At 35.5% G+C, this 60,948-nt stretch overlaps 4 protein-coding genes and 1 pseudogene across 4 annotated transcripts; all 5 read left to right on the top strand.

Annotated features, from left to right (window-relative positions):
* The first annotated feature begins 4,511 nt into the window (after nucleotides 1–4,511).
* Nucleotides 4,512–11,088, top strand: LOC132621367 (MACPF domain-containing protein CAD1). Its single transcript, XM_060335604.1, has 6 exons — nucleotides 4,512–5,108; nucleotides 7,409–7,647; nucleotides 8,225–8,420; nucleotides 8,560–8,743; nucleotides 9,611–9,765; nucleotides 10,257–11,088. The coding sequence occupies exons 1-6, from the start codon at nucleotides 4,809–4,811 to the stop codon at nucleotides 10,890–10,892; spliced, it is 1,710 nt and encodes a 569-aa protein (XP_060191587.1). The 5' UTR covers nucleotides 4,512–4,808; the 3' UTR covers nucleotides 10,893–11,088.
* A 3,435-nt stretch (nucleotides 11,089–14,523) lies between these two features.
* On the top strand, nucleotides 14,524–16,790 carry LOC132623963 (oil body-associated protein 2A-like; annotated as a pseudogene).
* Nucleotides 16,791–17,976: 1,186 nt separating this feature from the next.
* On the top strand, nucleotides 17,977–19,715 carry LOC132623606 (oil body-associated protein 2C-like). The gene is made up of 4 exons (XM_060338380.1): nucleotides 17,977–18,339; nucleotides 18,431–18,513; nucleotides 19,086–19,200; nucleotides 19,296–19,715. The coding sequence occupies exons 1-4, from the start codon at nucleotides 18,063–18,065 to the stop codon at nucleotides 19,550–19,552; spliced, it is 732 nt and encodes a 243-aa protein (XP_060194363.1). The 5' UTR covers nucleotides 17,977–18,062; the 3' UTR covers nucleotides 19,553–19,715.
* A 1,244-nt stretch (nucleotides 19,716–20,959) lies between these two features.
* Nucleotides 20,960–31,534, top strand: LOC132622435 (cyclic phosphodiesterase-like). The gene is made up of 3 exons (XM_060337038.1): nucleotides 20,960–21,489; nucleotides 30,397–30,451; nucleotides 31,181–31,534. The coding sequence occupies exons 1-3, from the start codon at nucleotides 21,160–21,162 to the stop codon at nucleotides 31,381–31,383; spliced, it is 588 nt and encodes a 195-aa protein (XP_060193021.1). The 5' UTR covers nucleotides 20,960–21,159; the 3' UTR covers nucleotides 31,384–31,534.
* Nucleotides 31,535–41,041: 9,507 nt separating this feature from the next.
* On the top strand, nucleotides 41,042–50,247 carry LOC132625018 (integrin-linked protein kinase 1). Its single transcript, XM_060339783.1, has 12 exons — nucleotides 41,042–42,014; nucleotides 43,130–43,204; nucleotides 43,352–43,447; nucleotides 44,582–44,667; nucleotides 44,795–44,915; nucleotides 45,101–45,180; nucleotides 46,249–46,311; nucleotides 46,470–46,588; nucleotides 46,873–46,958; nucleotides 47,906–48,027; nucleotides 49,279–49,390; nucleotides 49,918–50,247. Exons 1-12 carry the CDS (start codon nucleotides 41,691–41,693, stop codon nucleotides 50,017–50,019), a joined length of 1,386 nt encoding a protein of 461 aa, XP_060195766.1. The 5' UTR covers nucleotides 41,042–41,690; the 3' UTR covers nucleotides 50,020–50,247.
* The last annotated feature ends 10,701 nt before the right edge of the window (nucleotides 50,248–60,948 follow it).

Below are 60,948 nucleotides of genomic sequence, written 5' to 3'. Positions count from 1 at the left end.
AACAGGTTCTATAAAATGTTCTGTTATATATAGTCATGACGATTAATATCCTTTTCTCCCATTAGGTTGCTCTTTCATTATCTCTAACAAAAGAATTTGAATTTACCAAAAGCATCTGATCTCCTATTTGTCAGCTAATTAGACACAAAGGATAAGGAGAGAATGATTATTCACGACCAAAAAAAAAAAAAGGAGAGAATGATTATTTTTCTTTAATTTAGAGAACTTTTAGTTTTAGTGAACTCGGAATATATATATGCCCTAAAATACAATTTATCAAATGATGAAATGAACGGACTTAAATGTGGCAACAAGCTTACTTGGTTATAAGAAAGATCGTTAATGTTCATATCCAACACATATGCTGAAAGCGAAGTATATTTGGAAAATTATAATACATATATTCAGAATTCCACGTTGAACTTTGATCGTCTTATTTTATGAACGGGCAGTATGTCATAAAAAATGGCTATTTAACATATATTAACATGTAACGTCAATGAAAAATAGCATGAAGTAAAGAATATTACTAGGTTAATCCCTTACCATTTGAAAAAAGAATATTACTAAGTTAAATATATGGAGATGGAGAAAAATTTCAGTTGGGGAAAGGTCAAGATTTTTTTTTTATAATTGTGGTGTGCGGCTAGCTTGTGCACCTCGACTAATTCTATGAAGTATTTGCTCCCTCTCACCAATATAGATATTGAGTAATTTTGCACCAAGGAGAATTTACCTAGTGTTTTTGCTACCGGATGAGATTTGCACTTAAGAATTCTCAACCCACGTTATTGATCACTGTGCCACACCCTTAATTAGGTGCAAGAGCTCAAGTAAATTTAGCCATACAGGAATAATAACCAAATGTTAGACCAGATTACAAGAAAATTGTAATAGAACTCTCTTCATTCAAATTGCCTGCCTTATGTATTTTTTTGGGAATCAAATCCTTCCGTCTTTTAAGCATTATTGCTTTAGAAAAGTTAGCCCAACTAAGTATGATTTTTTTTCTAAAGCAAGGATTCCACCTTTAAAAAGATTGTGTCCAAAATGTTATAAATTTTCTGTCAGCTACAGCAAGATTTCACTTGTGTTTCACATTCTGAGATTCAATAAGGTTTATCCTTTGCCTTCTTATTTAATGTACATGTTGTAATTATCCTATATTGGTGTTAATATTGAAATGATTGTTTGGTCTTATAAATCTTTCTAAATAATTATAATTATGGGTTGATATAATAAAGACCTCTAGTTTATTAGACGTCATATTTGGGGTAATCACTTCAATGCATTAGTGTGAACTTGATATTGGTATAGGCTTTTTAGTGAACCCTGAGTCGGCGATGGAATGCACCATTTGATCATGATTTTCTATAATCTGTTATAGGGTCTAGAATCCAACCCTCAGTCCTAAAAGAGTTTAAGTAATATATACATTTAGTATAAAATGTAATTAACTTTTATACCATCGGCTCATCTCTTATAGCAGGTAATATATTTTATTTTTAAGATTTTAGATCCCACACTTTACTTGCATAAATTACAAAGAAATTAGGTTAGACCCTTTCATAATGAATGGTGAAAGAAGCTGGATCTGGAAGTTTCTTCTCTTTATGATTCCTTCATCTTTGGGTTTAGCAAATCCAAAATCCAAATGCAAACTTTGTAGTTGACTCCTAATATTTAACTTTTCAATTTTTATGTAATCTTCCATATTGGACCATGGCGCATAGTCATGATTTAGAATACAAAAAGCCCCTCCTTGTAGTTGGTTAACCAACCAAGTCCAATTTCTGTGATGCATGAATAAGCCCCTTCAAAAAAGTAGTTTGAATAAGCCATCACTATTACAAATATCATGACAATTATCTTATATATAGCCAACTTGACTTTTTAAAATCGACACGGCCTTTGACAAAAACTCAAACGTATAATTAACATTAGGAATTACCAACACAACGTTTTCAATTCACATCCTTTCATCCTAAGAAAGGACAATCACATGAAGCAACTAGTGTGCACATTAACCTTATAGGCAAAGTAAAAGAAAAGAAGGTAGGAATTCTGTTATACCTTCTTTCTTTTCTTACTACCTTAACAACTCTAGACTCGTTTCTTTTTTTCATGTTAATATATTTATCATTTTAACTATGTTGCCATTATAAAAGAATTATATTGCCATGATAATTGTTCATGTTTAGCTAAATGTTTGTTCTTGCGTTCTGGACTAGCATAGTTCAAAAGTAATCATTTTCTCTTGTAAAAAAGGTTTGATGCGTCCAAAAGTTTCGGCCATTAATTAATAAGGGCATGTGATTAAAAAAGCCGTGTAACGTTAAAACAATTTCAACATAATATTCGATTTTGATTTACTTTGACTTTCAATGAAGAGGGAAGTGTGGTTCATCTTTGCTTTTGGCATAGAAGTGAGAGTAAATTAATACTCCCTCTATCCATTTTTTACTTGTGCATGACTTAGCACACTCCTTAAAAAATAATATAAAATGATAATTATACTATCACATACATTAGGGAAGTGTGGTTCATCTTTGCTTTTGGCATAGAAGTGAGAGAAAATTAATACTCCCTCTATCCATTTTTTACTTGTCCATGTTTGACTTAGCAAACCCCTTAAAAAATAATATAAAATAATAATTATACTATTTCGCCTATAATTATTATAAGTCATCTAATGTGAGGAAATGAATTGAAAATAATTAAAGTGTTAATAACATAAGAGTAAAATGGGTATAAAATGATAAATTATCTTTTAGAGCCTGCTCAGATTTGCTTATTTTAGGTGCTTTCAAATCAAAACCGCTTTTAAGCTGTTTTATAGTATTTGAGTGAGATAAATAAGTGTTTTAAACGAGAAAAAGGACATAAATGGTCCCTTAACTATGAGAGTGAGTTCAAAATAATAGTTCCTTAACTATGCACTTAACAGTTTTGGTCCTTTAAGTTTGCCACAAGTTAATAAAAATGGTCCATTAACTATGAGGGTTGGTTAAAAATTGTCCCTTAAGTATACACTTAACAGTTTTGATCCTCTAAGTTTGCCAAAAGTTAACACTTTTGGTCTCCGGTAAAATATTCATCGAACTCTGTTTGTTAGATTTGACGATAACTATGCAAAAAAAAGAACATAATCATTACTAAAGAAACCAAATACCTTGGGACAAAACTGACGAACGTTAGTCCGTTTTAGGGAAAAACCAAGGAGAAAAACAACGGACTTGATAATGTCAGAAAATAGTGTTTCGGAAAACAAAGACCGAAGGACTTTGTCGATTAAAATCGAGGGAGCCCGTTGGCTAAGTAAAATACACAAGACTTTAGAAATAAATTAGAAATAGCAGCAACTACAAAAGTTGTCACAACTAAACCAAGTGGAAAAACATGGACTGAAACCGATGGATAAAATCGAGGGACACTAATTATTTTTTAATTTTTATTGTTTTTTACGAAAATCAGCGGACGTCCATCGGTTATGTTCAAGGAAAAATGCGCAGAAACTTTTTTTTTTTTAAAAAAGAACTACTACAATGAAAGTATTTATTTTTATAACAGGGTTTCAGTAAAAACGAGTCTAGTGTATTTTATTTAGCCGATGGACTCCCTCGGATTTAATCAACAGAGTTCGTCGATCTTTGTGTTCCGAGACACTATTTTCTGACATGAACAAGTCTGTAGATTTTTTCTCGATTTTTCCCTATAACCGACTGACGTCCGTTGGTTTTGTCCCGAGGTATTTGGCCGTTTCTTTAACAATGTGTACCTCTAATATAAGTTCTTGCTAATTTTTTTCTCTTTTTTTTTCATAGTTATGTTCTTGTCAAATCTAACAAACAGAGTTCGATGAATATTTTATCGGATACTAAAAGTGTTAACTTTTGGCGAACTTAAAGGACCAAAACTTTTAAGTGCATACTTAAGAGACTATTTTTAACCAACCCTCATAGTTAAGAGACCTTTTTTATTAACTTGTGTCAAACTTAAAGGACCAAAGACGTTAAGTGCATAGTTAAGAGACTATTTTGAACCTACTCTCATAGTTAAGGGACCATTTATGTCATTTTCTCTATTTTAAACACTTGTTTTAAAGTTAAAATGACAAAAATAAGCCAAAAGTCATAAATTAAATTCCTAACTAATGACTTATAAGTTAAAACACATAAGCCATCCAAATAGGCTCTTAATTTTTAAAACTGGACAGGTAAAAGCGAATATTTATTTTTGGTATAGCAGACAAATAAAAGGGAGTAGTAAATCGACTCTTTTTATGGCTTCAAACAAAAAGTGGGAGAACCTTGAACCTTCCTTTAGATTGAAAAGAAAAATAAAAACAAAAGAACATTTACCCTTCTTTTTCACTTACAAAAAAAAAAAGAAGAGAGAAGTCAATGGTTTTGTTTCTTTTAATATAATAGTGGTAAATAGAACAAAAGAATAAGGCAATATTTTACTCTCCTTTTACCCTAAAAGAAAAAAAGAAAAAAAGCAAAGCTTTGAAGAAAGGAAATGGAAGACTGGTCAAGTGGGGAATCTCCAAGCAACACAAGCCAACGCGTTTTCTTTGCCATTATTACAGTCAAAAAGTGAACAAACACCAACTAATTCACCTAGTCCAAAGTCCAAACTCTGACTCACCAGACAGCAACATTCAAACACAGCCAAAATAAGAGAAAAAAACCAACTTCAACCCAAAAAAAAAAAAACAGAAAGTTTCAATCTTTATTAGTTCTTGATAATTTTTTGTACTTGGGAATGAAGAAAAAGTCTTTATCAGTTAGCTGTGTTTCTTGCTAATGAACAATCTTTGTATGGAGGATTCAAACCCCAAGAAGAGTTTAGAATCAGATGCTTTGATTACTACTCTTAACAACTCAATTCAAGCTTTGGGTAGGGGATTTGATGTTACTTCTGATATTAGACTTTTGTATTGTAAAGGGGCTCCAGGGTCTCGTTTAGTTCATCTTGATGAACAAAATTATGTGGATCTTTTGCACCCAAATGGGGGTATTTTGATTCCAAATGTTTCTGTGGATATTGAATGTTTACCAGGAAGGAGAACCATTGAAGCCACACCTGTTTTTACCTTCCATGAGGTCAGTCTTCTGTTGATTGGTATTGTTTATACCTCATGTTTTACCTGAATATCATTTTTTTTTTGGTTGTATCAATTTGGTATTGGATTAAGTCTGTTGGTCCTGATCCTTTAGGTTTACTGAATGATGTGTTAAATTGGCTTTTTTTTTTTTTTTTCGTTTGGTTTACTAATTTCTTAAATTTGTTTAGTAGGTAATTGTTTCTGCATTTGTTGAATAAGTAGCTATTGTGGTAAAGGTTGTTTTTTTTATTATTTTGTTTTGGTGTAATTTGGTAATGAAGGTCAAGGCAAGATAAAGAATTTGAGTTTAGGCTTGATGGTGATTTGGATTACTAGATCATAGTGATTGTGCAGTGCTGTGATTTTAGCGTGTGCATTAAATTACTGGACAAATTTATGATGCTTCTTCTAATCTTTATTCAACTGGAATGTTCCTCTGTTATTTCAATCGTTGCACTTAATCTAGTTACACATGTACACAATGTAGTAAGATCTATAGCAACCGGTTCAACTCTTGAACTCGTCAGAGAATCACTGAACCGGGTGTCCTAGCTAAATATTTTAGAAATATCAATGGTAAAAAGATGTACTAATGATGAGAAGTGAATAAGGGTTGTCACCAGCTAGCTTAGATGCATTTGGGTTGATTGAATGTTATGGTGTAAAAAGTTAGGAGGCAATGTTGGCTGACAACTCTTATGCTACTTATATTGCTTGTTTTAAAAACGGCTGTAGCAACTAATCAGAAACTTGGTAAAAACAAGTAGGAACAAGTACTAACCCTAGAGGTGTTGATGTAATAGCAATCAGACAGACAGACCATTTCCTAACTAATATGTACATGAAAGAAAAAGATAGCTACATAGAAAATTTGGTTTCTCACAATGGAAAGTTTCGGCTGTGCAAAAATAATGCACGGTCTTGTGACATGTTGAGCGATCAAATAATGGTCGCAAGCTGGCTGATGATGTGCTGACTGCTGAGTAGATAGTTTTATGAAAAGCCAAATGTTTAATGGCAATGATGGCAGACAACAAGTGTCCTAATTATGTCAACCAGCCTAACAGAACTACGGCCAACTAATTAAATATTTTGAGAAAAGTCATAACTTAAATCGCGAGCATCATTTAATAAAACAAGCCAGTTTTATTGTAACCTTACTCAAAAAATAAGTCACACCACTTGAATAGATGGAAAATTTCCTAAGCTTATGAGAGTGAAATGAAAACAGAGAGCACAGCTACAATTTTTTGCATCCTACCTTAATGGGTGTGGCCCTGTTTGTGTAAGCTGACTAGCTACATGAATACATGTCCCAAGAAGTGAGAGATAAAAGAGCTCTACAACCCTTCTGGTCAAGTTATTCACAGGGATGGAGAAACGATAACCAAATTCCTATTAGAGAAGTGTCTAGAGTAGCTATCCCAGAAATCCAGCTGTAATTTTTTTGAAATGATGGTCTTGCAATCGTGGTATTCTACCATTCGTTTGACGACCCCTTTTTGGTATCTATTTTTCTAGCTTGGTTAAGTGGGATTGTCGGTATTACTCAAAATGCTGGATTTTAAGATTGGTCCTAAGCACGACTTCAATGTGTCTCTACTTGTTTATACTGATAAATGAATATTGATGATAAAATGGTTTCTACAGTAATTTCCAATGGGCAGTCAAGGAATGGTACGTAAAACTTTAATGATCTTGAGAGAAATTAAGAAGCAATCTATACGGAACTTCAGACACGTTTATTTGTGTCAAGGGTCATGGATATGTAACTGCACACGATATCATCTTGCCACCTTATGTGGATATTCTTGATAATGCACAACATATAGCTTAGCGAATAGTTCTTGGTTTTCCAGTGGCCATCTTTGCTACTTCAGTGTGAAAACATGTCATTCTCTGGATCAGTATGTAATATTCATAAACTGTAGACACACCTTTCATCGAAGTTTCTGTCTTGGTTCTTCTTGCATGATCATTTTCTGAGGTTATGTTTCCCTGTTGCCAAATTAATATACTGCGAGAAGGGAAGGTGTAATCAAAGTGCACGTGGAAAGGGACTTCACCGACTATGAAAACTGCAAGAGCTTAAAAACACAATAGTGATGACCCTCCCCTCCAAAAATTGGCGGGTGTCTTTTGCCTTCTTTTTGTGTACTAATCCAGCTTCTGTTTCCTAATTAAGCATTTCCATCTCATTATCTAGAGAGAGAGGGGGGGTATTTGCAGGAGATGTTTTACAGTTTACTCCTGTCTCTTTAAATATGTATTTGAATTCCCTCATGCTTGAATTTCCAGATGGCAAAATACTTCAATACAATTTCTGGTATATCTGGAGATGTTCCACTCGGAAGCTTTAACTCTATGTTTAACTTCACTGGTTCATGGCAACATGATGAGGCAGCTACTAAATCCCTTGCCATGATTGGACATGTCATCTCACTCTTTACAGTGAGATTAGGAAAGTTAGATTTACTTCTGCGAGATGAAATCAAGCGTGCTGTTCCATACTCTTGGGATCCTGCATCATTGGCAAGGTGAAGTATCTAATATCAGCCTACATTTCAACATTTTGGTTTTTAATGGAACTTTATCATTTTCTTTTGATGTTAAGGTATTATCGCATTCGGATTTCTTTCTAATGCTCAGGGAAGAATATAAGCTCTCAGGGAAGAATATAAGAAGTTGCCATTTGTCTATAGTGCGAGTTGAATTTTTTACTCTTTTTTTTTTTTTTTTTAATTTCATGAACTTGAGGAGAGTGTGACCTATAACAATTTATAGGTGCCCATGCTCCAGTTTCATTGATATTGTTGTGCTCCAAATTGTACCTTTAGGGTCTTACTGTTGTCAACCTTAATAGCTGTGTGCAGCTAGAAGCTTTTTTTCTTCACAAACTCAAGCTTCTTATGGCCTGAACTTATGTATGAGATGGAGTAGATATATAATATACCCAAAATGTGCTGAACGCTGATTTTCTGTTTTTTAAAGCACACCTGCTTATCAATATCTGTATGAGAAACAGCCTCATTGATCTAAGAATAAATTAAGGCATTAATTCAACTTTCTTAGGCCAATTCTTTGCTGTTTCTGATATTGATGTTCTTCTTTCAGCTTTATTGAAAACTACGGCACCCATATTGTCACCTCCGCAACGATCGGTGGTAGGGATGTAGTTTATATTAAACAACACCAATCATCTCCTTTGTTAGTTCCAGACATTGAAAACTATGTGAACGACATTGGAGATCAGAGATTCTCTGATTCGAAGAATCTCTCAAGTGCCGGACCTTTAAGATACAAGGACAAGGTTAGCATATCTTATGTCTCAAATGGTAGGCTTTTGGATACAGTAGTGTTTAGCTGACTTCTTAAAATCTGTTTCTACGACATACTCCCTTATTCTGTAAATTGAAAATTTCAAAATTATTGGAATCATCGTACTGCAGGACGTTACAGTTATTTTCCGCAGAAGAGGAGGTGATGACCTGGAACAGAGTCACGATAAGTGGGCAAGCACTGTAGAAACATCACCAGATGTGATCAACATGACATTTAATCCCATCGTTTCATTTCTTGAAGAGGTGCCTGGAATAAAGCATCTGAGCCGTGCGATTGAGTTATACTTGGAATGTGAGTATTGCATCCTATTTATTATTCAATCCTTCGTTTGCATTGCAGATTTTGGTTTAGTGTCTATTGGTTTACTTCTGTAAATCAAGTGTGCAAGAACTCCAAGAACATAGTTAATAGTAGTAATCCAGAATGATTGTACTGTAGTTTTAGGGCCCGTTTGGCTTAGCTTAAAAAAAGCAGCACAGCTTATAAGCCAAAAAAAAGTGTTGGGCTACCTCAACTTATTTTTTTGGGCTTATTTTAAGCACAAAATGGCTTATAAGCTGGCCAGCCAAACACTCAAAAAACTGAAAATCAGCAACTTATAAGCTAAGCCAAACGGTCTCCTAGTTGATTACTCTTTCATCTTCAGATGCATCCAGATAGTACTCCCTCCGACCCAAAGAGCATGACGGGGTCTGAAACACAAGGGTCAAAACATCTATTTCACCTGTGTGAAATAGATGTAACATGTTTAGAAACTACACAAAGTACTCACAATTTTTATAGTTAAAAGTATTTGAAAATCGTTTGAAAAGAGCTGTTTGAATTTTGTACCCTTTTGTACCATCTTGGTACCTTATCAAAAGAAAAAAAAAAAAAAGAACTATTTTGAATCGCAAATGCTAATTGTGCTCTATAAAATGGACCAAGGGAGTTGCAGAAAAGCCATGTTCCAAATGTGTTATGTTCTTTAGAGCACAGATTTCACAGCTCTCTGAGCTAACAGAACTTCAGCGTCCGGTTTGAGACTGAATAACTGACAAGTGAAAATTTTCATGCCTGTGTGGGCTTAGAGAATCCCCTGTTTGTGTTCTAAATATGAGTCGAACTTCTCAAAACATGTTTTTCGTTGTCTGATCGATTTCATTATAATTTTTTCAGACAAGCCACCGATAGAAGATTTACAGTATTTCTTAGATTTCCAAATAGCTCGTGTGTGGGCTCCAGAGCAAAATAACCTTCAAAGAAAGGAGCCTGTATGTCCATCCCTACAATTCAGTTTGATGGGTCCTAAGCTCTATATTAGCCCAGATCAGGTATTCTTCATACTTTTGTCCAGATTTCTGAACATATCACTAGCTACAGCCAAAACATTTGACATTGAATTGGCGAAGGATCTTGTTTTTCAAGTTAGCATGCACGTGTCTTGTGCTAAAGTTTTCCCTTTCATATGGAGGACCATAACGAAGAAGTACGGCCTGGACTAGTTCTACAAAACTTCTGATTATTCCAGTGCAAGTCCATTATGTCACTTGTTATCATCCAATGTCCTGCTAATTTTCTGTTTAATCAAGCAATACTATATTTTACAATCTTAAGCAATACTTCATGATGAATACATATGTTGTAAGCTTATGGAATACTGGCAAAGTACAATTTCAAAAGGGTTTGCTTGATTTTGAAAAAATGAATATCAAAAGGGTTTAATGGTGGACCAGCTCAGAAAATGTTGATAAATGTTGATCAATATCAACTTGCTGCAAATTCATGTCATCCTTTTGCTAAAATCACAGCGCCACTTCTCCAGGTGACAGTGGGCCGTAAACCAGTGACAGGGCTCAGGCTCAGCCTAGAAAGTAGCAAGCAGAACCGTCTTTCAGTCAATTTGCAGCACCTGGTTTCCCTTCCTAAGATCCTTCAACCCCATTGGGACGCGCACATGGCTATAGGTGCACCAAAATGGAAAGGTCCCGAGGAACAAGATAGCAGATGGTTTGAACCAATCAAGTGGAAAAATTTCTCCCATGTAAGCACAGCGCCAATTGAACATACTGAGACTACCATCGGGGATCTCTCTGGTGTTCACATTGTGACCGGGGCTCAGCTTGGTGTTTGGGATTTCGGTAACAAGAGCGTCTTGCATCTGAAACTCCTCTTTTCCAAGGTACCTGGCTGTACAATAAGAAGATCGGTATGGGATCATAGTCCATCAAACCTATCAACAGTACAAAGGATTGATGGTTCTTCAACGTCACTTCTGAACGAAAACAAGAAAGGCGATAGTTCGAGCCAAATGGGGAAATTGGCAAAAATTGTAGACATGACAGAAATGTCAAAAGGGCCACAGGATGCACCAGGGCACTGGTTGGTAACAGGAGCTAAACTTGGGGTTTATCTAGGAAAAATTGTGCTAAGAGTGAAGTACTCCCTGTTGAATTATTAATGCGTTGTGTTAATGTATGTGAGATCAAAGCATTCTTTGGATAGTTTAGCTATCATGTTATTCTTCTGTAAATTCCGTTAGCATTGGTCATTCATTTTTGTTAGGCAATTTACTTGCCACCATGTCAGTGTACTTCTTTTGGGTGTATACTTTGTAAAATTTTCACTTTCACGATCCTACAAACTTGTTCAAATTCTTTTTCTTTCATTTTCCTAAATTCATTAACTTTGATTTTAATAATTTTTATTTGTTAAATAAGCTGTGGTTGCACTGTAAAATTGACGCGTTCTTTCGATAATTCAAGTGTGTTCTAGTCTTTCCTTCCAAAATTCACTTATGAATCACGTTTTTCAGTATACTAGTTCTGGACATGTGCGTTGCACGTGTGTTTCATGCACATATCGTATAAGTCATTTAAAACTGCATTATAATGAGTAGGGCTGGGCATAATATTGTTCAAACCGAAAAAACCGACCGAACCGAACCGAAGTTAATTTGGGTTTCGGTTTATTCGGTCCGGTTTGGTTTAAATTTATAAGATTTCAATAATTCGATTCATTTTTTGGTTTAAGGCAAAATTTAATTCGGCGAAAAACCGAATTTCAACAAGCCCTTTTTTTCTTGAAACATATATTATATATTCCTTGTACAATTCCTTGTAGATTAATTTTAATAAATTTCCTCAACAATGTATCTTAGAACAACCATTAGCATATTTTCTTGTGACAAGGGGTGTTATCTTAGTAATATTAACATTGCAATTTTGAATAAAAAAACTCTTCTTGGTTAGTGGTAGGAATATGTGATACAACAAAGTTTGACAAGTAGGAACTAATTATAATCTCCATTCCCTCTATTATATCTCTTGGATCGTAGAGAAGATGTTGGCTGATAAACAAGCAATACTAGTAATAGAGGACTTAAGTGAAATGTGGGGAAAAGTTCTGCCACTGGATTAATTTGGCTGATGAAGTGATTATTATGCAGTCAACACTTCTACTGTCTCACACCGAGCTCTATTAGGATTTTCTGGAATGATGAAATATCGACTTGATGCTTAACTATGTCATCCGTATCTAAACCGAAGAAACCGACCGAATAAATCGAATCGAAATTGCAAAAACCGAATTGAACAGAAGTTATTTCAGTTCGGTTTCAGTTCCCATTTTTTACAAATCAAAAATCAAAAAACCGAACCGAACCGAACCGACTGAACGCCCAGCCTTAATAATGAGTACTCTAATATTTTAAGCAGAAAAATATAAATTGAAAATGATGAATAATCAACCTATCTAAATGACTTCTTTTTTGAATGACAAATGATTAGATATTCTCTGAACCTGTAAATTTGAACAACCAAATTTAGTTTGGTGGTTAAAATGTATAATAAGTCACATTTTTATGTTATTAGGTGTTAATATGTAATTAATGTATTCATATGTTACCTAATACTTCATTATAGACGATGTTCTTGGTGTATGTTTCATTCGACTTTTTGGTTGGTCTGTCATGACAAGAACTCTTGTTGGAGACATTGATATCCCTCTTGAAATCGCAGCACATACAATTGTCCGCGGGAGAAAGTAATTTATTTCATCCCAAAGGATTTTGGTGCTTGGTACTACAAGCTCTCACAGAATGCTACCGGGATAACAGAAGTATTCTAAATGCAAGAAGTAATGGTAATTTTTCATATATAAACTTCCAATCATGAAAAATGGTTATCAAGAAGATCCATCCGTAACAATTGAACAAAGACTGAACCATTCTCACTTGAATAGGATGTCTAAAACTCACAATAACAATAACAAAAAAACTGAAATGCTACTCGAGAACTTTACAAAACTCAGAAGGCAAGAAAATAACAAATTATTTGACAACATGGCAAATTCTTGATCTCACATAGACAAAATTAGTTCACAAAATGATAGTTATTCCTGATCTTACATTTCCGCCCGGTGAGGACATCCAAAGTACCCATATTGGCCATTGTATCTACAAATTTCTTATCTCTCAAAAGGGTAAAGCGATTTCACCCGAAATACTCTTTATTCTCGAGATAGAACCTGAAGTATTTGGTTAATTAATAGTGGAGGGATCTCAACCATCTCACCTCTCTGTGAGCAAAAGAATGACTAAAGCTATAACATGATGGACCAAAGCTTGAAGGTCACCATTCAACAATACCTATCGTGGTGATGAGAAATAGAAACACCTTGTACAATATTACTGCAAAAGAATATGGAAAGTGTAATTTATTTTAGTAAAATGAAAGTAATCAAAGCATTATGTATTCTAAAAAGTGTAATAGAAATTGTGCCATGGCAAAAGTTTCCAAAATCAAAAGAACTTTTTTTCCGTACGTGGTGCAAATGTTGTTTCTTTGCCGAAATTTTTTTCCCCTTTATTATGAAATCATCTACATAAGCATAATATTCTAGCAAAAAAGGGAAGAAGGCAGAAAGAATTTTTTTACATACCTGGTAAGTTTGCAGCATAATATCCTAGCAAAAAAGAGAACATGCTTCTAATATGAAAGATAAAAAGGGAAGAAGCCAGAAATACTTTTTTTACATACCTGGTAAGTTTGCAGCTATGTTCTATTGTTTAATTAATTTCATCTAATGGTGAAGGTTAGGCATATCCTTGATGTCCATTTATATAAGATGATTAATTAAGATGAACAATTTAACAAATCAGGTAAGATAATCCACCATTAGTTTGTCAACTAAAGAAAACGAAAAGATCTTGAAACGGAGGAAGTAAAAGCCTTCAGCTGCTATAATTCTTCTTTCCTAGTAACTGTTTATTAGTATCATTTAGTATTTAATAGGATTTCATTAAATCCCTTCACACTATTAATGTTTTAATTATGAATAATTCATCTGTAAGCTGCTATAATTCTATTTCCGTAGTAACGGTTTACAATTCAGTATAAGCAATTATTTAGAATTTAAAAAGATTTCATTTAAATCCAATTAATAGTGATTAATGTTTTAATCTTCATAAATACTATCCCCAAAGAGGCTGCTGGACTTCTCTAGTGGCTGTGAATAACGTTTTTGGAGGAATTAAGTGTAAATAATTAAAGTGTTGTTGGATGATCCAATTCAGCCTTTATGTGATTAAATATTTCATCAGATTTTGATTTAGTAAAGAGGTAAAATGGTAAAATGACTTTGATAGTAGGAACTTCCCACTTTTCATATAATATATAATATATAATAATATGATGATAATCATATGATCATTACCTATAAAATTAATATTATAAGTTTTTTTTTTTTTTTTTTTTTTTTTTTTTTTTTTGCAGTGGTCATGTATTTTGACCTAACGTATTTTATTTTTTAGGTTACTAATCCAGTAAATTATGAACAGTTACCAATTATTTTGTGTTAAAGTAATTTAACAAGCTTGAATTATTTTTTCACTCAATCAATATGTAGAAATTTAATTACCTGACCTCTAAACTAGTACTACTACTACTACTATTACATTTTCAACTTTTACCACCTTAACATAATCTAAAACATGCTTAGCTAATCAAGACTCCCCTAATGCTACGTGGGATCTCAACAAAGCATCCACGTACTTTCTTCCACCTTTATATTCTCACCATCTGTTTCTCTTCACTCTCAAAACATAGCCACCAAAATCAGAGACAAGTTGAGTACTCATACGGAATACCTCTTCAATTTGTGCATAAACCATATGGCTTCTAGCAATGAAACACCAGGGCCAATGCCACCAGGTGATGGCTCAGTGCCTCCTGGAAAATCAATGACAATTGGGCAGCATGTTATAGACAAAGGGGCTCAACTCATGCAGTCTTTGAAACCCATCAAGCAGATTAGCCAGCATGTTTGCACTTTCGCTGTGTATAGTCATGATATCACTCGCCAGATTGAGACGCACCACTATGTGAGTCGAGTTAATCAGGATTTCCTCCAGTGTGCTGTTTATGATTCTCATGATTCTAATGGACGCCTTATTGGTAAATTCAATTTTAATTTGACCCTTCTTTTTTACATTCAGCAAATTAACCTTAGGTTGAGTAAGATATATGAAAGTACTTGGATCTTGTCTTGAAAGTTGAAATGATAAGGAAATATGGACCTTTGGCCTAAAATCCTAAAGCTAATTCACGTGAGGGATTGTTCAAGATCATATAATCCATCACCCATCACTCACCGGTTAGGTCCAAGATTCATTTTTTGTTATGGTACTAGAATCACTACCAGAGAAGTATAGAAATTGCAACCCCTCTTTTGGCAACAAAAATAATATAGTTGGCAAAAGTCAATATTTGGCAACAACTTAGTTTTATTATTTAGTATTATTGTTGGCATATATGATAAATCTTCTTTTAAAAATGAACTATTTTTTTGTTGGCAAAAATTTAATTTTGTGCCCTATAGTATTGACTATTGTTGCAAAAAATACTTTTGACAACTAAAAAAAAAGTTATTGTAAGTTGTTGCAATAACAGCCTTTGGAAAAAGTTTATGCAACAACAAAAAGAATGTTGTTGCCAAAGTACTTTTGCAACAATAACCTATTTATGGCAACAAAAAAAATTATTGTCAAATGTCTTCTTTTTTGTAGTGAATCTTTACATTCTAGATGTCCAGTTAATCCTGAGCATGGGGAGTTGTTGAGTTCCTTGGTGGTGATGGATTATATGGTCTCACATATCATGAGTTAACTTTTGGGTAGACCAAATGTTTATTTTCTTATCATGAAATGAATATCGGTGGTAGTGAATTTGAGATTAAAGTGGTTACTTTAGTTTGTGGATGCTTCTTAATTTACTAGAGAGTAGTACATAAATCATATGTAACATATAGTTAACATCTATTGGGGTTGATATGTAATTTGTGATAGTGCAGGGGTCGAATATATAATAATATCAGATCGAATCTTTGCAACTCTTCCAGCAGAGGAACAGAAGCTCTGGCACACTCATGAGTACGAGGTAATTGCTATCCATTTCTCTTTGCCTCCAACTCTTCTCTTGAATTTTTGACATTGGAGTATTCAGAAACTATGAGACGAAATATTTTTGGAGTAAAATGTCTCTTTGCAAACTATGAATGTACAGATTATAGCAGGACTTTGGGTGAACCCAAGAGTTCCAGAAATGGTCCAAAAGCCCGAACTTGATAATCTTGCTCGAACTTAAGGCAAGTTTTGGTGCACCTGGCAGGTTGATCGAGGCAAGTCATAGACCTTTTTTATCCAATTCTATTGAGAAAAAATACTTTTTTTTTTAAATGGTGTGTTTAACACAAAAAGATATCACTTCTCCTTCTGAAGTGCTGAGACTTGTCCCCCGGGCTAAACTTGTTTACTAGCTACTAGTACTTTTTTTTTTTTTTTTTTGTAATACTTGAAGAACCAATGGTATGAAGTAAGTACATGTAAATTCCATGATAAACATTGATCACTAACGTGGTAATAAACAATTAATCTCGAGTGGTTGCATGACATAGAAAATGTCATTTTGTGGTTGTTCAGGTGACAGGCTTCCCCTAGGAGCACCTGCATTGATGATGTCTCCACAAGGTGTAAATTTGGGCATGGTGGCACCAGATCTAGTTAAGAAAAGGGACGAAAAATATGGTATTTCTTCAAAGGATTTGGAAAAGACAAGGGTGGATATTGCAGGGCCAGAGGCGACGACAATGAATCCTTATGCAAACTACTGGATGCAAACTGGCAAGGGTTTTGCCATTGATGTGGAGCTCACTGACATGAAAAAGAGTGCACCTTTTCCATGAGAGATATAATTAGCTAGTAGAGTCCATATACATGCGGCAATTATTAGTATTATTAGCTTTCATGTGTTTAATAATGTAATTTAACTTCTCCTTCAATCATAGCATAACTTTTCTTTCCCTTTAATTGTCCATTTCCTTTTCCATCTTCTGAGCTGACTCAACACAATTTCTTTTGGTTGATTACTAATAATGTGATTACTCAATGTTTAGCGCAAATAATGCTTCAAAGATTAATTATGAGGCAGTTTTCAGAATTTCGTGTAACGTTTCATATTTACCATGTAATTGTTCATTTGTTTGAAAGACGGCTCGCAGAATATGTTTCTTAGAGGAAGCACCTTCTGTTGAATTTAACTTTATATTTATAGTGAATCGAGAGGAATCACATAGGGTACCTTTTCAATTTGAACAAAAATACGACTCCTCTGGGGACATTGACAAACGATTACCAGAAACTTCTGAATAAGAGATGCTAATTAACAACGCCAATTAACTTGTACTGCATTAGTATATTGAGTTTATGATCTCGTATCAATGTAATGTGATTGATCAAATATTTAATAGCAGTCTTTTTATAATTGTCCGTAAATTTCGTTATATAGATAAATTAATCACTTTAAATTGTTGCATCGCATTAGGATTAATAAGTCGTAAAATATCAGATTTGCTCCGATTAAGCCTGCGTAGTATAATTAGAGGTGATATCCTTTATGTTGTTAGCTTAAATATTTTCATAAAACAGATTAAAAAAGACTGGAATCTATTGAGATGGTACAATAATATATTGAGTGTATGATCTCGACAAAATATATTTAGTACCTTAGGCCATAGAATTTCGATGTCATGATAACTACTAAGGGGGATACTCATGTGTATTTGATGATCAAATATTACTCCTATATTACTTCATCCGTTAAAATATAATTACTCACCGAAATGGGAAAGAATAAATTTAAAATCTTGTAATTTAGACGAGTGTTGGAAAATTTTTTGATTAAAAAGTTTATTTAAATTAAATAATTTTCAATTTTTTTTTTCAAACAGATTAAAATAAGTGTGGAATAATGTATTAGTGATCTTTATCGTTTTCTCTCGCAATCTATTCTGTTTGTATCTTTGAACTTTATCCATGTTCTATCTCATAAAGCCATTTGTTTGAATTCTAAACGTGTCAGCAAATGCTGCACAGCACCTTAGCCATCAAACTACTACGTGGCATCCAATTGCCACCTCACGCCCTCTTGCATGCCCACCTGGCAACTCACAAATCCTCCTCAAAATCCCCTGAAAAATAGAACGAACATCCAAGATCTCTCCAGAGCCATCTTTTTTTCTTTCGTGAAACTGTTTTGAACTATTTTCGTATAGTGCTTTTTGATTTAATCTATCTATGGCTGCAACAACGACAGGGACACATGGTCATGGTGGGGAGCAGATACCACCGGGAAAGCCCATGTCAACGGGGCAACACATGCTGGATAAAGGTGCTGAAATGCTGCAGTCTTTGACTCCCATTAAACAGATGAACCAGCATGTTTGTACTTTTGCACTCTACAATCATGACATGAATCGCCAAATTGAAACTCACCATTATGTTACACGTGTGAATCAAGAGTTTCTCCAATGTGCTGTTTACGACTCTGATAATTCCAACGGCCGCCTAATCGGTATTCTTTAACACTACCTCTTTGGTCCCTTGATGGTTTTTGAATTTCCATTAAGTAATGATTTTTTTTTAATTTTTTTGTTATTGTAAAGGGGTGGAGTATATAGTATCTGATCGTATCTTTGAAACCTTACCTAAAGAAGAGCAGAAACTTTGGCACTCTCATGCTTACGAGGTTTGTTCCTTTTTACTACTCTGTTTTTTTTTTTAGTGAGTTTTTATTATGATTGCCACCCCATAGGTAGTTGTTTTATTCATCATTTGGGACTAATAGGTAGCTGTTTTATTCATCATTCAGATTTTTGTTCGAATTTTGGTTATTTTTATGCAAAAATAAGTAATAATTTGTGAAAAGATGATACTTTTACGTCATCTGAACCATAACTTCAGAAGCATAGGATAGAAGCACGGTTTCATCCGAATGGAAGCGGAGTATAGATTATTAAACCATTCGAACTAATACCTTTGATGCAGAGCATAGAGTTTTATGTGAAGACTTTGGCAAAAATCTCACAAAATATTACTATATCTGAACCATATTTTAGAAGTAGGAGTAGTTTAGTACACCACCTTAAAGGTTGATTGACCGTCTAGTTAAAATCCTTGATCCACTCTAGTTCCCTAGATGTTCCCTACCTTTTTTTTTTGTTGATCCCTCTTGGTTTTTACCCTTTTGAGTTTTTTTTTTTTTTAAATTGAGAAGCTAATTTGTTATTTTGACTTTGTGGGGAACTTTTGAAATGCCAGATAAAATCAGGACTGTGGGTGAATCCTAGAGTTCCAGAGATGGTGGTGAAAAAAGATCTTGAGAACCTTGCCAAGACCTATGGCAAATTCTGGTGCACATGGCAAACAGATAAAGGTAATTAGATTCTTGTATACCCTTTTTAAGTGTCCAATAAATCAAAGTATATTCCTTCCTGATTCCGAATATGTTGAATTTGCAATATAAAAAAGGTGATAAGCTACCAGTTGGACCACCATCACTGATGATGTCCCCACAGGCTGTGAATTTGGGGATGGTAAAGCCAGAGCTAATCCAGAAAAGAGATGACAGGTACAATATGTCGACCGATGCTATAAAGAGGACGAGGCTGGAGATAGGGGAGCCGGAGTGGCTTAATCCAGAGGCAGATTATTGGAAACAGCATGGCAAGTGCTTCGCCATCGATGTAGAGGATGTCGAGATGAAGAAGATAGCTCCTTTCCCATGAGAGTTTAGCAGCAGACCAGTGATCACAGTGACATTGTACATAGTCTTATGTTTCTTTTTTAGCTGCGCCGAAATAACTACGTATGAGATGTTTGTATCTGAAGTGTGTGACGATGAGCCATTTGGTTGTTGGTCAGACTAATTCAGAGATTGGTTGTTGTGAAGGATTGTTATTAATTCATGTACTTGCTTCATCTGGTACCTTGAATAGAATAATGCATAATTGACTCATAAGTAACTTGTACATGTTTTATGCGGCGAGATTAGAAATTAAAGAGTGGTTCGTGTAAATATTTGAGTGTAAGCTTAGGGAATAAGTGTTTTAATAGTGCAGTAGAGACATGAGGTGCCAAGGTCTAAACTTAGAGAGTTATGCGGGCTAATAGAAAAAGACTATAGGGAGCTATCTGAGTTCTCAAATTTATTTGCCACCAAAACTAGCTCTCATTTCTTGCAATGGAAAATCAAATTCATTCAAAAGTTATTAGAGGATCAGATTGTGATCAAGACCTTTTCGCTAGCCTTCGAGCATTTCTGTCACAAGTATTAACGATTTGCTTATACTATTATGCTGCCAAAATTAGCTTCAAAAACATTTCTTAGCAAAAGCGTAGGCTCGCCACGAAAAATCGACTTTGAGAGCGAGAGATGACGTCCGTCATCAGATTTGATGATCACAAAGTCTGTCCTGTCTTTGGCCTGAAAATGGAACAGACGAGGCTAGGAGTCGACAGTCTGTAAGTTAGTCGTGATGAGATTTCTTTACCCATGAAAAATTTAATTTAAGAATTGATTCAGGTTCAACCGATAACTGGGCTTATGGCAAGCACGTATTAAATTTGATCTCATATTAATTGAGAAATATTTTCATCTAGCAAATTACTTGGTTTTACCTAAACTGATCTCCATTATATTAAATTTGAGTAAAGTGACAAGTTTTATAAGGGAGACACGAGTGCTTTATCCCAATCCTTCTACCGAAAATCACTTATATATAGAGTTAAAAATATTTTGTGTATACATAATATATATTGACTTTTTAATTTTTTATATAGATTGACTTTTTTATTTTTATTTTATTTTAAATCCTTAAGTAATTAATTCTGTTTTCATCTCTGCATACACGCGAAAATATTTGAAGAAAACAAATAATACATCTTCGTCCCAAAAAGATTGTCTTAATTTGGCATGGAATTTAAGAAATAACGTCCCAAAAAATTGTCTTAATTTGACACGAATTTTAAAAAATAAAAGAAGACTTTTGAAATGTGTGATTTAAAATAAATTTTAAATATTTATATGGCTGTAAATATCTCAAAAAATTAACTTTTAAATTAAATTATTTTTAAATATATAAATATGTTTTTTTTTTTTTTTTGACAAACTAATAAGAAAAGAGAATTTTTGGGAGAGGGAGTATTGAGAAGAAAAAAAAGGATATTCGGTACAAGAAAAATCCGGTATTCAAAAATCCATTTGTGAAATTGATCAACCAAAAATAAGCTAAGATAAACAAAACCATAAAAATCAATTCTTGAGACCCATAATCTATTTCTCATCAAATCCCTCGGTTTTCATCATCAATTCCTATTGTTCCATTACATTCTCATGGAAGCTGGTACAACTATTATGCAGCAAGTACAAGTCAGTGAAGCAGTGTTGGAAAAACATGTATACTCTGTTTGGGCTCTGCCACGTGAAGATGTAAGAGTGAGGGTCAAGAAATTGATGGAGGGTCTCCGATCAGAGTTTGGTGGGCCCCAGTTTGAACCTCACGTGACAGTCGTCGGAGCAATAAGGTTGACTGAGGCTGAGGCACGTGACAGGTTTAAGAAAGCTTGTGAGACAGTGAAGACTTATAGTGCTACAGTTGAGAAAGTTGATACTGGCACTTTTTATTATCAGTGTGTTTATCTTTTGCTTCATCCAAATGCTGAGGTAAAGTTTTTGAAATTTCTTCATTGGTAAATTTTAGGTTTTTATTGGTCATTTTGTACTGTTCTTGGTGATTTTAACTATCTAGTTTTTATCTTCAAAAAGTGATTTTAAGAAATGTTGTTGGTATTTTTACTAATATGTGTTGTTTCTTGTACTTTGGTTATCTTATTATTTACGTGGTAGCTACTGCTCTTTTCCTTCAGTCTGCTTTATCATGACTTTTTTCTTCCGCTTTCGTTAATTTCATTTTCATTCTGCTTTGAACATCTTATCGTTATGTCACCTTTCTCGTCATGTTTTTTCTTGAGCCGAGGGTCTTTCGAAAACTGCCTCCTTACCTTAGACCTTCCAAGATAGAGGTAAGGTTTGCGTACACTTTATCCTCCCCAGACCCCACATTGTGGGATTTAACTGGGTATGTTGTTGGTATTTTTAGTTGGCTTGATGGCAATGTTATGTTCTTTCAGCTTATGAGGTGGTAATCGATGTCGAAATCATGAATTTCATTAAGGGTATTCTAACATTTAATGCATGTATAAAAAAGTAATTTTTGACCTATATATTTAGTGTAATTTTGTTTATACATAATATAATTTTCCAACGAAGAGGTTCAACTTCTTGTGGAATTACACTGGGTATGTTGTTGAAGGGAGTTCAACTCTCCATCCTTCATTATATGTGGCTATGCCACTTGTGGTAATTTGTTCAATGGCTTGTTTATTATATTCAGTATTTCATGAGTAAATATTTGGTTTAGAATGTGGTTCATTCAGCAATTCTTGATTTTTTGGCTAATGGAGCTTAAACAAATAATACAGCTAAAGGGTAATTTTGCAATCACCCATGTGGATTGTTCAGTTAGATACATGAAGATTAGCCTAGTGTGCTGTAAATATAGGCACAAGTACTGAAATATCTAACAGTAATGTTTATAACTGCATAGACATTTGGAATGTTAATAGCGCTGCCTACAGTCTCTAGAATGACGGAATTCAGTGCTTATGAATTGAAAAATCATTGCTTTATATGAGTAAGCTTTGAGCTGTTCCTTTGAGAAGAAAGATCAGTAACTGACATTGAACGTAAGACCTGGGGGTAGTCCTATTTGTTGGGAATAAAATAGACCCGCAAAAATAATATTCACGGTATTAGTGATAAACGCGGAACACTAAATTATGGTTAAATCAGCAAAAATAAAAATGCAGCAATAATGACACCAAGATTTTACGTGAAAACCCTTCTAAATAAGGGAAAAAACCACAGCCAAGAAGAGCAGCTGATATCACCACAGTAAGGAATTTTACACTGTGTAGTCACGAGTATAGATACTCCTAAAACCACTACACTCTCAAAAGAAATAAGACTCTTTTGATTTTTCCACCTCACTACAATAGCCCTCACACTCCATTTTTCTTCATAGACTATTCTCTTATACAGTCTATGGGTATACCTTACTCCGCTCTCACTCAGATGTATTGTCTGAGTTTTTTTTTTTTTTGGTGTGTTTTTGGTGTACCTAGCAAATGAGAAACTCTGCTCTATTTATAGCAGAGAATTACCTATGATGAGGTGGCACTTACATCAAGAAAATGTGAACAAAGAAATTGGCTTGTTGGTCAATTCCACAATTGCTGCCATCTGCAGACTTCAAAACAGAAAACATGCAACTTTCATCTTCTTTTCACATATTGCATTTATGGGCCAGACTCCACAAATCTCCCCCTCCAGACCCATTCACCTGAAGGAGGGTACACCAGGTTTCTAGTTTGAGTGCATGCCGACAAGTTCTTTGCACAATTCGAACTTTTCCCTTGGTACTACCTTGGTCAGTATATCTGCAGGATTCTCATTTGTAGAAATCTTCTTGACTTGGATAGATCCGTCCTCTATCTTTTCCCGAATCCAGTGATATCTCACATCGATGTGCTTCGTCCTTGCATGGTACATAGAGTTCTTGCTCAAGTCTATTGCACTTTGACTGTCACAATAGACGATATACTCCTCTTGATGCAATCCAAGCTCTTGAAGGAACCGCTTCAGCCATATCATCTCCTTGCCAGCTTCAGTAGCGATAATATACTCTGCTTCTATTGTAGACAATGCGACGCACTTCTGCAATTTCGACTGTCATGATATAGCTTCCCCTGAAAAAGTAAACAAATATCCAGTAGTGGATTTTCTGTTATCAAGGTCACCTGCCATATCAGAATCTGTATAGCCTTTCAAGATTGGATTTGATCCTCCAAAACACAAGCATTTATCTGAGCTTCCTTTTAGATACCTGAGTATCCACTTCACAGCTTCCCAATGCTCTTTTCTTGGATTTTCAAGAAATCTGCTAACAACACCGACTGCATGAGCAATATCTGGTCGAGTGCATACCATTGCATACATCAAACTTCCGACAACAGAGGAATAAGGAATCTTGGCCATTCTCTCTTTTTCCTCCATTGTTGTAGGACACATCTTCTTGCTCAATTTCAGATGACCTGGGAAAGGTGTGCTAACCCACTTGGCACTCTTCATATTGAAGCGCTCCAGTACACGTTCTATGTACTATTCATGTGACAAGAAAAGCTTCCTTTCGTCTCTGGAACGAGTAATTCTCATGCCCAAAATGTGCTTAGCATGACCCAAGTCTTTCATTGCAAAAGACTTACTCAACTGTTTCTTCAACTCGTCAATCTTGGAAGCATTCCTGCCTACAATCAACATATCATTCACATATAGCAGGAGGATGATAAAGTCATCATCAGAAAATCTTTGTACAAACATACAGTGATCTGAAGAAGTCTTCTTGTAGCCTTGCTCCCCCATAACAGACTCAAACTTCTTGTACCACTGTCTGGGAGCTTGCTTCAATCCATATAGACTCTTCTTAAGTTTGCATACAAGATTTTCTTTTCCTTTTTCCTTGAAGCCCTCAAGTTGTTCCATATAAATCTCCTCTTCTAAGTCACCGTGAAGAAAAGCAGTCTTCACATCCATCTGCTCAATCTCTAAATCAAGACTAGCAGTCAAACCAAGAACTGTCCGAATGGAGGACATTTTCACGACAGGAGAAAATATTTCGTCAAAGTCAATACCTTTCCTTTGACCAAATCCCTTAACAACCAATCTGGCTTTGTATCTGGGCTCCAAGATGTGTTCCTCGGCTTTAACTTTGACCACTTGTTCTTCAAAGCTCTCATGCCCTTAGGCAATTTCACCAACTCATAAGTATGGTTCTCATGCAGAGATTTCATCTCATCTTGCATGGCTTCAATCCATTGATCCTTGTGCTCATCTTCCATGGCCTCCTTATAACATTCAGGTTCTCCCCTATCAGTGAGTAATACATACTCATTAGGTGAATAACGGGAAGAAGGAACATGTTGTCTAGTAGATCTTCTGAGTGGAATATCTGACTCATCCACGACTTCATGAGTAGGAGCATCTACCTCATCAATAGCAGCGTCGTTATCATCATCAACATGCTAATCTGGAACATGATTCTGGGCATCACCATCGTCATCGAGCCCACCAACGTCATCAACATTTGTATGAGGGACTTGATCAAGATTAGTTAAACCTTCATAACTTGAAGATTTTATCTTCTCCGCTTTGTTAATATCTTCAATGGTTTGATCTTCCATGAAGATAACATCACGGCTTCTCACGACCTTCTTCTCAATTGGATCATATAGCCTGTAACCAAACTCATCAAGGCCATAACCAATGAAGATGCACTACCTTGTCTTGGCAGTTAATTTTGACCTCTCATCTTTAGGCACATGTACAAAAGCTTTGCAACCAAACACTTTCAAGAGGTCATAGGAAACATCCTTGCCATACCAAACTCTGTTTGGAACATCACTTTGCAAAGCAACCGCAAGGGATAGATTAATAACATATGCGGCGGTCAACAAAGCCTCTCCCCAAAAGGACTTTGACAACTTTGCTTCAGAAAGCAAACATTTGACTCTTTCCATCAAGGTCCTACTCATCCTCTCTGCTAAACCATTAAGTTGAGGAGTCTTAGGAGGAGTCTTTTAGTGTCTAATACCCTGTTGCTTGCAGTATTCGTCAAACGGTCCATAGTATTCACCACCGTTATCAGTACGAATACACTTCAGCTTCTTTCCTGTTTCTCTTTCAACTGAAGCCTGAAACTTCTTAAAGACACCCAACACTTGGTCTTTAGTCTTTAGGACGTAGACCCAAAGTTTTCTTGAGCAATCATCAATAAAAGTAGCAAAATAAAGTGCACCACCCAAGGTCTTTGTTTTTATTGGACCACATAAATCTGAATGTACCAACTCAAGCAACTCTATCTTTCTTGAAGGAGGATGAGACATGAAAGAAACTCTATTTTGTTTTCCAGCCAAGCAGTGCTCACACTTTTCTAATTTAGCACTTTCGAAATTTGACAATAATTTCTTTTTGGCCAGAACATTTAGTCCTTTTTCGCTAATGTGGCTAAGCCTCTTATGCCATAATGTTGAAGAGCTATTGCTCTCAACTGCATTCATTATATTAACACAGGTAGAGGCCGTAGTCCAGTATAGACCACGACGCTTTTCGCCACGAGCCACAATCATGGAACCTTTAGTAAGTTTCCACTTTCCAGCACCATTTGTACTGACATATCCCTCATCATCCAAGACACCAACAGAGATCAAGTGCAAACAAACATCTAGTGCATGCTTTACATTGTTTAAAACTAGTTTAGTTCCAATACTAGTTTCCAGACAAATCGTTCCAACACTAGCCACCCTAGATACAGTCTCATTACCCATACTCTAAGTTGCTCGGACTCTCCAAAAATACACCCGCACCCGTGTCGGATCCTCCAAAAATACACTACTTTTGGAGGATCCGACACGCACCTGTCGATATTTTTGAAGAGTCCGAGTAACATAGCCCATACTCAAAGTTTCAAAGTCACCCGGAGTATAGGATGAGAAAAATTCCTTCCTTGATGTCACATGAGATGCGGCACCACTGTCCACAACCCAGCTTGACTCATCACAAGCAATATTTATCAAATCCGCATCAAGGACAGTAACAAGATCTTCTGTAGTGACGGTGGCCACACGATTGCCATTTATTTCTTTTCCTCCTTATCTCTATTCTCCTTTTTCAAAATCCGGCAGAACTTCTTTGTGCGCCCTTTTTTCCCGCAATGATAGCACTCAATATCTTTAAGTCTGCTTCTGGATTTGCTTCTATTATGTTCTCTATTTTGAGAACCACGATTCTTGCCTCTCCCCCTAGTGTCAGTCACCAAAACATCTAATGAGGAGGAACCTTGAGATTTTCTTCTCATCTCTTTACTTAAAAGACTGCTCTTGGCAAGATCCATAGAGATCACACCATCCGGAGCAGAATTTGATAATGAAGTTCTAATAATTTCCCAAGAATCTGGTAGGGAACCAAGTAGGAACAAGCCTTGAATTTCTTCATCAAAATTAATTCCCATAGCAGATAACTGGTTCATGATCCCCTGAAAAATATTCAGATGATCTGTTATTGCGGAACCATCGTGGTATTTTAAACCCAACATCTGCTTTATCAAAAACATCTTGTTGTTTCCTGTTTTTCGAGCATACAAACTTTCAAGATGCTCCCATAGGGTCCGAGCATGCGTCTCCCCAGAAATATGGTTCAACACATTATCGTCAAATCACTGTCTAATAAAGCCGCAAACCTGCCTATGTAACAAATTCCACTCTTCATCTGATTTATTATCAGGCTTTTTAGTGGCAAAGACAGGTTGATGAAAATTTTTGACATAGAGCAAATCTTCCATTTTGCCCTTCCAAATGACATAATTTACGCCACTCAAAGTAATCATTCTACTAGTGTTGGCATCCATCGTTTATCACAAATACAAATACGATTTATTCGGAGACCAAAGTAATTCTTTTCTGATGTGGAAGTTCAGATTGTGCTGCAACCACAGAACATACTCAGACAGAACCTTGGCTCTGATACCACTTGTTGGTAATAAAATAGACCCGCAAAATAATATTCACAGTATTAGTGATAAACGTGGAACACTAAGTTATGGTTAAATCAGCAAAAATAAAATTACAGCAATAATGACACCAAGATTTTACATGGAAACCCTTCTAAACAAGGGAAAAAATCACAGCCAAGAGGAGTAGCTGATATCACTATAGTAAGGAATTTTACACTTTGTAGTCACGAGTATAGATACTCCTAAAACCACTACACTCTCAAAAGAAATAACACTCTTTTGATTTTTTCACCTCACTACAATATCCCTCACACTCTATTTTTCTTCATAGACTATTTGCTTATATAGTCTATGGTATACCTTACACCGCTCTCACTCAGATGTATTGTTTGAGATTTTTTTTCTTTTTTGGTGTGTTTTTGGTGTACCTAGCAAATGAGAAACTCTGCTCTATTTATAGCAGAGAATTACCTATGATGAGGTAAGCACTTACATCAAGAAAAGGTGAACAAAGAAATTGACTTGTTGGCCAATTCCACAATTGCTGCCATCTACAGACTTCAAAACAGAAAACATGCAACTTTTATCTTCTTTTCACATATTGAATTTATGGGTTGGACCCTACAAATACACCAAAAAAAAATCTCAGACAATACATCTGAGTGAGAGTGGAGTAAGGTTTACCATAGACTGTATAAGCAAATAGTCTATGAAGAAAAATAGAGTGTAAGGGATATTGTAGTGAGGTGGAAAAATCAAAAGAGTGTTATTTCTTTTGAGAGTGTAGTGGTTTTAGGAGTATCTATACTCGTGACTACACACAGTAAAATTCCTTACTATAGTGATACCAAGGGACAAGTTCGAATTGTGCAAAGAACTTGTCGGCATGCACTCAAACTAGAAGCCTGGTGTACCCTCTTTTAGGTGAATGGGTCTGGAGGGGGAGATTTGTGGGGTCCATCCCATAAATGCAATATGTGAAAAGAAGATGAAAGTTGCATGTTTTCTGTTTTGAAGTGTGTAGATGGCAGCAATTGTGGAATTGGCCAACAAGCCAATTTCTTTGTTCACATTTTATTGATGTAAGTGCTTACCTCATCATAGGTAATTCTCTGCTATAAATAGAGTAGAGTTTCTCATTTGCTAGGTACACCAAAAAAAATAATCTCAGACAATACATCTGAGTGAGAGCGGAGTAAGGTATACCATAGACTGTATAAGCAAATAGTCTATGAAGAAAAATAGAATGTGAGGGATATTGTAGTGAGGTGGAAAAATAAAAAAAGTGTTATTTCTTTTGAGAGTGTAGTGGTTCTAGGAGTATCTATACTCGTAACTACACAGTGTAAAATTCCTTACTATAGTGATATCAACTGCTCCTCTTGGCTGTGGTTTTTTCCCTTATTTAGAAGGGTTTTCACGTAAAATCTTAGTGTCATTATTGCTGCATTTTTATTCTTACTGATTTAACCATAACTTAGTGTTCCGCGTTTATCACTAATACCGTGAATATTATTTTTGCGGGTCTATTTTATTCCAACACTATTAAAACGTCTCTCGTGTGATCATGAACTAGTTTTCAACCTTCTGGTCTCATAATACTAAAGGAGTCATCTATGGTATTTGTATGTCCTTAATCTATTTATCAAAATTGCTAGTTGGATCAAGTGGTCATTGTCTACACTTGCTGTCCTCCTGGATAGAAATCAATTGTAGAGACAAAGTAATCATGGGCATGGAGCAATAGAGGTCAAATACATTAATGTAACTGAAAGCATTTCTTTGGAGATGTTAGTGATAACACTATGAATTGCAGAGGCCAAAATAGAATACATTGTGGCTTTGGTAGCTTTCTTTTTCTTTTTTCTTCACCCTTTCTAGTGAAAACACGCTGATTACATAGTGGAAACTTTTGCTTAAAGCACAAAGAAATAAAGAGCGAAGAAAATAAGGAAGAATAAGTGAGATAATAATGGAGATCAGATTGTCCTTCACTTAAAAATGAAAACAAAAGAGATTTGAGATTCAATTGTCATTGGCACTAACCGTAGGAGGGAGATGAAAGAACCAATTTACTTTTTCTCTTGGGCCTACATATCTTGTTCCTGAGAAAGATAAGCTGAAAAAGTTTCCTTGCTTTTACCAAGACAAAACAAAGGAAATAAAATAATTTTCTTTCACTTCACCTCTATCTTGCTGCCTCCTATTTTCCTCTAGGAATGCCAAACGTTTACATTTTTGTTTCCTTCAATAGGAAATGAAGGCAAGTCGACTAAGAATATCCGCATAGAGTTTCTAAATTGGAAGCAATGCCTGAGAAGGTAGTCGAACGTGCTTTGAGACTCATTCAATGTGAGATGACTCTAAATTCCCTGAGTCAACCATGTAGTGAGAACTGAGAAGTATCACGGGGCTAACGCTTCTGTAGGGGGCTATAGCCCTGCACACGCTTTAAGTTTCGAACTGTTAGCTCTATACCCTTAAAAAGTTAAAACGCGCTATACATGCTTTACACTTTAGATTCTCTCTGTTGAACATCCTCTTTTTAGATTTTCTTTCCATAGTTGGATATTACTTGTATATTACGGTATCTGTATTTTTTTCTTTCAGAAATTCGAAATCTGGTGACAACTGACAAAATACATTGTTATGTAGATATATCATTATGTCTAGATACTTGAACTTGTTTTGTATATTTTTTGCTTTTAAATTTTATGCAATTCTAAAATAACTCGTATGCCCCATAACTTGGGTACTGTCTTGATAAAAAAAAAAAAAAACTTGAGTACTGTCCTGCTCTTCATGCCTCTGACCTTAAAATACTGATTGTAGCAATAAGGGAGAGTAAGAAGAAAGTTAAGAAGCAGTTTCTTTTACCATGCCTTGTTTGTGTACAATTTTTGGAGCAATTGCCGATATCAGTGACCGGAAATTTGTTCTTCCAGGTTGTGGAGGCAAGTGCTCACTGCTGCAGTCACTTTGGTTACAATCGATCAGACGGTAACATAAACATTTCTTTCTTTAGATTTTGTGCCCCATTCAGTTTCTATAGGTGTAGTCACGATTTTTTTTTCCTTTTTTGGGAAGGCTACTTGTCTTCTTTTTCTGAATACAACAACAATACTAACTGCGTCTCAATCCGAAACAAGTTGGGGTTATCTTTTTCTGAATGCCTTGAATTATAGAACTTAAGGATACAGAGATAAGACCCATCCCTTTAATTATTTCCCCGAAGATTGCACCGTACTACTGAGTAATCTTAGGCAAACAGATTTTGAACTTCCGAAGTAATAAAGATGGCTTGCCCTGCTTTCTGTTTCCCCCGCCATCTGCTTAACAGTCCTTCACTTCTGTAGCAAAACCCTTCAAGCTCTCCTTCCTACCTTTGCCTCCTTGTCCCACTTACCATCATATCCCCCACTTTGTGGATGGACTTCTTTTGCTTTAAGATAGTGAAAAGGAAGCTCATTGTATAGGGTACAGACAACATGTAAACTACTAAAACCATAATTAAAAAGCACCAATGCTAGTCTACCATGTGTGTCCACTTACTCCTTAAAGACACTGATCTTCAGGGTTCTAGCACATCAGTTTTGAGTTCCGTAATTTCAGGATAAGTTACTCCAGCTATGCGCCCCCTCCCATTTTCTTTCAATGTCTTTTTGCCAAAGAGGGTCGTGTAGGCTAGATTTTGCGGCTAATATCTTACTTTCGTGATCATGCATGCAGCATATATGCCACATTTGAGCCTTCTTTATGGGGATTTAACCGATGAAGAAAAGAAGCAAGCTCAAGACAAGGCTTATATGCTTGACGAGGGCATTTGCAGCTTGAGCTTCCCGATATCTCATCTTGCATTGTGTAAAACAGACACTGAAGACAAAAGCTGCAAATCATGGGAGACAGTCGAGGAGTGCGCTCTTCAGCCCTAACTCTTATGCTGAAGCTAATAACATGTCCCTGAGCCAAATTTCATCTTGTTTGCTTTTACCTTACACCTTGAACTGCAGCTGCAAAGGCTGAACTTTGCAAGACTTGTATTACTCTTTTCATGTGCCATAAATAAGAACTTACTTTGGACTTCCCTTTTCTTTATGCGTTTAATACTTTTTTTTGCGCAGATTATCCTTCCTACGGACTGGTCTTTAATTTTTGCCCCTCAACTCGATGGTCTTTAACTTTTGTCCCTGCTCATCATTTAATGAAAATTTGTGGGTTAAAGTACCCTTATTCGCTGGTCTACGAAACCAGAGATTCTGAGCTCGATCCCCAGCAAAGTCGGGAAAAAAAATTGTAAACAAAGTTTGATTTGCCTTGTCCGGCATAAGTTCTGTAGAAATAAAGTTATCCGGCATAAGTTGTGTAGTAACTAATTCGCTCGGAATAAATTTATAAAAACTTTTTCTTGTCAGGCATAATAGATAAGGGTAGGCTGATTTTTTTTTTTCGAAGTCAGGGATATTTTCAGTCACTTTATTGTTACATAAAGTGCCGAAGGCCAAAAATTAAATACCAGCGATTTGAGGGAGATAGGGGCGTTCGTGCGAAATGCCCCGTTTAATGCAACAGACAAAACAGAGGGACATTTGCACGATTCCCTTCAAAGGCACTGGTCTTTAATTTTTGTCCCTCAAATTGGTGGTATTTGATTTTTTCCCTTCACTAAAAATCTCTTGGTTTCAAGTTTGAATCCCCACTCAGTCAAAAGTTTTTTAAAAAAAAGAAAACCGCAAGGTAGAGTTTGGATTCGTAAGTCAGAATTGTGCATGCAAAACTCTACCTCATGCAGAGTTTCAAACTCTACCTTAAGGCGGAGGTTTGCCTTATGCCTAAAGGCAAAATTTTGTCAGAGGTTTGCCTTCCGGCAATGTTTTTTTTTTTCAGTTAAAATTTTACAAACCTCTGCCTTAAGGTCTAATTTTTGCCCGAATAGGCCTAATTTTGGGCAAAAATTAGGCCTTAAGGTAGAGATTTGCCTTAAGGCCTAACTTTTGCTCGAATAAGCCTAACTTTGCTACAAACCTCTACCTTGTGATTTTTTTTTTTTTTTTTACTAAGCGGAGTTTCTAACCCAAAACTTCGGGTATGAGGCAAAAGGCAAAAATTAATGACCACTAATTTGAGGGACAAAAATTAAAGAGCAGTGCCTTTGAAGGGCAATCCGCACAAAAAAATGCAAAACAGAGGGCAGGGATTTTTTAAATATTTTCAAAGAACAGGTAAGATTCTCCTACATTTAACATCCGAATTTCTTTCAAGGAATATTCTGAAGCCTAACAATATACTAGTGGTACATTAAGCAACAAGAATAAGCTAAAACACATTAAGTTGTATTTTATTCACCACACCTAAAACCAGGGGCGGAGCCAAGTGTAACCGAGGGGTTCATCCGAACCCCCTCGGCAGAAAATTACAGTATATATTGAAGGTTAAATTTTTTTTTTTATGTATATATGTGTCACACCCCGACCTTACTAGGGTGTGATGGGCACCCGACCCCATACTTGGAGCCGAGCGAACCCGCTGACTCTTATTACATATATAAACTCTGGAATCAATTCAGAATAAAATACATAGTAAGCTCTCAATATTTTTTTTTATAAGTAAAGTCTATTATCATATAGGACCCGTGACGTGAAACTTAATACCATATCGACGGGCGAAGCCGTCTACAAAGCTGGCACTCTATACCCACGACTCTGTCTGCAAAGTCTCTAACATAGAACAAAACATCATAGCATAGTACGCTGACTCGGCTACACTCCAGGGCCAAATGGAGCTCGCCAACTTCGCTGGAACATCTTCTATAATAGCTTCGGCTCATCTGGGTGTACATGCGCGGCATGAAACGCAGCCCCCAAGGAAAGAGGGGGTCAGTACGAGCAATGTACTGAGTATGTGAGGCATGAATAGTAACATAGTAAAAGATGTAAGCAGGAATAATAACTGTATGGAACATAGAACATGTCATAAGATAAAAGAGTAACCTGTACATATGAGTGCCCCTGGGGGCGAATGCCATGCATGCTTGTCTGGTCGTATCATATCATGTCATGTCGTATCATGTCATGTCATATCATATCATAGCGCCGAACAACGTCGGCTCGCCCACATAGCGCCGAAATATGTCGGCTCGCCCATATATCCCGCGTCCGGGATGATAACGCCAGCTGACCAGGTGGCAATGCAACATATGTCCCTTCCCCTTCCCCATATATCCCTTCCCCCACCCCATGTACATATACATATCTCATATACATATGTCATATAAGCATGCAGGAGAGCCCAAAGAAAATCATGTGTCCATCGGAGTGACGTAAGGTCGGTAACCTCCGATTACATTATGGAATAGCCATGGACGTCGTGTCTCACCTTGAAGGGACAATTAATATAAGGCGAGACTATCAATGGAGAGTGTCATCATGAGAAAACATAGAACCGGGTCATAAGGCATCGTTTCACATACTTGGAACCTTTAAAATAGTCCTTATCCATAATAGAATTGAGAAATCAAGAAATAACTTAACATTTTCATATTGTCATATTCATGGTAGGAACATATCGTCAACATATCTATCATAGACATTTTCTCATATTTGACTTCATCGTTGTCATTATAAGATCATATTCATCATCTTAGTCATAAGAGCTTCCTATCTCTTAAAACTTGGTTTTCGGAAAATACGGGCATTTTGAAGAAAAACAATTATGAACTTTTAGAAAAAAACTTATACCTTGGAGTCATAGACTTATAGCTTTTGCAAGTAAAGAAGGTATATATAAAAAAAGACATTTGAGACATTACGACTTGGGGATCATGCCTTTGAAAGAAAAGGGACGAGCCTTAACATACCTGTTCCACGTCCTATTAGCTACGCTTATGTGTCCGAGCTTGTAAGTCTACATTTAAGATAATTCACACTAATATTAGCCTTTTCATCATACACTTGTACCATAATTCAAATTATACTATTTTATATTCTGCCGAAAATCGGGCAGCATCTCCCCTGTTTATATGCCTAGCCCAAATTTTTAATTCAGCAGCCAACAACAACAACAACAATACCAACATCAATTATAATGTTTCCAACTCAAAATATCTCCTAAAACAGCCCACACGCTGCTTTTCAACTTTCCACAACTAATTAACTCAGTATACAATTATTTAATCGCGCCTTCTTTGTAAATAGACTAGTATTAACACAAATAGGAAGAGATTCATACCTTTCTCCTTTTAATATTGTTGTATCTTCCCTTTTTCACCTTAGTTTTATGACACAACGCACCGCCATACGATTATGCAGTGAAAACTATACGCTATCCGGACTGAAATTGGGAAATTATACCTGGTTTGGGCTAAAATTTGGTGGTGAAAAGTTGGGAAGTTTTCTAGAATATTTGGGGTGTTTTTCGTGGTTTTGGGATGAAAATGAGGGGGTCTCCCCCTCTTTATAATTGTTTTGGAAGCTGCCAGAAGCAGCTGGAAAAGTGTTCAGCGCGATCGCGCTGCATTCTGACGCGTTCGCGCAGAGTTAATTAAATTCCTTCTGCGCGTTCGCGCCCCCTTTGGGCGCGTTCGCGCAGGGTTAAATTTTCTGACTGGACCTTCGTTCAGTAAAATGGTCATAACGCTTGATCCCAATATCGTATGAGGGCCCACGACATATGGTTGGAAAGCTCTTTCAATTATCTACAACGTTTATTTCTGGGGGTTTCCCAAATTCCAAACTTATAATGCCGTTTTTGCCCTTTCAAGTCAGATCATCCGAAAACGTTTCCTTAAATCGTCCTTTTGGAAGGCTTATGCCCATTTTTGGCTTATGGGTCCTTCTTAGGACTTGCTCAACTTTCCATATACTACTTGTATGTATCTTCATATGTCCTTTATAAAACTTTGACATGTGGGCCCCACTTAGCTTGCAGCAACGAGGGTTTTTCGTCAATTAACATATGACCTAATTTTCACCATATGGTCTCCAAATGTCATATATATATGCTATTATTACCTTCTTATAACACCACCTTCATTCCTAACTTGATTCTCGAATTTTCGTTGAGCGCGTTCGCGCCACGTGGGGGCGCGTTCGTGCTGTATCGACCCTTTGGCCTGTACTAGCCGTCTACAGTTTTGATAGCGCGAAATTTTTCCGGGGTGTAACAATATGGTAGGTATTGAACCCCCTTGGCTTCTTTGTATATTTACTTCTTCATATTTTTGAACCCCCTTACAGAAAATCCTAGCTCCGCCACTGCCTAAAACACGTAAAGTTCCTTTGTTTTTAATAGGAAAAAAGAAGTAAAACGAAGTTCCGAAAGTTGGTGTATCATTGTAATTCATATACTTATATGTCGGCTTAGGAAGAAACTGTGTGGTCATTGGACTATGTTTCTTAAATGCTGATAGTGTTGGAATAAGTGGACAAAGTAATAGCCTCGTGCCAGCTTATTTATCACATGGTTAAGGTCAGTGGCGGAGCCACATGCATTCAAGCGGTGTCAACCGACACCCGTTTGCCAAAAAGTAACACTGTGTAAATACGTAAAAAAGAACTTTATATATATATACACACTATATGTTGAACCCTCTTAATTTCATTGTATATTTATTTTTTTATATTTTGACACTCCTTAATAAAATTTTTAGTTCCGCCACCGGTTACAGTACCTAACAAACAACCAATAGAGAATTCTTACTTGGCGATTCACATATGTATTGTTTATGGAGTATCTATCTAACTTTTCTATTTTATTTTTTTTAATCTAAGGGGAAATCTTAAGTAAAACTTTTAGGAAATTGAAATGTAATATTGTTTCTTGGGGTTCTTTTGGTCAATGTTTATTGTTTCTTGGAGTTCTTTTGGTCAATTTTAGATGAACAAACACTTTCAGCACACACATTCTTGTTACAAAATACTCTCTGTTTTAGTGAAAAAAACATGTAACAAACACATGTAATTTATAAGATAGACTTGATATTTTTCATGAAAACAAAATAATTATGTTTTCCTTAAAGACAGATAGATAAGTTGATGGACGTCGATCCCAGGGTAATCAAGTCAACAATATACAAACAAGAAAATAGCTCTTAAATTTCAACTTGTGCAGCTGCTTATTGTAATGTTACTAATTAAAGGAATGTGGATAAGAGAGATTTTTAGCTTAGTCTTGCTAATATTATTCTGGTTACGACTTATGATATGGATGATTATTAGCTAGTCATAGACTTTTTCTTTGATGTCAACCTAGCCATCTAGAACAAGTGGGCCTTTTTGTTGAAAATTTCTGAGGGCATATACGAATATACCGAGGCCATCGTACAATAAAAAAGTAAATGGGTGAAAAAAGGATTTTCATTCCCAACTTTGCTTTAAAAATTAAATTTCCCCTTTAATTATGAACAATAGTCATTCTCCCTCCTTTATTCTATACAATATCTATTTTACCCTTGACATTTTCAATCATTCATCTACTAATACCTTTTTATATTATATAAAATTTAATTTTTAACCTAGGTATTTAAATTTTTTATTTAAATTCATATTATAAGTAGAATAATCTTTTTAGAATTTATAACAAAATCTAATTACTTTTTATGATTGATATTTTAATATTACATGCATTAAGTGTGTGTGTATTTATATATATATAAAGGGAAATTGGGAATTTTGTGCAAAGGCTAAAAAATCCCTATTGTAATGAGTTTTTAATGAGGAAAAAGGGTATTTAAGGAAAACACAAAATGGGTACAATACTAACTTACTAGTCATGGACTAAGCCACCACACAACGAAGCGAGGACGATGTGGGACACGACAACAACTTTTGGTTCACCTCGCACACGGAGTGCGATGGGCGAAAGGCAACTGATGGTACGTGATAATGCCGGGGCATTAGGTATGTAGCACAGGAAACCGACTCCAAGCAAGCCTAAGGAGTGCTTGCCCCATGACTGAGATGGCTACACTCATGTTGTAGGTTAGCAAATCCCATACACACACACACACATGCATGTACATACTTATTACCTGTTATTTTACACACACACACACACACACACACACACACACACACACACACATATATATATATATATATATATATATATATATATTTAAGTTTCACTTATCTCTTATTCTCCATTGTCAATATATAAATGAGTTTTGGTTGTCATTATGGAATAAATTTTAAATAATAATTTAAAATTCATTTACAATATAAATAGATCATCTTTTAGGAATTTGTTATAGAATATACCTCTATTTTTATTAATTAATTTGTATTACCTGCATTGAAATATATTTATAAAGTTATTGTTACCGGTTATTTTTTACTTGTATAAATACCGATATTAGAGTTTTGATTATTATTAATAAAACAAAATTCTTATTCTTCTCATTTATTTTATTATAGAACAATATTAAGTTATATACTCAATTAGAATTTCTTCCTTTTTTTTTCCGTCTAGAAAATAATATTTATTTTCTTATAGCAAATATGTTACATAGATTAAAGAGATAAAAAATATCATGATTTATAAGAAATAAAAGAAAAAAACACAAGTTGATAATGTAAGGGTAAAATAGGAATTTAAAAAAGTTAATTAGGATAAAGGGGGGAGAATGACTATTGTTCAAAGTTGAGGGGGGAGTTTGATTTTTAAAGCAAAGTTGGGGGGTGAAAATGATTTTCACCCAAAAGTAAATATTGCTTACAAAAATAGTACCATATATAAGAAGGGAAAAATAGACATTGCACAATTATATTGGGAACAAAAAAAGAGCAGTCCGGTGTACTAAGCTCCAGTTATGCGCGGCGTCTGGGGATCTAAAATATTGAAAAGAGATGAGTTTATTATTAAGCATCGTCGATTATCCAAATCTACTCCTATTTTTATCGTAAAATATTAATTAGTGTGTCTTGAGTAAAAGTAACATTATTAACGAGGATCGATATATACTAGCTAGAGACGATTAATTAGTTTTACTTTGAAAGTAAACATCATGCTATTTTTAATTATTTTGATGGTTTCGGGAGATCAAATTAACATAGGAGATGAATAAATTAAACATATGAAATTGTGAAGGATCATTTTTTTTTTCTATTCATAAGTGGTCATGGGATATCGTTTCCTCCCAACCAAACCGTAAGACACTTGTTAAGAGTATTGTCCAAATTTCAAATTTGTTGCTGAGAATTTGCAAGCCATTAGAGCACGTGGGTGATGAATAAATCATAAATATGAGTATGTGACACTCATTTTGGGCTGCCAATGAGTTGGAAAATACGTCAGTACAAGTTACACAAAAAGGCAGATTATGTCGTTGTCACTACTCAAACTTTAAAGACTTTAACATGACTCGTCTTTCTGGTCGATATATGGACCGACTTTGGAATGTAAGAGTAACCTCCTATTGAGTTCAATATTAAGATTCTGTTTGGTTGGAATTTCGAAGATCATGTTAATAGAAAAATAACAGAAGGAGAAAACTTCTTTATAGAAAGTTTAGTCTCTTGATAATATCAGGTCAACTCTCACAATGGCCAAGATGTATTTAGAAACAAACTTATATGTTAACCTTATGGAGTTTAAGTACTAATATGGGCGAAAATTAATTGAATTAATGTGGGTAATTTGTGGTAACCAACCGAGCTAATTAGTAGCTGAAGGTATTTGAATTGCTTAATTATTTAGACGAATCTCACGTCGAAGAAACATGCAATAAGTGAGACTTGTCTCTGGGACCGGAGCTAGGGGAACTAGGATCCAAATTATTTTTATGCATATGTAGTAAATATTGACTTCTCTTTATTATATTTTATGTTTATATTTTAAGTTTTCTTAATGAAAATCTTACGTCCAATTGTTTGTCTTTGTTATTGTACCAATTAGGATCGCTTGTGAATACAATCCTAACTTGTCAAGGTGAATGTTGTTAATTAAGGAAATTATTGAAGCACTAATTATCTAAAAAAGCTTGCAAATGCACGAAATAGAAAAGCTTGCAAGTGCACGAAATGAAAGTGATATTTATGAAAATAAAAAGAAAAACTTTGTCATGGATGCCATTATATTATGGTAGTACGATATGAGATAAATTATTAGCAAAGAGAAAAGGCACTTTTGACACGGATTCCTGTGCCCATTAAATAAAGCCAATTTTACAGTTCAAGTCCAGAGTTTCATTTAGGTTAATTTTTAAGTTCTTTTTCGTTAATCTTTTTTAATTCTTGGACTAGATAGCCTGCACTGACCCTTTCAAGTACTGGTTTGTGCCCCCCCCCCCCCCCCCCCCCCCCCCAAAAAAAAAAAAAAAAAAAGAACAGAATTATCATAACTAAACAAAAGAAAGAATAACAGACAAGCCATAACATAAGGCATGACTTGACTTAATATTTAAGTATAACTCCATATCACAAGGTATGACTTGACTTGAAATTCAAGTATTCTCCCATGACCTTTTTGGGTTTCAACATAGATCATGTTGAGGTCATTGCATTAATCCTTTGTTCTGAAAGCAACCAAAGAAATGGTCAGCTATCACATTCTTTAATAATCAAGATCCAAGTTGATTCGCTTAATAATAAAATGTAAAGATGCAGTGCATAGACCTTTATTCCATGTTAATCAAGTTTCAGTCATGTGACGGGATAATAAAATAAGAAAAGCTGAAGATGCATGGCATATTCTCTAAAATGTTTTTTCCTTTTAATAATACATAGATCACTAAGTTGCTCTGAAAAATAGTACTAGAGTCCATTTGGATTGACTTATAAGTTGCTTATAAGCTGTTTTCAGTTTTTTTTAGTGTTTGATTGGTCAGCTTAAAGTCATTTTGTGCTTAAAATAAGCTCAAAAAAATAATTGAGCTCATTTGACTTAGCTTATCTAAAGCAGCTTATAAGCTGAAAATAGCTTATAAGCCAAAAAAATAAGTTAGACTACTTCAACTTATTTTTTTAGCTTATAAGCTGCAATTGGGTTTATAAGCATAAGCCCATCCAAACAGGCTCCTACTACTAATATCAACTTATCAGTTTTCATTATTAGGATTCATATGAAGAATGAAAGGAAGTCCCACATCGGGTTGTTAATGAGATCGACGTGAAGAACTTGGACAATCCTCCTTCAAAAGTTAATTTTTGGGGTTAAATTAGGTCTAATATTCATTTCTTTACGTTTCAATCATGCCGCGTATATTTATAACTTTCTTAAAGAAAATCACTAATTTCGATTTAATTTGAATTCAGAAAACAATAATATTCTGAATCAGTCTCGGTCAAGTCGGGAGTATAAACATATTCTTGAAGACCCCGTAAGAATAAAGATTAGTACTCCCTCCGTTTTAATTTCAATTTGTTTGTCTGTAGAAGAAATGTAAAATGTACCGCAATACCCTTTAATGTTGTGGTCTTAAGTATGTCGGATGGAAAATTGAAATTAAAAAATTATCAAAAAAGAATATAACATACATATACATTTTAAAACAAACTAAAAATAAAAGTAAGACAAACAAATTGAACATTAGAGAGTATTAAAAAGAGTGTCAAACAGCTCCAGAATTTCTATGAAATTACATACTGACCCCGTCGGTTACTGTTGGTTAACTGCCCTCCCGACCAACTTGCTCTGAAAAATCACCAATCGCGTCCATGAACGCGTGGATCCCACGCACCTTCTTCCTCATTTCCAATTGTCAACGTTCAACCAAACCCCTTCCCTATACATACATTCATACTTTTCACTTTCCTAAAACCCTTTAATAATCTCAAATACATCATACTCTTATCCCTTTATTAAGCCCCTCATTTTAATCAATTTCTCATTCTTGAAGTAGGCCCTATCTATTATTACTATTATCATCTTTATATAAAAGTTATGTTCAACTATTAAAGTCTTCAAAAGTTTCTGTCTTTTGCCTTTTTTCAGAACCTTTTTTCTTTTTCTTTTTTTTCTGATTGTTTCAAGATTATTCACCTCTGATTCAAAATTGTGTTAAAGCAATAAGTTTTGAGACTACTATGTACCCTTTTGCTTAATTTGGATTCTTGAAAAGTTTTTAGTTTGAAGGAATAAGTTTTCTTAACACCCTTTTGCAGGTTCTTGATTCTTGAAAAGTTTTTAGTCTTTTTCCTTGTTTTGAGCTTCTAAAGCTGTTTTAGTAGGCTTGTTAGGTAGAGTGGTTGTAGATCTTAAAAGGGATTTAAGCAAATTAGTTGTTATTTGGAATCTTGATCTTGAAATGGAACCAGTAAGATTCTTATTGGGTAAACAATCGTCGCTTGCACCAGAAAAGGTGGTTGAACCAGTGGAAATAGAGAGTGAAGATGGGGAAGAAGGGGATGTTATAGATATTGATCCAAGGATTAGGCTGATGTATTCGGCTAATGAGGGTGATATAGAAGGGATCAAGGAACTTTTGGAATCAGGGACTGATGTAAACTTTCGCGACGGTGATGAGAGAACTGCGCTGCACGTTGCTGCTTGTCAAGGTTATAGTGATGTTGTGCAGCTGTTGCTTGATAATGGGGCTCATATTGATCCCAAAGATCGCTGGGGAAGCACGGTATATCTCATGAACCTAGTTTTATTATCATATTTTTTTTGTGTATCCCTATTGATTGTTAATTTGGTATAGTTAAATGCATATGTATAAATTGTTGAATCCCCTTGATATAAGGATTTGTTTTTTTAATCCCCTTATTTGAACTCGTGGCTCCACCATTGCTTGATTGTGGTTTTGATTTTCTATTGTTAGTATCATCGTTTTTGGGTAGTTAGCTGGTGATTGGAGAAAAAGGTCTGTGAGTGTATCTTTATTGGCAGAAAAGTTCAGGTAATGAGAAATAGGATCTTCTTCAGCAGTAGAAATTAGATGTAGATGTGATGTTGAGTATTCGTGAAAAATCTCTTTCTGATTTATGCCCTCGTGTTGTGGGCTTGAGGTAATCCTTAGGTGGCGCGTGTTGCTAGTCCTTTGTCATTTTGTTTTTATTTATATGTGTTTATCAAACTCCGAACTTGATTGAGATGAGTGTATTAATTCATTTGTTAATATGGCTCCTAAGAGAATTATGTGGGACAAAATTCTAAATGGCAAATATGATTTGTCATTTATATGGTACTTTGCTGTTGACATTTCTCTTAACGAATAGCGTTTGCCCATCTTGCCTTTATGGTAGTTTGCTTTGTTAAAATTTAAAAAGAGTCAAATATCAAAGATGCCTTGAAAACCTACTTCTTAACAAGAAATGAGTAGTATAAATTGTGATGTTTGTTTGCTAATGATTTCAGCAAAGAAAAAAAAAAACCCTTATGTTTGGGGCTTGAGCTGGTTTGGAGAACCTTAGCTTCTAGTAGTTTTTTCTGTTTGTCTGAATTTCTCTTACCGCCGTTGTGCAAACTGCTTAATTTAGAGCTACTTCATAGTTCTTCTTCTAGTACGAAGGTCGTTTTACTTGTAAACAGAAGGTCTATCAAGTCATAATATCTCTGCAATTTCATGGATTCCTGAGTATTCTATCCCCTAGTTGTTGTACTTCCAACTTCTCTTTGCGTTGAGGAAGAGTAAGAAATGACAATAGTATTCATGACATGATGTTTCCATCTAAAACTATATATGTATCCTGCTTTTCCTATTAATCAACATGTTCTGAGCAATTTGGTCTTTTGGTTGAACAGCCTCTAGGAGATGCAATACATTATAAAAATCATCATGTGATCAAGCTACTGGAGGAATATGGTGCCAAGCCTCCAGTAAGTTTTACTTCCCATTCTATTTACTCATCAAGTGATTAAAAAATTGTAAGAAAGAAATCCTTTTTTTTTTTTCTGTTGTACAAAAGATTGCTTGGCTTTATTGCTGTCTAAATTTTGTTTTGGAAAACTAAAATTCCCATCCAGATGGCTCCCATGCATGTCAATAACAAACGTGAAGTTCCAGAATATGAGATTGGTGCTAAAGAACTTGATTTCACCAACAGCGTTGAATTGACCAAGGTAATTACATTGTTTTGTGGTGACTACCAGAATCTCTTGTATGTTATTTTAGGGGGTTTATGCCTCTGACACAGAGTCTAGACATCTAAAGGCTTTTCTTTTTCCTGCCTCTTATTTTTCACTTTAATTTTTTTGTGTTAGAACTAATTCTTTTTAATGATATCTTTGTTTTTAACTAATCTGGTATGATAATTTATCAAAAAGAAAAAGAAAAAAAAAACTAATCTAGTATGGTTTTAGTTGTAAAAATTATGGATACTTGTTAGAGTTTTGCATTGACTTTGAGTTTTGAAATTATGTGACTCGCGCTGTACACTTATTATATTGCAATTCGAAGAAGGGTCAGTCTTCTGTGTGGCAGCTGCAAAGGGCTTGACTGTGGCTGCTGCAGCCAGAAACCAATCAGCTGCAAATACAAAAAAAAAAAAAAAAAAAAAAAAACAAAAAAAAAACAAAAAACAAAAATTGAAAAAAGAGTTCTAGTTAAGACAAACATACAGATGAGAGTAGGTGCCTAAACTCATATGTTAAATGAGAAATGTTAATCAACTTGAGCCTCTAAACATGTATCTCTCATGTAAAGGGTGATTGAACTATTCTATTAAACAGTTTCTAATGTTGAAATTGCTTCTGTAGTCTTCCACATACTATATTGCTCTGTTTGCCTATCATTGAGGGGTGTTATACCAGAGGCGTATCTAGCACACTAGATAGGGGTTCAATTGAACCCCTAGATTTCGATGTGGAGCATACAATGTGTAAAATATTACTAAAATTGTACTAATAAATAGTAGATATGAACCCATAAGTTTAAATCCTGGATCCGCCTGTATATACCTTAGACGATCAGGTAAAGGAAACTATATGTCTGGGGGTAATCTAAATTTGAATTCTAAGTTTGAGTATGGTCCAAGAATGAGAAGGGAAGAAAAGAGGAAGAGTGGAGGAGGGTAAGAGAAAAAAACCATTCTCTGATGAAAGCTGCTTTTGTCATTAGAAGTCCTCATATTAGTGTGATATGTTTAGAAAAAGTTGGGAATATCCACCTGATCCTTTTCCTATTCCGCTCGTATATTGCTCCAATCTACAAACTCTTTCTTCTGTATCTTTCTGATGATTCCTGAAATATTTTAGGGAACCTTTCATATTGCCTCATGGCGTGGAATACAAGTTGCTGTGAAAAAGTTTGGAGATGATGTGATTGCTGATGAGGATAAAGTGTGAGTATAAGATACCGATACTTCTAATGAGAACAGAAAAGCCATAAGAGCTTTTTCTTCACATTGTTGAGCTCTCCTCATGTCTCACCTATTTTATTACATACTCTTAATATTCGGATATTTGCAGGAGGGCGTTCAGGGACGAGCTTGCACTGCTTCAGAAGATAAGACATCCCAATGTCGTCCAATTTCTTGGTGCTGTCACACAAAGTAGCCCGATGATGATAGTGACAGAATACTTACCAAAAGTAGTCCCAAATTCAGTCTCTATTTTTTGCTTTATCTAAGAACTGTTGTGGTGTGCATGGTTATGTTTCACAACATTTCACTAGACCGTGTTTGTCTTAGTTGATTCCTTTCTCCATTTTGTTCATTTCTAGCAGAAGCAACATCCCTGATACCAAATGTCTTTTCCATGGCTATATATTTTCAGGGTGACCTCCATGCATATTTGAAGAATGAAGGACCTCTTAGACCAACAAAAGCTATCAGATTTGCAATAGACATCGCAAGGTTCACGAGCCACTCTATGCTATTAGCTAATGTTAACTCACTACGTAATAACAAGACCACATTGTGTAAATGTCTGGAATCGGGGGAACTATGAGGAGTAACATTTAAATCCATAACAAATTGCATATCTCTTGGATTAAATTCTAAAATTTAGCATCATTGGGAGGCATAGCAAGAAACCAGTCTGCTGTTGATTATACTTCTGAGTAAATTTATTGCTTAATTAATATGCATGAATCTTTTGATTGCGGTAGATATTATGTCTATTGTGTTTCTAAAAGATCCCATCTGGTGTTTGCATATCCACTGAAAATATTTTAGAGAAAGGACAAAAGAAAAGAGAAGATCATACTTTTTATGGGCATGCCACTTTTTCCTCAATCGTGAGGTTATCTGCTGACCTTTATCATAAAGTCCTGCTTATCTCATTTTTCTGCATTTCACTTTAAGCTGACAGAGAAAAACGAGAAGATGCAACACTGTTTGCTTTTGCCATCAGTCAAAACTGGAAGCTAATAAACATTATTTAATATTGCTCTCTTCTTCCCACTTTGTTGACCTGCTTCTAACGTTGGCCTAGCTAAAAATTATGCCCTCTCTTATTATGGAAAAAGTAATTAATTCTAAAACTGCCATTACTACAACTGTAGTACCCTTTATTATTTCAAATTTGATGTGATATCTTAATACCCATTTCAATTCTTCCTACGATTTAACATATATGTATGAAACACAAATATCATAAATCATTGGAATCATTCTCTTAAATAGTACGCAGCTCAAACGAATTGGAATGGAGGATTAAGGAGCTCGTCAAATGTTATTTTCTAATTGTATTAATATTTAGATTTCCAAATTTACTTCAATTTCCACAGCTGCTTGGCATGTGAAAAATTTGACTATATTTATTTCCTTCCAATCAGCTCGTGCTTGTTATTTACTAAAATAATATATCAAACATACTGTTCACGTTGATATAGAGTTGAAGCTTTGTTTGATTCATGTTATCTCTGACTCATAATGTGCACTAGTAGAATATGGTTCTAAATACTCATGTTTTATTTGCAGGGGATTGAACTATCTACATGAAATTAGACCTGAAGCGATTATTCATCGTGACCTAGAGCCTTCGTAAGTTTCCTCTTCGGTTAGGTTTTCTTTGACTCCATTTGTGTGTACCAAGTCACATCCAAATTTTTTTCTTGACAAGCCTCAATTTTGTATGCTTTCCTCTTTCAAAATTGAGTTTCTTCGTCTTAATGTTTTAATATTTTCATGTGACACAACAGAAATATTTTGCGGGATGATACTGGACATCTGAAAGTTGCTGATTTTGGAGTCAGCAAGCTGTTGAAAGTTACCAACAGGGTCAAAGAAGATAAGCCTCTGACATGCGATGACACATCTTGTGAGTACTGCTTCTTTTAGATATCACAATGATTCTTTTCCAATGGAGAACCATGCTGACATTTCTCAAAAGCCTCAAACAGAATTTGTGACACTGTTATTGCTGCTTGTTCTAGATGTAAAATTCCTGCAGGTCTTGTTCTATAAAGTTGTTTTCAGCATTGCATGGTGCCACAAAAAATCGATTCTGCTGATCCGTTTCTGTTGATTGAGATTTCTGATTGATATATGGAAATCTTTTAACCTTTTTTCCTTTGTGCCTTTTGTTTTGTTGGAAATAAATAGGCCGGTATGTAGCTCCAGAGGTTTTCAAAAATGAGGAATACGATACCAAAGTTGATGTCTTCTCCTTTGCTTTGATTTTGCAAGAGGTAACATTTTTTTTGTCACGTTTGAATATTTAGAATGTAAGAAAGGACAGCTTTTGGTTCACTGACTGTGGACCATATGTATGAAAAAATATGTGTAGGACAGCTTTTGGTTCACTGACTGTGGACCATATGTATGAAAAAAATATGTGTGAATGTATTTTTCTTGATTAATACGCTCATTCTGAAGATAATTACAATTATTGAAATAACATGTGGGAGAAGGGGTTGATAATAGATGGTCACTATCGGGTCTCTTTTCTGATCAGAGAGTTACTGTAGGTTTTGCATGTACTTCTCATAAATGAAGACGCTTTTTCTCATTTTCTCAAGTCCAGGAAAGTGGAAATAAAGCCTTGCACATCATTGAGATGCCACATGCCTTTTCTGACTTTGAACTTGATTGCCTTCTAATTTCTTCATAGCCACGGATATGCGTGTATCTATCTACTTGATTGTCATGGCGCCAAGATGATTGACCTGGGCAACATGACTTTGACCTTGTATAATCCTTAATATAGCTTCTTTACAACATGCTTTGCATGCAATACAATCAGGAGAAGTTTTATTTTGATGCAATAACAAGCACTATTCTAGTTTTCCTTTTATAAAAATAACGTCTTTAATAGAACTCTTGCTTGCGTAAACGAGAAATATATAATTGGTTGCTATTTGTAGACAGTGTAACTATCTGATGAAGGGACCTGACTGCAGAACGGTTATCTTATGCATGGAGACTGCAAGTTTAATTTTCTACCATGTAGATAAATCATTTTTTGCTGCAACACATATTGATTATTCTACAATAGTTTTTATCTGGTCTATGATGCTGGAAACCAGCTAAAACTTCTAAGTTGTGCCTGATGAACTTTCATAAGTTAAGGATGTGCATATTTTTTTTTTCCACAAGTGGGTTGGGATTTTGATAATTGTGCTGTCGTGTACTTTAGATGATTGAAGGCTGCCCCCCTTTCCAAGCAAAGAAAGAAAATGAAGTACCTAAATTCTATGCTGCTAAGGAGCGCCCCCCTTTTAAAGCTCCAGGAAAGTTCTATGCCCATGGACTGAGGGAGTAAGTTTTCTATCAATTTCTCTGTGAAACTCCATACTCTAATACTTTTAGTTACTTGTGAAATGCATTGGAAATTCTCTGCTCTCGTTGAATTTTAAGAAAATCATGACGAATAATATAGCAAGTAAAATTCAAGAACATCTGAAAATAGGAAAGGAACGGATTTACAGGTGTGGTAAGTAAAACATAATTGATCCTATTACTAATAATGAAGTACAAAACAGTTTTGTCAAAGGCGCGCTTAAGCCCTGTAGCGAGGTTAAAAACATGTTGAGCGCTTCGACTCGCTTTATGTACGCTTCAATATCATCATCGAGGCTCTAAGACATACTTTTCCTTGCCAATGAGCCTCTCTTGAAGAGGTGACACTAGATAATTAATATTTCTCTTTATCGTAATGTTTTTACAGTTTCTAAGTCCATATAATTCTTATTCATGCTTATTATTATTAGTCTTGGACTAAACATATATATACATATTTTTCCACCGTTGAGCCTTTTACATTAAAGCCCACGCTTTATTTGCGCTTTTCGCTTTTGATAACACTGGTACAAAATGTTCCAAATTTTAGACAGTACTCTAAGATCCTCTAAGAGTCTCAAAGACTGCTTCTAGAAAAACAAAGCTTCACTTATGAGATGCTTATATTCCACTTGTTTGCTTACCCAAGTGGAAACTATGCTCCAACTCACGACCCATGTAACAAGCTATGCCAAGTAATAACTGTAGAACAATTAGTTCATAAGGACCATGAATGAAAGTGTATGTTAAATGACTCCTACGTCTCCTGTATTCTAACAAATAAGTTATAACCCTTCATTTGTTAATATTTCTTTTTAAGTGTCCATGGCAGCATTTTATGTGATTATTGGAAAAGTTATTGAAGCGAAGTTCCATATATCAAAGTTCTAGAGTTAAATGGCCATCCCTTTCCTGTGTGCAACTGTCTGGAGGACCAGAAAATGATGATAGACACCCATGATATTTATGAACAGAAGGGTATAGGTGAAAAAATTACAGAAAAGGAAGTAGATCCAGAAGTAAATTTAACTCCTTTGATTCTACTTATTCTACGGTTAACTGTTTCTATAACTGTGGTCCTATATTTGATGCTTTATCAGATATTCAATGAACTGGTTTTGTGTGAATCATTTTCTTTATCTTCCCACAGTATTAATTTTTATGGTTACAAAACCATCATTGGGTTGTGGTATTACTGCCGATTTAATCAGAGCTGATTTTCGTTTCCAGGCTGATTGAAGAGTGTTGGAATGAGAAGCCGGCCCTGCGTCCAACTTTCAAGCAAATTATCCCAAAGCTTGAGTCCATTTATAACAAATTTGGCCACAAAAGGCGTTGGAAGGTAAACCTTACTGTCATTGTGCTCCTGTCTCCCATTTCCATGCACTTATAAATAGTGTTTGGTGCATATGTACTTTGAACTCTTCATATTTGGGATCAATGAGTTAGACTATTTTCCAAGCCTAGTCAACTAGAGAAGATTACCTAAATCATTTGAACGTCTGTGATTGTGTAAGTAGGTCTTATACGTTCCGTTCACCTGCCCATGCTTCAAGAAGTGTGTAGCAGATAATAATTGCATAAATTTGGCCAAAAAAAAAAAGATGCTCATGTTCTGATAAGAGTCTCTCTGTGGCTTTCTGCTGATTGTCATATTCGTCATGCTTAATACTAAAGGACAAGCCAGTGTTTTCGAAAATGTTTTTTTTTTTCCCCCTCTTCTTCTTTCCTTCATACTCAGGCTTACCCGTGCCTTAGCTTCAGCAATGGCCTGTATTGTGTTTTGGGATATATAGTTCAATGCCCCTCTGACAATTCTGAGTAAAGCACAGATCTCTCTTTTCATCTTGTATATGTTGCCCTATGCAGGTGAGACCATTGAAATGTTTTCAAAATTTCGAGGCCATGTGGAAGAAAGACAACCCAAGTTTAAGTAGGAACGACTCATCTCGGTCAGACAGAAGCATCTAGCAAATTGTGGATATTCCCATCGTTCATGTGCATATGTTTCCTTCTCAGATTTCTGCCACAGATTTCAGTGGTAGGAAGTTGTATCACTTTTTCTAGTTTTAGATCAATCTCTCCCTTTCATTGAGAGGATGTGCAAAACAAATGGTCATCCTTTTTTCGCTTTGCCTCTTTCTATTGAGATCTATATTGTTTTGTAGATTATATTAGATCAAATGTTCATGGTGCAAATGCTATGCTTTCTTCACTCTTTGCTTTGTGGAAGCGACCAAATAAAAATTGAAGGCATCCCATAAAATTATAGTTTCCTTCTTTGGTATAAGCCTTAGAGACCATGGTCAAAATTCAACACGGACAAAAAAAAAATACTAGATCATTTCTTTTCATCACATAAGCTTTGATGAACAGAGTTACTCAATACATGTGCTTGAGGGAGGAGGTACTAGGTACCCAATGGAATAGTTGAGGTGCACATAACATGTGGTGGTCAATTGTGCATTTTGGGGATTAGATTTAACATTTTTCTTCTGAAAGTTGAATGACCAACTGTGAAGTTAACCCAGCTTTTCTTTCCCCTACCCAAGTCAACCCCCTCCTCCATCGGCAGCCTGTGTGGGAGCTAGAGGGGCTTAAGGATCCCCTTTGCTAGAAAATCACACTGTATAAAAAGAAAATATTTTTTTATGTATATACAGTAAATGTTGAACCCTCGGTGAAAATTCTGCCTCCATCACTTCGGTCCTAGGAAGACGAAGGGAAAAAAAGGGCAATTTAGTTTGGAACTTTCCCAAAGATTTAGGTTAAGGTATCTCTCTTACTTCTCAAAGATTTAGGTTATGGCATCTCTCTTACTTCTCAAAGATTTTGGTTATGGCTTCTCTCTCCCCAAAGATTTAGGTCAAGGCATCTTTCTGAAATCCAGTCCCTAGACAACCTATGGTGGGGACACTGAGCAAAGCCAGCAGATAATAAATTGACTAGAAAAAACCTATTGAAAACACCATACATATTGTTAGCTAAATTAGTTAAGTTTTCATCATGTAGGACCACACTGCCATTACAAATGCTTTCCCAATATAGGAATACGACGAATATTTACATATTCTTGATAGATGATCCGAAATTTACTCTAATCCTATTACTTTTGCCTCTCTAGTCTTTTGACTTAGCCTTAAGTATAATCCCAACTTGTTTAAGGAGTAACCTAATTAAGAAATTCTTGATTCTGTGTGAAATAAATACTAATGTTAACAGAATCACAGGAATCCAATAATGATTCGAGTAATTCAATAGCTAGAACAGGAATTCAATGGAAGAATTCGAGTGAATAGCTCAATTTGATGGAAAAGATAGAAATGAGAGAGAAAGTAGAGTTCTTGTATTAAGAATCAAAGTAATATCCAGGAATGATTACAATTGTGGAATCTTGAACTACTTATAGCTAATTCTACAAAACAGCTCATAACCAACTCTAACCAACTTTCCCGCCAATGAACTATTAGAAATATTTCTAACTAACTCAACTAATTAATGGACTAACTAATTGCTAATGCGGACAGTAAACCTCTGAACTGTTTCTACAACTTCTAATATCATGTATCAGTACTTCCTTCCTCAAAAGATCCTTGTCCTCAAGGATCAAAACCAGGAAATGTGGTCTGCAACACAGTAGTATACTCCCAAGTGGCAACATCCTGAAAAATCTTCCCATTTGATCAAGACTTGTGCCACTGCTTTGTTACCTCTCTTGACAATCCTGCTTTGTGATGCCTTGCATTCACAGCCTTGAGATGACCTCTTTCATGGAAGACCCACTTGCTAATTTCAGTCAAAAACTGCTCATTTCCATATTTCTCATGGTTGATTGCGCTTCTAGTCTTTTTCAGCCCAGATCTGAAGTACCGATTGCCTGCCACATTAAGTGATCCATCAAAGTAAAATCCATTTTCACCATATTCATATCTCTGTCCGAAGCTATTGATGACTTCAAATGGTCGTCCATTCTGCCTAGAAGATGCAGTTCCTTCAACTGTCGGAATCGTCCTTCTAAGTGAAGGAGCAAAATACCGAAATAAGTGAAACAACTGATTGCATTTTTTGTTCTCAACCCACACTTTAGCTCCTTGCTCTGCAATTAGTTTTGGTATTTCTTCTATTGTTAGGAAGATTGATTTTCTAATCTCTTCACATGAGCCGGTCTTCTTATCACTCTCCAAGTTTAACCATAAATTGTAGGAAGCCGTGATCTTGGAAAGAATTGTATCAGGTCCAACTTTCCATGAGAGCACTTCTTTCCAAGACAATCTTGAATAAACATCACAAATTTTGCTGTTAATTGTGTTTTTCACCCCCTGAAACCTAATTCGTTCATATTTATCCAAAATCATAATCTCATATTCCAACATGAAATCATTACAAGAATTCACATCAAAATAACCAGCCAAAATAGGGTACCAAGAAGCCAAAGGTACATGATCAGAATTCATACTATTTCTTGACATTCCATTTCTCTCAGGCAATTGATCGAACATGTAAGGAGCAGCTATTTCTCTTCCAACTTTAGAATATTCCTCAAGAACAAGAAGATTAAAATCTACCTCATGATCTTTTAGAAATCGAGAAGGAGAGAACTGGGAATGCATAAGGAGTTCGACTGTTCCAGCTTCTATATCCTTCTTGTTTCTTGTTTTTACTAACTTGTCTTCATCAGAATGAACTTCTTCACTGTTTAAAGAAGTTGTAAGAACTTTGTTGCCATTTTCTATAGAAAGAAGATCGAAAACCAAGCCTCCAAATTCCCCTATATTACTGTCATCTTCCGCCGAAAGTGCATCAAGAGACCTATCTGCAAAAGCATCTATATCACCTTCATTTTCCCTAAAAAGTGTGGCTAGACACATGTCTTCCAGAAGTTCAGATTCTGTATCCAGAGAAGATATTTCAGTATATTCATCAAATTGTGGCTGAGATTGTTCCTCTGGTTGCTGCTTCAGAATCCATCTATCCAACAATTTCAGTGCACTTTCCAAGCCTTCTTCAATATCTTGGAGTTTAACTTCAATGTTTACGAAATGATTTTCAAGTGTTGACATTCTTCTACAGTCCAAGAACCGCAAGGCTTTGATACCAATGTTAACAGAATCACAGGAATCCAATAATGATTCGAGTAATTCAATAGCTAGAACAGGAATTCAATGGAAGAATTCGAGTGAATAGCTCAATTTGATGGAAAAGATAGAAATGAGAGAGAAAGTAGAGTTCTTGTATTAAGAATCAAAGTAATATCCAGGAATGATTACAATTGTGGAATCTTGAACTACTTATAGCTAATTCTACAAAACAGCTCATAACCAACTCTAACCAACTTTCCCGCCAATGAACTATTAGAAATATTTCTAACTAACTCAACTAATTAATGGACTAACTAATTGCTAATGCGGACAGTAAACCTCTGAACTGTTTCTACAACTTCTAATATCATGTATCAACTAACACATCCGTATGGTCTAGGTCTTAAGTTTTTTTTTGAAATTAGTACAAGATGCCATTTTAGCCAAATATCCCATTAGCTGAGAAGTAAAATAGAAAAGTATTTCATGGTTTGGTTTGGAGTTACTTTCTTGATAAGTATTTGATGTATTGAGTTCTCGGTTTCGCAAGCAGCCACTTGATATATTTCCCAATAAGGTAGATTAACATGTCTTAAGTTTTGTTGCTTCACTTTGTTCAATATGGCTCTTCCAAGAAGGGATTTTGGATTCAAAGAAAGGGATAGTGTTATATATATTGTCCCTTCATCAATTCATAGAATAAGTTATTATCTCTTCATATGATTTTAAATAATACTTATTTCAGTTCATTTTATGTGGTATTAGAGTCTGGCTCATTCCTATTCTTAGTTCAAGTTAGGCCCCTCATGTTATGTCATTCGCATTCCAAATTTAACCCTAGATGTGTGTGGTTTATAGTGTCACAAATTGGTTGAATCAATGAGTCATGTTTTTATACGATTTTAAGGAATCCTCGTATCATCAGTTAGCTTTTGAGTTAATTAGGCCAAACGTTATTTTTTGAACAGATATTTAATTTATAAAGAAAGAGAAAAAGGAAAGGCATAAAGGGACAAAAATCAAGTTCACGACCGAAAGCTGGTGTAGTTATAATTTGATAGACCTGTGAAGCAATAATTGGTTCAGGGCTATGCGCTTTTGCAAAAATTGAACTGAAATTTCCCTAAAAATCTCATGTTGCTTTGTGGTCCCATTCGTCATAATGAACAATATTGGCCGTTTGTACACGAGTTTGGAGGACAGAGGAAGTGTCTTCTTAACCTTTTACTCCCTCTGTTTTAATTTATTTGAACATATTTTTTTTTTAGTTTGTGTCAAAATAAATGATTTCTTTCCTAATTTGAAAACAAATTCACTTTATGAATGATTTACAGTCACACAAATTTTCAAGGCTTATTTTGAGCCACAAGTTTCAAAAGTCTTCTCTCTTTCTTAAATGTCGTATCCAGGCAAATGAGTTCATATAAATTGAAACGGAGGTAGTATTATTAATGAGATAGTTGAAGTAAGAGGAGCCAGAGCATAGTTTAAACGCCTGGCAAACTATTTCATTTCATATTTCATACCTTCAACACAGAAGGCAAAATAAAAATTTATAAGCTTTCATTTGTTAGAGATTTTCGAAGTCTGGAATTTTTTTGACGCGGAAGCTAAAAACATGAGTCCGGAGCCTAAAGGGCATAAAAATACACGGTATAAATCAAAACGGGGTTGACTTTCAGTTATATACCAAAAGGGGCTCCTCCACGTTATACCCCAATTTTTTTTTTTTTGCACTGTCAGAGAATCACAACAAAAAAAATATATATTAATGGTATAGCGTGGAATGATCCACGTTATACAAAATATAACGTGGATCAGTCCACGTTTTACAACATATATATGTAAAACGTGGGACTGTCCACGACTCATCCTCATCCCCAAAATTGTTGCCCTAATTTTTCTCCTTTCTCCTCCGCTTCTTCCTCCATTCTTTTCAAGTTTCAGAATCTTCTCCTTCTCCTCCATTTATTTTCTTTTTAAACCCTGCGTTACAGTCTATTTTTTGGAGCAACTTCTTCATCAAAAAACTTTTGTTGCTATCTAAATTAAGGTATTTTTTCTAACTCATATAATATTGTATATTTATAGTAGATGTAGGATATCTGTTTGTCTTATATATCTTGATTGTTATTTTTTATTTTGTGTTATCTTAATACCTATAAGATATCTGTTTGTCTTATTTGTGTTATTTTAATTTGAACTTTAGATATGATTGTTAGAAGCATTATTATATAAAAGGTCCGATTTGTTTAGTAGCACTTTTGAAGAAATTTGTTGTTATGTTACTGTTATTTTTGTGGATTGTTATATAAAATATCTAATTTGTTAAGTTTTTCATTGTACCTTTAATGTGATATTTATATAGCCAGAAAAGTGAAACTTAATTGATGCCTCACTAGCCCAAAAAAAAAAGATACTTAAAATGTCATGATAATGCTTTATTATATGGGACCTAAGTCTAAGTGGGTGGACAATTATTTTTAATGTGGTCCACTATTAGTGGTTTCTAAATAAGGCGTATGGAAGTTGGCTTTATCTAGCCAGTGCATATTTGTTCTGCTAAAATTGGTTTTTTTTTTTTTAATAGTAAGTTACTCCAAATAGCTTGATCTGGACTTCAATTTTTTTCCCTAAGGTATGGAGCTTCCACGGGTATCCCTACATCCGGGGCCAGAAGTGTACGATGTGTTAACACTCTAGGAGAAGCATCGATCACAAGCTGTGTGGGATGGTGCCTTGAGAGGACTGACCGGATGCCTGTTTCCACGCCGTGCGGATACCGAATTTTGGAAGCACGTGAGGCGTCATCCTTTTCATCCTCCCATCCTTGACTACTTTGGCCTGTGTGGATTTAGAGGAGTAGTAGAGGTAGGATATGTATCATATGATTGGGCAGTCATCACTGCACTTATAGAGAGATGGCGTCCTGAGACGCACACCTTTCATCTGTGTACGGGTGAGGCGACCATCACATCACAAGATATTGAGCTCATGTTTGGCATGGTTGTTGATGGTAATCCCTTAAATGATGTTAATGCTAGAAATATAAGTATTGTTGGGTGGCAACAATTAATCCATGAGTTTACTGGTTGGGCACCCGGTCTGGATTTTTTTAATGGTGTTAATAGGTTAGAAGTAAATAAATTAATTGAATATATTAGAGGCTTAGATGACATTATAGATCAGACCCTAGAAATTGATGTGCAATAGCGAGTTAGGTTGTACTTGCTATGGCTTTGTGGCGGCACGATATTTCCGAATAAGTCCGGTGACTTACTTAATTTAGACTATTTGCTTGACATGCGTGACCTTAGAGCAATGAGTAGACAAGCTTGGGGAGCGGCTGCATTGTCATATTTGTATACTTGTTTATGCCGCGCTTCGTTGAAGAAAGCCTAGGATGTGTGTGGATTTATTTCCTTATTGCAGGTACGTGACCTTTAAAATTATATAATTTTATTTGGTTGTCCTATTTGATAGTTATAAGTTTTTTATTTATTTATTTTAAAATTTTAATATAGGTTTGGGCTTGGGAGCGAATTATACCGATGCATCCACCACTCAGGGCCCTTCAGCCACACACGGCTCTTGCACGAAAGTGGACTCATCGTAAAGCTCACGAAAATGAGGCACGTGTTGTGCTACCCATATGTAGGGATGTATTGGACAACCTAACAGATGGTCAGGTATTTTATCATAATTATGATTGTTAATGGCGTTTTGATATAATAGTTACGCTTATGTGTAATTTATTTATTTTATTATCATGTAATTTTATGTTCTTTCTATCGTAGTTTGTGTGGCAGCCTTATTCAGAGGCCATCATTAATGGACTCCCTGAGTGGTGTCGGCGTGGCCGAGCTATTTGGATGGCGCAGGTTCCCCTTATTTGTGGGATCTATCGAGAGTGGCACATGGTAGACCGCACATGGTTGGCCTACCTACGTTTTGCAACAATTCATTTTCTCAATTGGTAAACGTTGGCCGGCCAACGTAGCAATAATTGATTCTTGAAATTTTCTTTACGCCAGAGAATCCATGCAGTCGTCAAATCACGCATGCAGCTGTAAAAGCAAAATACTAAAATAATTTGTAATTTTTTTTTGTTAAAGCTGAGAATGCATGCAGTTGTCAAATCTGCCATGCAATCGTCAAATCAAGCATGCAGTCGTAAAATCAAACATTAAATAAAATTTTTCAACATCAACATTATGACATTCAAAGGTCCGTGAATCATTTTTTTTATATAACAGTTAAGATTTGTATTCTGCATATCTGTCTGAATTCTCCACTTCTCTCTTGTATTCTGCATATCTCTCTTGTAGACTTCATTTTTCAAGAATTCTCCACTTCTCTCTTGCATTCTCCATTCATTTTTACATTCGTATTCTCTTGAAAATAATATGGCGGAAAATTATGTAAGAGTTAATTTATATTGGGGTGGTGAAGTTGTGTACGAAGAAGGTCCAGATACAAGTGAATTAGGTGGCGGGAGTATAGTTCGACATCGCCCTACTCAAGTGGAGTCATTTACGGAAAGGTAAATATAACGATGTTTTGTTCGCTTAAACTAGGAGACTTCTAACTAATTGTTTCTGAGATTTGAACGCCTTGAATTTTCCTATGTTTGTAGGTGTAACGATTTTGAAGAAAACCCCGTATTAACTCAGCTCACACAAATTGTGAGCAATAATGATGTAGCTAATGATCACTCCGATGGTCAGATAGTGATATCCCATTAGATCACGCAGAAACAGACGATGATCAATCATCTGATGATGATGGTCATTCTTATGAAGACATTACTGCTCAAAGTGATGGTAACGTTAGCTACCATTCTAATGCAATTCCATATTTGGATAACACAGAAGAAGGCCCGGATGATTTTGCCTTCATGAGAGATGACGGTCCAGTTCGATCTGCACTTTGGGATCCTAAAAAACTTGAATTTATCAAATCAGGTTAGTATGGTGGCAATGAATATTCTTTTTCTTTGTTGGCCCATTTTTAGGGGGTTAATAATTTTCCTTGTATTATGCAATTAGGTATGTTATTTCAGAACAAGCAGGAAATAAAAGGCGCACTGAGACAATATTGTCTCAAAGAAAAGAAAGAGTTCATTTGTGATCAGTCCAAAGGTAAATTTTGGAGGGTTATTTGCAAGCGTCGTATGTTGGGATGTGAGTGGATGATCCGTTTTAGAGAAATTTCAAGTGGTATGTGGAAGGCAGGCAAAACGGTTCTCCAACACAGTTGTCTCACGGATGATTACAGAAAGGATCATTCCAATTTGAACAGTCACCTAATTGCTACTACGTTGATACCATATATTATGGTCGATCCATACATCAGTATTAAGTCAGTTCAGGAAAAAATAAAAGGATTGCATACGTTTACTCCTAGTTATAGAAAAGCACAAAAGGGGCGTAAGAAAGCTATTGAAATGGTATTTGGTGATTTTGAAACCTCTTTCAAGACATTGCCCCGATACATGGCTGCCTTACAATATTTCAATCCGGGGACCGTTATTGAGTGGGAGCACCAATTAACTATAATGCAAGGTGAACACATCTTCAAGTTTTTTTTTTCTGGGCTTATAAATCAAGCATCGATGGATTAAAAAATTACAGGCCTGTCATCTCAATAGATGGCACTCATCTGTACGGTAAGTATGAGATGAAACTGCTAATTGTTGTTGGAATTGATGCGAACAATAACATTTTTCCACTTGCATATGCTATTATTGCACGCGAGAGCTTTGAGTCTTGGACGTGGTTCCTTGTGTTGTTGTGGAGACATATTTTTCATGAGAGACAAGGAATTGGACTTATTTCTGACCGTCATCAGGGCATCTTGCAATGTGTCCAAACACATGATTGGTTAAAACCACCATCCACACACCATAGGTTTTGCGTTCGGCATTTGAAAAGCAACTTTAATAAAAAGTTCCTCAACAGTGACCTTGAGAAGCTAATGTGGTTGGCGGCTACAGAGCACCAAAAGAAGAAGTATAAAATGAGGATGGAACAAATCAAAAGAATGTCACCTCCAGCGCATCTGTGGTTAAAAGCTCTTCCGGAGGAGAAATGGACATTGCATAAGGACAACGGTCATAGGTGGGGAGCTATGACAACGAATGTCTCCGAGTCTTACAACGGTTTATTGAAGAAAGGTCGTGGATTTCCTGTTACTTCCATGGTCCGTTATACGTTTAAAAATCTTATTGATCGGTTTGTTAAGGGAAGCACCCTTGCTGATTTGTTGATTGTGGATAAAAAAAATTGGCCGCGCGCTGTTGAAAACAAGTTTGATGAATACTGGGAGAGGTCCCTAAAGCATACTGACATGCAGCAATACAATGCAGCTGAACGGGTCTTTGAGATTCTGACATTTGCACACGAAGGTAAGGGCGGAAATATCCATAAAGTCTCTGCCGAAGGGAAAAAGTGTTCATGTGGGAAGTGGGGAAACCACCATATGCCATGTTCACATGCCATTAAATTTTGTGATATCCGCGGAATTCAACCAAAGACCTATGTTAGCAAGTACTACAGTTGCAGGTTTTACAAGCAAATGTACAGTGGAAATTTTTCACCGATGGGTGATGAGGCATATTGGCAACCTTCTCCCTTCAGTTTAATTGCAAACACTGAATACGAGCGAACTTTAGGAGCGCAGACTACAACTAGAAGGAGGAATGAAATGGATATAGCTCCTGCTCGCATGGCTAGAAAGTGTAGTACGTGCAAGCAAACAGGTCATAACAAGAATCGCTGCCCCGACAGAAATCAGTAGTTGTTGTTGCTTGTTGGTTTTTATGTTTTTTCTTAAGTTGTACGATCGTTGTTTCCTTATGTAATCTTCCAAGAATATATAACATGTCTTGTGCCGTTTAATAGTTAGTATGTAATTTAACATTTACTACTCAGTTAATGTGTGACGTTTATTTAACTTATATTTTATTTTTTATTTATGTTCGCATATATAACACATATTTAATTATTGCATATGTTAAAATATTTGTTTGAGTTAATCACTGAAATTAACCGTATGCTTTAAAAATTAAAAAATCAATAAATTTTTTTATTAAAAACACAGCCGAATATGATTTAAATAGAGCCAACGTCTTACAAACTATTTTTGTAAAACGTTGGGAGAAAACTATTTTTACAACATATATTTGTAAAATGTGGACTAATCCACGTTATACAAAATTATTTGTATAACGTGGATCAGTCCATGTTATACCATTAATTTTTTTTTTTGTTTTTTTTTTTTGTTGTTGTTGTGATTCTCTAACATTGCAAAAAAAAAAAAAAAAAAATTGGGGTATAACGTGGAGGAGTCCACATTATACCCCTTTTGATATATAACTGAAAGGCAGCTCCCTTTTGGTTTATACCGTGTATTTTTATGTCCTTTAGGCTCCGGCCTCCTAAAAACATACCCGCTAGCTGCAGGGCACATTACCTCAGAGTTCTGCAATGTAGAGCCAGGATTTTCACTAACTGAACAAGTGCATGATTTTGCTATATCATCGATAACTCCCTATCAAATTTCGAGTATATTAAATGTAATTACTAGCTAGTAGGAATTTTCTTCATCTAAGCATGTTTAAGCTAAGATTTGTCAAAGCATTTGATTAAGCCAATGTTTGGAGCCCTTTTCACATATGAATCATGTGATTAATTTTGATATATTTGCCTATGTTCAAGCAAAAAACATTGGGAGGAAGGTGGAGTTGACTTGAGTTGATACACATTACCCATGAGAGAGTAGCGGCAGCCTCTCGTGATATCCCTGAGACAGGAGTGAAGGC

The sequence above is a fragment of the Lycium barbarum genome, chromosome 12, assembly GCF_019175385.1.
Source record: "Lycium barbarum isolate Lr01 chromosome 12, ASM1917538v2, whole genome shotgun sequence".
NCBI classification, from domain to species: domain Eukaryota; kingdom Viridiplantae; phylum Streptophyta; class Magnoliopsida; order Solanales; family Solanaceae; genus Lycium; species Lycium barbarum.
Note: the sequence above shows the minus strand (reverse complement) of the source record. Positions and strands in the feature narration are given on the sequence as shown.

Coding starts and splice junctions, on each gene's coding strand:
- LOC132623606 (XM_060338380.1), top strand. CDS start 18,063: ATGGCTGCAACAACGACAGGGACACATGGTCATGGTGGGGAGCAGATA. Junction 18,514..19,085: donor GGCACTCTCATGCTTACGAG/GTTTGTTCCTTT, acceptor TTGAAATGCCAG/ATAAAATCAGGACTGTGGGT. Junction 19,201..19,295: donor CACATGGCAAACAGATAAAG/GTAATTAGATTC, acceptor AATATAAAAAAG/GTGATAAGCTACCAGTTGGA.
- LOC132622435 (XM_060337038.1), top strand. CDS start 21,160: ATGGAAGCTGGTACAACTATTATGCAGCAAGTACAAGTCAGTGAAGCA. Junction 21,490..30,396: donor TGCTTCATCCAAATGCTGAG/GTAAAGTTTTTG, acceptor TTGTTCTTCCAG/GTTGTGGAGGCAAGTGCTCA. Junction 30,452..31,180: donor TGGTTACAATCGATCAGACG/GTAACATAAACA, acceptor TCATGCATGCAG/CATATATGCCACATTTGAGC.
- LOC132625018 (XM_060339783.1), top strand. CDS start 41,691: ATGGAACCAGTAAGATTCTTATTGGGTAAACAATCGTCGCTTGCACCA. Junction 44,916..45,100: donor TGACAGAATACTTACCAAAA/GTAGTCCCAAAT, acceptor ATATATTTTCAG/GGTGACCTCCATGCATATTT. Junction 45,181..46,248: donor TTTGCAATAGACATCGCAAG/GTTCACGAGCCA, acceptor TTTTATTTGCAG/GGGATTGAACTATCTACATG.
- LOC132621367 (XM_060335604.1), top strand. CDS start 4,809: ATGAACAATCTTTGTATGGAGGATTCAAACCCCAAGAAGAGTTTAGAA. Junction 7,648..8,224: donor GATCCTGCATCATTGGCAAG/GTGAAGTATCTA, acceptor TTCTTCTTTCAG/CTTTATTGAAAACTACGGCA. Junction 8,744..9,610: donor GATTGAGTTATACTTGGAAT/GTGAGTATTGCA, acceptor TAATTTTTTCAG/ACAAGCCACCGATAGAAGAT.